This window comes from Phyllobates terribilis, unplaced genomic scaffold (genome assembly GCF_046119375.1).
Source record: "Phyllobates terribilis strain yellow unplaced genomic scaffold, ASM4611937v1 Scaffold_357__1_contigs__length_1953880, whole genome shotgun sequence".
NCBI classification, from domain to species: Eukaryota; Metazoa; Chordata; class Amphibia; order Anura; family Dendrobatidae; genus Phyllobates; species Phyllobates terribilis.
The window spans coordinates 828,114-900,202 of NW_027363117.1; the positions used below are offsets into that span (position 1 = coordinate 828,114).

At 46.7% G+C, this 72,089-nt stretch overlaps 1 long non-coding RNA gene across 2 annotated transcripts; it reads right to left on the bottom strand.

The window, feature by feature from the left end:
- Positions 1-2,141: 2,141 nt before the first annotated feature.
- On the bottom strand, positions 2,142-58,679 carry LOC141222269 (uncharacterized). Of its 2 annotated transcripts, XR_012290092.1 has the most exons (5): positions 58,429-58,679; positions 9,615-9,710; positions 8,532-8,675; positions 3,332-3,742; positions 2,142-3,221 (listed from the first exon to the last, which is right to left on the bottom strand). It is a non-coding gene; the product is annotated as an uncharacterized lncRNA (long non-coding RNA). The 2 variants fall into 2 exon arrangements; XR_012290093.1 differs by lacking the exon at positions 8,532-8,675.
- Positions 58,680-72,089: the final 13,410 nt, after the last annotated feature.

Here is a 72,089-nt window from a genome sequence, read left to right on the forward strand (position 1 = left end):
GATTGCTTGGAGATGCACTGCGCATGTCCAAGCAATCTTCCTGCTCTCTGGTGACCCGGATGTTGTCATGACGACATCGGGTCGTCATGGCAACACCCGGGAAGCCTTTGCAGACTGCGCTGGAAGCCGGAAGAGGAGGTGAGTATCGCCGATCACCTCCCCTTGCCCCCGCAATGCCGCGATCGACTTCGATCGCAGCATCGCGGGGGTTAATGTGCTGGGAGCGGTGCAAGACCGCTCCCTGCACATAGTACCGGGTGTCAGCTGTGACAATCAGCTGACACCCGGCGGCGATCGCGCCCGCACAGCCTGTGTGCGCGCGCGATCGCGATGACGTACTAATACGGGTCTGGCTCTTAAGTCCCAGGGCACAGACGCGTATTAGTACGTCAGATGTTATTAAGGGGTTAAAGAAGGCAACATAGTAGCGCTTCCGTCCTTTATTCCTGACTGCGTGCTGGTTTGCAGATCATAGTAGAGTTCTCTGGGCTGCGACTCCACATCGATTTATCTATTCTTCAACGGTTATTCTGACACCTATCTCTGTGTACAGTAGGTATCGTTTGGGGTCTCAAATGCGTTTCCATTTGTACTTGATTTATAGGACACCTACCAATTATCTGCTATCATTGCTCTGGAGGGAGGGAGGGCTTGGCTTCTATCTGTGTACATATGCTTTTGCATGTGCAGCCATTTTAGGGGGTCTCGTGTGCACACACCCATACAGCACATTTTCTGGTAAGCGCGCTAACGGAATGGAATGCAGTTTTCCATGACCTTTCGCATGTACAGTTTTAATAATTGCTTTATTTTTTTTGAAACTTTTCTCATCTTTTCATTTTATTTTTTTCAGTTTGCACCATCATGAACAATGCGCAGTGTGCTGTTGTGTTTGCTGCATTGCTGGTTGAGGAATCTCGGCGTCAAGATGAGGCACGGTTGCTAGAGAGGCGTTCCAAACGAAAGCGTCGCATGTGGACCAGAGAGTGGCTGCAGAAGAGGTCCGATTTGTCCCACATGCAACTTGTAAGAGAGCTTCAGGAGAAGAATCCTCATGATTTCCGCAACTATCTGTGGATGTCAGAGGAATCCTTCATACATTTACTGGAAAGAATTACTCCACTTATTCAACGGAAGGATACAGCGATGCGTGCTGCCATCCCAGCAGATGAAAGATTGGCAAACAAGCTGCGATTCCTGGCCACCGGACACTCACTGCAAGACTTGCATTTTTCTTCAGCCACTTCAAGGACCCTGCTCAGCGTTCTAATTCCGGAGACATGTAATGCGATTTTCCACAGTCTACGTAGCTACATGCAGTTTCCCAACACGGAGGAGGAATGGAAAAAGATTGCCTCCGATTTTGAGCAGCTTTGGCAGTTCCCTAACTGTGGTGGGGCTTTGGACGGGAAACATGTCCGGATCACTCAACCACCGAACAGCGGATCCTATTTCTTTAATTATAAGGGCTATTTCAGCATCATCCTGATGGCCCTTGTTAATGCCAATTACGAATTTATAAATGTAGATGTTGGCATGAACGGAAGGGTTTCCGATGGTGGTGTTTTAGAGCACACACTTTTTGGAGAGCGTTTGAACAACTGTGACCTTCACTAGCCTCCCAACTCTGAGACTAGAGGCAACCTTAATTTTGTTTTTGTCGGTGATGAGGCCTTCCCGCTTCATCCCAATCTTATCAAACTGTTCCCCCAAAAAAGTCTGACGGAGGAAAGAAGAATTTTCAATTACCGCTTGTCAAGGGCACGTCGGGTTGTAGAAAATGCCTTCGGTATCATGGCCAATCGCTTAGAGTTTTCCACACGCCTATTAACATGAAGCTTGAATCAATAGACTCAGTTGTTTTGGCTTGTTGCGTGCTTCACAACTTCCTTCGCCGGCGCGATGCATTGGCATACTGTCCACCTGGCTTCGTGGACTCTGTGGGCCTTAACAAATGGGGAAGTGCAGCTCGGTGAATGGCGCGCAAACGATCCCGCAATTGCAGGCCTTCAACCATTGGGACCCGGCAGAAACACCCACGATGCGAAGACCTACTGAGACAACTACTGCCAATATTTTAACGGTCCTGGTGCTGTTACTTGGCAGCATCAGAACTTATAGTGGGATACTACTCACATTACACTACTTTCATTTTTGTACTGATTTGTTTAATAAACTGTGTGTTTTACTTTGCAAAAGCTTTGTTTCTCATTCTTTCAGTAGTAAGGGCCCATATATACATATGTGTACTCCTATGTATACAGATACATCCATATACACATACATTTTCAGAGACACACAAATCTACACACATATATGCGTACACATATACAGATACCTACATATACACATACATAGTCACAGATATACAAGTATGCATACCTATCTAAAAACATAGATATATATCCATACATAAAACCACCAACACACCAGTCTTCCCGTGTCTGACCGGGAGATACTCTGAATTCAGGGCGCTTCCTTCGCGCACGCAGTAGCGTCCTCTAATAAGTGCGTCCCTGTGGGCGACGTTGATGCGTCATGGGCGGGGTTTACGACGTTGATGTGGCCTAGCTTGTCAGGAGAGGCGGCAACATGGAGGTCAGGAGACGGGCAACACCATGGAGAGATGCAGAGGTGCGCTACCTGGTTGCAGAGGTGGATGCCAGAGATTATGAGAGCTGTGAGCACCCAGGACATCCTTTCGGCGTGGATCCTCTGGCTGTCATCCAGCTTCCGAAGTCTATCAGCAGCGAAGTTTGCAAAGCTGTCCATGCTGGTGTTGGTCTGCTGCATTAAAATTTGCTTTGCCGAAGAGATGAGATCTGTTGATGACGACAAGGTGGCCTTTCTTTTACGCAAATTTATTAGTCGCCGAGGTACAGTCTTCGACCCCTCAGTAGCCTCAGCCAGGCTAGGTTCACTACCCGGGATGTCGTCACTTCTTGTGGTCGCCAGACCTTGCTGATGTTGCTGCGGGAAAAGAAAATTAATGTTAAAGCTAAACTCAAAAATTATTTTACAACATCAAGCACCACACCACAGAAATGTGTTGCCATTGGATATATCATGACCAGCATGGGTAAACGTGCACTGGAAACAAATGTGAAGGGAGGAACTAGCAGTACAGGATATGAAATGACATTCAACGGTATGAGAACTGAGTGGGGCGAAAATAGTAAAGGAGTGTACTTATCTGAACTGGAAAGGATAACTTTTGTAAACTGCAGAATTAAGCAGGTAAAACCTTAGTTAATATATTCTATTCAACTATGGCATGTACATACAAAGTTTAAATGCTATTTACAGGGAAGCAAGCAAAGAAGGTACTTACATCTCCAACAGGGGTGTCAGTCGGGATCTCAGGGTCTTGTTCCAGGGTCAGCCGCATCGAAGATACCATTGTGTGAGGTAGCTCCTGGTCACGGGTGAAGCCAAGCAAGTCATAGTACCATAACGAGGGCACATAAACCTCATCTGTGCCGGCACCAGACTTCTTTGACTTCTCCACCTAGTTGAGCTCTTTTTTATAGACGATGCGTAGACCCTGGATCTTTTTTCGAACAACACTCTCATCCACCTTCCCGCAGGGATTATGCTGCTTAAAGAGAGCAACCAGTTTCTCATATGCCTCCCCTTTTTTATTTCGATTGCTGTACTCGGCCGATTTAATCTGCCAAAGGCAGGGCAGGGACCGATACATCGCAATCAGTTCACGGACAAATTCCTCGCTATTGTAAGACATCTGAAATAAAGAATAGCATACAGTGAGCATACATGGAACATTTTAAAAAAAGCAAAAAATACCGTTTGTTAGATGTGTGCACACTAGACCCCCTAAAATGGCTGCCCATGCAAAAGCATATTTACACAGATAGAAGCCAAGCCCTCCCTCCCTCCAGAGCAATGATAGCAGATAATTAGTAGGTGTCCTATAAATTAAGTAAAAATGGAAACGCATTTGAGACTCCAAACGATACCTACTGTACACAGAGATAATCTGAAAATCCTAGAGACCTTCAGCACCACATGGGCACTGAAAATCAACCGGAAGAAAACTAATACCATGGTGTTCCAAAAAAGAAAGCAGAAACCAGCAGACCCCCCCCCCCCTTCAGCTGTCTACTTACGGAAACCAACAAGTACACCTACCTGGGCCTTGAACTCGGCCAATCAGGGAGCTTTAAGCTAGCCATACAGCTGCTGAAAAACAAGGCGTGCAAAGCCTTCTATGCCATTAGAGGACGTCCTTACCATCTTAAGGCACCTGTAACCATCTGGCTAAAAATCTTTGATACGATCATTGCCCCAATCCTTCTGAATGGCAGTGAAGTCTAGGGTCCAGTCTCATACCCAAACTGATCCAAGTGGGACGTTGGACCAACAGAAATATTCCACCTAGAGATCTGCAAACTGCTCCTCCAAGTCCATCAGAGAACATCAAACAGCGCCTGCCGAGCAGAGCTGGGCATATTCCCATTACACCTTGTGACCCAGAAGAAGGCAATATCATTCAAGGTTCATCTATAAAGTAGTAGTCCCAGCAACCACCATCACAAAGCCTCACTACATCAGGAAGCCCCAGGAGAACGAACCCCCAACACAAATCATCCCAAACCAGCCTGACCAAGCCACCAACCTACATGGCCTGACAAAAGGTTAAATCCGGAAGATGGTACACAAAGGCAAAGAGGAATATATCAGTGTCTGGAGGAACGACATAAACAAATCACAGGAACTGACGATATACCAGAACCTACAGAAGGGATACAAACTGGCCCCATAGCTAGAGAAACTAGCAAACCCCAAAGAGCGACAGATCTTGATCCAGTACAGACTGAGCACCCACAGTCTATTCAACGAATCCGGGAGGCACTGACAGAACTACATGCCAGAAGAGCGCAGACTCTGCCAGCAGTGCCCCCAGGAGATCGTGGAGAATGAGGTCCACTTCTTGCTGAGGTGCCCCAAATACTCAGCAGTGAGGGACACTCACTTCAGGACACTGTCTGATCTCCTCCCAGACTTCACCTCCATTGAGGAGGAAGAGAAAATGCCTATACTGCTGGGGAAGAGGAAAGTGCAGCGGCCACAGCAGTGCAATATGTCAGTGCCTGCCACAAACTTGGGAACCCCCTATAGTTCCAGTGACAGATGACTGACCTGAGTGGAGGTTGGCTTTGTGCAGGATAGTTAGGGTTTTTATTGGTAACATTTTGGGGTACATAACATTTTTGGTCGCTTTCAGTGTAAGGAGGGATCACATTCTTGTGTTCTACGCTGAGCACTTAAGTTGGTGTTTCCGTGTAAATCCCGCAAAAATGCGATATAAACTAAATCCCCCACGGAACCACTCACTGTAATGAGGCAGATGGAGACACTTTGGACTCATCTGTTTCATGGTATCCGTCTTTAGACGTGCACAGAACTGTGGTTGACCACATGTGTGCGCTAAAAAGACACTTAAAATGATAAGACGTTGCCGAAACAGAGACCAGACTGAGTCTAAAGTGACTCCATCTGCCTTATAAGTGTGTAGCTCTGTCGGGCGTTCTATCTGAATCACATTTTTTGGGGGGATTTGCCCTTCATAACCTTGGACGTACAGTACAGACCAAAAGTTTGGACACACCTTCTCATTTAAAGATTTTTCTGTATTTTCATGACTATGAAAATTGTACATTCACACTGAAGGCATCAAAACTATGAATTAACACATGTAGAATTATATACTTAACAAAAAAGTGTGAAACAACTGAAAATATGTCTTATATTCTAGGTTCTTCAAAGTAGCCACCTTTTGCTTTGATGACTGCTTTGCACACTCTTGGCATTCTCTTGATGAGTTTCAAGAGGTAGTCACCGGAAATGGTTTTCACTTCACAGGAGTGCCCTGTCAGGTTTAATAAGTGGGATTTCTTGCCTTATAAATGGGGTTGGGACCATCAGTTGTGTTGTGCAGAAGTCAGGTGGATACACAGCTGATAGTCCTACTGAATAGACTGTTAGAATTTGTATTATGGCAAGAAAAGAGCAGCTAAGAAAAGGAAAATGAGTGGCCATCATTACTTTAAGAAATGAAGGTCAGTCAGTCCGAAAAATTGGGCAAACTTTGAAAGTGTCCCCAAGTGCAGTTGCAAAAACCATCAAGCACTACAAAGAAACTGGCTCACATGAGGACCGCCCCAGGAAAGGAAGACCAAGAGTCACCTCTGCTTCTGAGGATAAATTTATCCGAGTCACCAGCCTCAGAAATCGCAAGTTAACAGCAGCTCAGATTAGAGCCCAGGTCAATGCCACACAGAGTTCTAGCAGCAGACAGATCTCTACAACAACTGTTAAGAGGAGACTTTGTGCAGCAGGCCTTCATGGTAAAATAGCTGCTAGGAAACCACTGCTAAGGACAGGCAACAAGCAGAAGAGACTTGTTTGGGCTAAAGAACACAAGGAATTGACATTAGACCAGTGGAAATCTGTGCTTTGGTCTGATGAGTCCAAATTTGAGAGCTTTGGTTCCAACCACCATGTCTTTGTGCAACGCAGAAAAGGTGAACGCATGGACTCTACATGGCTGGTTCCCACTGTGAAGAATGGCGGAGGAGGTGTGATGGTGTGGGGGTGCTTTGCTCGTTACACTGTTGTGGATTTATTCATAATTGAAGGCATACTAAACCAGCATGGCTACCACAGCATCTTGCAGCGGCATGCTATTCCATCCGGTTTGCGTTTAGTTGGACCATCAATTATTTTTCAACAGGACAATGACACCAAACACACCTCCAGGCTGTGTAAGGGCTATTTGACCAAGGGGGAGAGTGATGGGGTGCTACGCCAGATGACCTGGCCTCCACAGTCACCAGACCTGAACCCAATCGAGATGGTTTGGGGAGAGCTGGACTGCAGAGTGAAGGCAAAAGGGCCAACAAGTGCTAAGCATCTCTGGGAACTCCTTCAAGATTGTTGGAAGACCATTTCTGGTGACTACCTCTTGAAGCTCATCAAGACAATGCCAAGAGTGTGCAAAGCAGTCATCAAAGCAAAAGGTGGCTACTTTGAAGAACCTAGAATATAAGACATATTTTCAGTTGTTTCACACTTTTTTGTTAAGTATATAATTCCACATGTGTTAATTCATAGTTTTGATGCCTTCAGTGTGAATGTACAATTTTCATAGTCATGAAAATGCAGAAAAATCTTTAAATGAGAAGGTGTGTCCAAACTTTTGGTCTGTACTGTATCCATAAGTCATGGAAGGGAAGGCTATGTCCTGAAGATTCTGCACGCACAGGAGTTGTGTGCGCGCGATCGCCACCGGGTGTTCATCTGACATAACAGTTGACACCCGGTTCTCACTGCTAGGAGCGGTCTCTGACACTTTAACCCCCTAAATGCTGCAATTAATATTGATCACATCATTTAGAAGGCAGGGAGAGGTAGGGTGCTCTCTCTCCCCTCCGATCCGCGCTCCTGCAAAGTCATCGCGAGGGCCCGATCGTTGCCATGGTGACCTGAGGTCGTCATGACAACATCTGGGTCAACATCCAGGCTATGGCAAGCCCCTTAGACCATGCTCAGATTATGGTCTAAGAGGCTTGTGTCAGTGCACCACTGCACCACTGACAGATAAAGCACTGTAATGCTCGGGCATGCTTTATAACAGAGATCAAAGTGAAAGTCCACTTGACGGACTAAGTAGAAAGATTTTTAAAAAAAATTTAAAAACTTGTAAAAATATTTAAAAAAATTAAAAAAAAATCGTGAAATAATAATTAAAAATTACATTAAACCAATAAATAAGTATTTTTATGTAAAAAAACAAACAAAAAAAGTACACATATTTGGTATTGCCACGACCCGACCTATAAAACTGTCAAACTAGTTAACCCCTTTAGTGAACACAATAAAAAAAATATTTTAAAAAAGAGGCAAAAACTATGCTTTTTTATCATACTGCCGTACAAAAAGTGGAATAAGACAATCAAAAAGACGAATGTAAATAAAAATGGTATAGCTGAAAATGCCATTTTGTCCGGCAAAAAGCAAGTTGCCAAACAGCTTCATCAGAAAAGACATAAAAAAGTTAGAGCTCTCAGAATAGAGTGATGCAAAAATTATTATTTTTTCTATAAAATAGTGTTTATTGTGGAGGTTCAATGTGCTTACCACACATCAAGATAAATTCCTTGAGGGGTCTAGTTACAAAATAAAGTCACTGATAGGGTTTCTTCACTGTTTAGGCACATCAGGGGCTTTCCAAACGTGACATGGCGTCCGCTCTCGATTCCAGCCATTTTTGAGTTCAAAAAATCAAACGGAGCTCTTTACCTTCCGAGCCCTGCCATGTGCCCATACAGTAGTCTTCTCCCACCTATGGGGTATCGGCAGGGCCAGCATCAGCACTTGGGCAAGCGGGGGTGCTCACTCACCGTCAGGGACCATGGTACGCTATGGGGCCAGTGAGTCGGAGGAGCATGGTGCCAGCGTTCGCGAGTGAACCCCCATGCTTTGCTCAGGGCCCTGGCACTTATGCTTACCTCATCTCAATCCTCTGCAGCTCCGGTGTCTTCCATGTCTTCTGACACTCTGATGTGTCAGGGGCAGAGGGCACAATGACGTCAGTACACCGCGCCTTCTGCTCTGACAGTGCAGAGAGCCAAAAAACGCTGAGGAGTCCCGACCTGCCATGAGCAATGAAAGGTATTTATTTATTTTTTTAAAATGTATGGAGCATTATATGGAGCCCATTCTCTATGGAGCATTATATGGGGCCCATTCTCTATGGAGCATTCTATGGGATCCAATCTCTATGGAGCATTATATGGGACCCATTCTCTATGAAGCATTATATGGGACTCATTCTCTATGGAGCATTATATGGGACCCATTCTCTATGGAGCATTGTATGGGGCCCATTCTCTATGGAGCATTATATGGGGCCCATTCTCTATGGAGCATTATATGAGGCCCATACTGTTTGGAGTTTTATATGGGGCCCATTCTATATAGAACATTATATGGGGCCCATTCTCTATGTAGCATTATATGGGGCCCATTCTCTATGGAGCATTATATGAGGCCCATACTGTTTGGAGTTTTATATGGGGCCCATTCTATATGGAACATTATATGGGGCCCATTCTCTATGGAGCATTATATGGGGCCCATTCTCTATGCAGCATTATATGGGAACCATTCTCTATGGAGCATTATATGGGACCCATTCTCTATGGAGCATTATATGGGGCACATTCTCTATGGAGCATTATATGAGGCCCATTCTCTATGGAGCATTATATGGGACCCATTCTCTATGGAGCATTATATGGGGCCCATTCTCTATGGAGCATTATATGGGGCCCAGAGGCATAGCTAAGGGTTGGTTTCAGGGGGGCAAAACTTCTGAGTGGGCCCCTAACCATGTAACCCTGATTACAAATATGGTGGTGCACCGTAATAGTGGAAGTAGGAGAACTTCAGCAGATGACTGCGCTGTTGCTAAAAGAAATCTTTCTACAATGATTAACGCTGATATTAGCGCCATACTGTGATGACCATATAGTAGAAGATACCAGTATTGCAGAGCATATAAGAGATTACAGTACAAGTATATATAGTACCTTACAGGTGACGTTCTTTCTGCTGGAGTCATTCACTTTTCCCATCTTTTCTACCTGTCCCAGACCGATATGACGACTTTTCCAGCCACAACTCATCTGCAGAGATCACAACAAAGACACATTAGGCTTCTAACATTTACAGCACCATCCCCATCTATTCCCAACTTGCACAAACCCCTCATCCTGCTGATACCCCAATGCTGAGCTGCTGCAGTATGTGTCCCTATTACTGATCCTCTTACTATCCCAAATAATAATGCCCACCACTGTGTCCCCTCATAATAATGCTAACACTGTGCCTCTTACAAAGTAAAATCCCCCCTTTGTGCTCTCTAGATACTAAAACTACTCCTTTAAAATATTACTGCCCTGTGCAAGTTCCCTAGAAAACAGTGCCCACATTTTGCCCCTAGAAAGTAATAATGCCCCAGCTGCACCTTTGACGGCCACAATACTGTAAGTGCCCCTGTAACAATAATGCTTCTTAAGTGCCCACTTAACATTTAATAATGTCCACTGATTCCCCCATGTACAGTAATAATGACCCATGAGTCCCCAGCATTGCTTATGTGGTTGGGTGGTCATGTGACCACATGTATGTTATTTGCATGTGTTCACTAGACTCTCACAGCTTGTCTCAATTCTCTTGTATTGAGAGAACTTAGTCGACATATGCAAATAGCATACATGTGGTCACATGACCGCCCGAACCCACTGTTGAAATTGGGGGCTCATGACAGCAGGCGCACCGCACCCTGTCATGATTTGCCCGTCTGCAGTCACATAGAGTGACTGCAGACTTTTATCCCAAGCCCGCACAACCCCTTTAATAACTTTATACAAATAATAAGCTGCTTATTATGAAATTATTATTAAAGGGATTGTCTAGTCTGAAGCTACAAGTCTGCTGTGACTATGTGACCGCAGACTTGTGAATCCTCACATTGCATGCACAGCACACTGTCTAGGCTCTCTGGTTCGGGGAGCGGGTTGTCATGTGACCTCAAGTATGTGATTTGCATACACCTGGCCACATTCCGACTAGACTGTTTCCGGTCTCGCTCAATACACTTGTATTGAATGAGGCCGCGAAGTTGGTATGGGGCCAGGAGCATGTAAATCACATACTTAAGGTCACATGACAACCCGCTCCCCGAACCAGAGAGCTTAGACAGTGTGCTGTGTGTGCAATGTGAGGATTCACAAGTCTGCAGTCACATAAAGTAACTGCAGACTTGGACATTTAGACCAGACAATCCCTTTAAATATTGTACAGCTCATGCCATGGTTACTTTGTGGGGGCTTGTTATACTATCAGGCAGGGACTTATAATAAGACCTAAACTGTAAATATAATAAGGCCAGTTTCACACGCCCGTATATTTCCGGTGCCGGAAAAAATGGTAATGGAGATATCAGTTTCTCGCATGCCGGTGTGTGTTATACATGGTGCATCCGTGTGCATTCCGCGTGCCGCATCAGGATTGCACGTACGAGCGCCTGGGAATCAGTGTCCAGGTTGCGCTGCCGAACGCTGCCCTCATCATGGTTCCCTGCCATCGCTGCGATCATCACCAACAGTGACAATGATGAGGGTAGTAGTAGTGTCTGCTCCTGCAGTGTCCCTGTGTAAAAATAAGAATAATATAATAAAATCCGTGTGGTACGTTTTGCGGACCGTGCATCTGCAAAAACACGGACATGTCAGTGTGTGGAGCACACGGACACACGGTCGGTGAAAACACACTGACATTTGCTCAGACCCATAGATTTGAATGGGTCTGCGTGTGTCAGTGTCTCCGGTACGTGTGGAAACTGTCACCACTCGTACCGGAGATCCTGACCTGTGACAGAGCCCTAAGTCCCCTACCTCCCTATCTCCACCCTCTGCAAACAGCAGCTATAACATGAGATTGCACATAGTCTCAGAACACCAGCGCCACCCCCCACCCCCACTACCCCAATTCAGCTCCCCCTCTTCCCCTCACATTCACCCCACTATCTCCCACAGTAACATCATATGCTGTCATTTATTTTAAAACTAAAAAAACTAGTTCCAGCAGCACTTCCATATGAAGGTGATGGTGACTGGTCCGGGCCAGGCCCTGTCTTGGCACAAGTTGCACAACCTAATGGCAGCAGCTCACTAGGACCCAGGGTCCAGCGTGGACCAGAGCACTGATGGTGTTGGGCTAACCGCAGCGCTGCCAGCCTGTAGAAGATCAGGTTAGCAGCACTTCAGCCCTCACCGTGCACTGCACTGAGACTCTGCATTTGGCTGCTGTGCTGTGCAGCCTGCAGAGTCTCAGCTCAGAAAGAGAACAGCAGCGTCACCTCAGAGAGCCGCGGTCGCCTTCTGCTTAACAGGGTGGGCCCCTCAACGTGACGCCCCCTTTACCCCCCAGTAGGTACGCCACTGATGGGGCCCATTCTCTATGGAGCATTATATGAGGCCCATTCTCCATGGAGCACTATATGGGGCCCATACTGTATGCAGTATTATATGGGGCCCATTATTCTGTATGGAGCATTATATAGGGCCATTATACTGTATGCAGTATTATATGGGGCCCATTATACTGTATGGAGCAATATATGGGGCTCATTATTCTGCATGCAGTATTATATGGTGCCCATTATTCTGCATGGAGCATTATATAGGGCCATTATACTGTATGAAGCAATATATGGGGCTCATTATACTGTATGAGGCATTATATGGAAGCCCTTATTCTGTATGGAGCATTATATAGGGCCCATTATTCTGCATGGAGCACTATATGGTGCCCATTTTTCTGTATGGAGCATTATATGGGGTCCATTATTCAGCATGGAGCAATATATAGGGCCCATAATACTGTATGAGGACTATGTGGTGCCCATAATACTGTAGGGAGGAATATGTGGTGCCCATAATACTGTACGGAGGAATATGTGGTGCCCATAATACTGTATGGAGGAATATGTGGTGCCCATAATACTGTATAGAGGACTATGTGGTGCCCATAATACTGTATGGAGGAATATGTGGTGCCCATAATACTGTAAGGAGGAATATGTGGTGCCCATAATACTGTATAGAGGACTATGTGGTGCCCATAATACTGTATGGAGGAATATGTGGTACCCATAATACTGTATGGAGGACTATACTGTCCGATGTAAAAGGAAGACTTTAGAATCCCCCCAAGTCACGCACTGTGCGCTGCGGGAATTCACCAGTTTCTGAGCTATTTACAATAGATCTCACTCATGTAATGTAAGAAATAAGTGAAATCTTTGGCATTGTACTATACCTACAGTGCATTTCTCTGCTGTGTCTCTGCATCGTGTACCATGGTATGTGTAAAAGGGGCCCATGAGACTCTTTCGCCCGGGGCCCACGAAAAACTGGAGCCAGCCATGGCTATCGGAGTACTCTGGAAAAATTGCACAACAAATTTTGGGGTACATTTTATCCTGTTACCCTTGTGAAAATATAAAATGTGGGGCTCAAGTAACATTTTTGTGAAAAAAAGTAAAGTGTTAATTTTTTTCTTCCACGTTGCTTTAATTCCAGTGAAGCAACTGAATGGTTAATAAACTTCTTGAATGTGGTTTTGAGGACTTTCAGGCTATGTGCCCACGATTAGGCTATAGTAGTGCTTTTGGCGCAACGTATTTTCGGTGCATCCAAAAAGCTGGGACCGATCACGCAGGTGTTCATTAAACACATGCGGATTTACCGCATGCAATACATTCTATTGGGGAAATTTCTGTTGCAGAAACGCTGACATGCTGAGGCTCGTAAAACGGCGCCACGGGTGAGTTTACGCGGCATCAAATAGAAGCACAGTGGGCATGGGATTTCTATAAATCCCACCACTGTGCTTCCAATATGGAACAAAGCGTTTTGGACGCAGCACTGCTATTACGGATCGTGGGCACGTACCCTGAGGGGTTCAGTTTTTAGAATGGTGTCACTTTTGGGTATTTTCTGTCATATAGGCCTCCCAAAGTCACTTCAAGTGTGATGTGGTCCCTAAAAAATGTTTTTGTAAATTCTGTTGGAAAAATTAGAAATTAATGGTCAACTTTGAACTCTTCTAACTTACTAAAAAAAAAAAAAGTTTCAAAAAATAGTGCAGATGTAAAGTAGACATGTGGGAAATGTTATTGATTAACTATTTTGTGTGACATAACTCTCTGTAATAAGGGCATAAAAATGAAAAGTTTGCAATTGCAAAATTTCAGATTTTTTCACAAATAAACGCAAGTCATATTGAACAAATTTTACCACTGGCATGAAGTACAATAAGTTAGCAAAATAAAATTTCAGAATCACCGGGATCCCGTTGAAGCATTCCAGAGTTATTACCAGATAAACGGACGCTGGTCAGAATTGTAAAATTTGGCCTGGTCAGTAAGGTGAAAACAGGCTTTTGGGGGTGAAGGGGTTAAGCGGAAACCCCAATGTAAGCGGTCAATGGAGAGTGCAGGATAAATGTGACCCGAGTTTTATTCTGATTTTTGGTAGGTAGAATGAACAAAAAAATAGCAGTACAATAGTCCTTATTTTTGCGCAGTTCCTAGTGCGGTATAAAAGATAAGGTGGATTTATTCTTGGGTCGGTACAATTATAGCGAAACCAGCGTTATATATATTTTTTATGTTTTGCTGCCATCACAGGGTAAAATGCTTTTTTATGAAAAATATTTTTTTCATCGCCAAATTCTGAGAGCTGTATTTTTTTATTGTTTGGTGAACACAGCTGCATGAGGGCTTATTTTTTGCGCGAAGCCTCATTTTGGGGCACATAACATTTTTTTGATCACTTTTTATTCAAATTCTTTAGATGCAGAATGAAGAAAAAACAGCAATTTTAATTTCTTTTTGCGTGCTTGATGTTATATAGTTTTTATGCTTTGCTACTTTTATACACTAAAAACAATATTTTACAAAAATACATTTGTTTTTGCACCGCCATATTATGAGAGCTATAAGTTTTATTTTTTTCTAGAGTAAGTTATATTAGGGCTTGCTTTTTGTGGGACAATTTTGAGTTTTCTTTTATACCATTTTTCTTTATATATGTAATTTTGATAACTTTTTATTCCATTTTTTGTGTGTCAGTATGATGAAAAAGCGACATTTTTGGTGTTATTTTTTTTTACTGTGTTCACCATACGGATTAAATAATGTGACAATTTTATAGATCTGGTCGTTTCAGACGCGACAATTCCAATTATGTGTACAATTTTTTCTTTATTTTTGTTTTAACGCAAATGCTGCGTGTTTAGTGGCAAAACGGCTTTTTGTGATTTGTGTGTGCTTCTTTTTGCGTTTTTACAGACATCATCTTCCTCTGCTGCCAGAAGATCCAGAGATGGCCAGAACCGCTAAATCTAAAATGGCGGCCCAGAACAGGATAGTAAGTTACAAGATGGAGGCACTGTGTGGTGAACGGCTGTGATAAGAGCAGGCAATAGACCTTGCAGATTCCCTGCCTAACCAGCCCTACTGTTATTGAGTGAAAAAAAGGTTTCGAAATCATTTCTACTGTCACTGTTTCCTATGCTAATGAGGCTTTGGCTAGTGGGCATTCGTTCCCCAGACTAGTAAGCCCTCTTTGTTGGTGTGATTACATAATTTGCACGAGCGGCATCATCGCCAGCTGAAGCAAATCCTGCAAATGCGCCGCTCATTCCGGCAGCGTCACTGCTTCTCCGAGGCCGGGTGGACACTCCTCCACATCAGAGGCGCACTGCGCATGTTCGGTGGCTCAGAAGATGGTTTCCGGACATGCACAGTGCGCCTCTGTAGCCGGCCTCAGAGAAGCAGTGACGCTGCCGGAATGAGCTGTGCATGTGCAGGATTTGCATCAGCTGGCGATGATGCCGCTCGTGCAAATTATGTAATCACACCAACAGGGTGTGATAACATGGAAAGAGGGCTGACTAGTCTGGGGAACGAACACCCCATCGACTAGTCAAACCTTCATTAGCATAGGTAATGGGGAACTTGTAAATGCTTTTTAAACCTTGTTTTCACTCAGTAACGTTATACGGGGCTGGTTAGGCAGGGATTTTGCTGATACATAGGTGAATGCTGCTGTGTTGGAGGGCATAGAGGACCTGACAGGCTCCCTTTAAAGGGAATCTATCACCCCCTGGGACTTTTCAGACCGCTAATATGGGCCATACAGGTAAGTATAGATTCACATTTCTGTAACCTGTATACCCATATTAGCGGTCTGAAAAGTCCCAGGGGGTGAGAGATTCCCTTTAAGCGTATTCACATAAGGGCAGCACGCTGCATTGTATTTTATTAATGTATTTTTTTCTGTTGTAAAACCTGTAAAAAGACAGAAAAAGATAAATTGCTGGATAAGAAACCTACCGTACTTCGGGATCGTGCTTGGGCCTCTGATCTTTTCTGACCTTAAAACGCACCTGTCAGCAGGATTGTGCTTAGTAAACCACATACACTGTCAGGTGGGCGCCATTACACTGAATAATATGATACCTTGGTTGATGAAATCCGTCCAGTGGTTCTTGTTTAACCCCTTCATGACCAAACCATTTCCCATTTTTGTGTTTTCGTTTTTTGCTCCCCTTCTTCCCAGAGACATAACTTTTTTTTATTTTTTGGTCAATATGGCCATGTGAGGACTTATTTTTTTGAGAGACGAGTTGTACTTACCATGTTTGCTGAATGCTAAAACTGACCTACCATTATTATTTTCCATGTAATTATGAGTTCGAAGACACCAAACATGTATAGGTTCTTTTTTTATTTAAGTGGTGAAAAAAAAACCAAACTTTGCTAAAAAAAAAATACTGCCATTTTCCAGGACCCGTAGCGTCTCCATTTTGTGGGATCTTGGGCCGGGTGAGGGCTTGTTTTTTGCGCGCCAAGCTGACATTTTTATTGATACAATTTTTGGGTAGATTCGATGTTTTAATCAAGGTTATTGCATTTTATTGCAATGTTGCGACGACCAAAAAAGTAATTCTAGGTTTTTTCATTTTTTTCTCGTTACACTGTTTATCATTCGGATTAATTATTTTTTTATATTGATAGATCAAGTGATTCTGAACGTGGATATGTGTATGTGTGATTTTTTTATTGTTTTATTTGAATGGGGCGAAAGGGGGGCGATTTAAACTTTTATATATTTTTTAATTTTTTTTAAATATTTTTTAACTTTTTTTACTTTTTGCATGCTTCAATAGTCACAATGGGAGATTAGAAGCTGCATTAGAAGCTGATCAGATCACCTGTGTGTAGCAGAAATGCTCACCTGCAATGAGCGCTGACTGCTGGGCGGCACTCACAGCAATCTGGCAATGACAATGGCTACAGTCTCCCCGAGACCCAGGTTGTCATGCCAACCCGTCAGCAACCCGCGATCATTCACGTGGTCGCCGATGGGCGGATCCAACGACGTGCTTCCAGGAAAAGCAAGTTAAATGCCGCTTTCAGAGATTGACAGCGACATTTAACATGTTAATAGCCGCGGGTGTATCGCAATTCCACCTGCAGCTGTTGCGGGCACATGTCAGCTGTATATATCAGCTGTCGTGTACCTGGAAAACTGCGGGCTCAGTGCTGGAGCCTGCATCAAACAGGGGGTTCTGACGTTTGTCTTACTATTACGGCACACGTCGGAAAGGGGTTCATTTTTACTTTCAGTTTGGAGATAATGATATGCTCGTGCTCCGGGACAGCCTGTGGGGTGGGCTCTATCTGGTGCTCTGCTTATACAGTCAGCTATATGCTCTTATGACAGCTCACTGAACGTTCAGTTATCTGCCTCCTATTTTACATAGTATATACATTATGTGGCGCAGTAGCATCTATCGCTTGGCCATACATACTACTGCGCACGTGCCATTTTGTTGGAGCAAAAGAAAAATTTGTCTCCAGCAAAATGGCCACGTCGCATGCGCAGTTGCATCTATCAGCAAGCGATGCTCTTAATCTGTGCAAGCCCAGCCCACTGGTGGCTGGCGCTTGCGCAGATTGAGAGCATCGCTTGGCGATAGATACTACTGCATTCGCGCCGCTGTCATTTTGCTGGCGCAAAAAATCTGGTTCCAGCAAAATGGCCACGGCACATGCGCAGTTGCATCTATCGGCAAGCGATGCTCTTACTCTGCGGAGGCTTTGCCTAGTGGTGGGCGCCGCTTGCGCAGAATAAGAGGATCGCTTGCCAATAGATGCTACTGCACAAGCGCCGTGGTCATTTTGCTGGAGAATAATTGTTTTACTCCGACAAAATGGCCGTGGCACGTGCGCAGCAGCATCTATAAGCATGAGATAGATGGTACTGTGCAGGCACCGGTGCCATTTTGCTTGATGTCATTTTTTTCCCCACATAATGTATACACTATGTAAAATAGAAATAGGAGGCAGGTGAATAGATGAATATGTAAGCAGAGCACCAGATAGAGCGCACCTCACAGACTGCGCCGGAGCACGAGCATATCATTATCTCCAAACTGAATGTAAAGAACCACAGGACGAATTTCATCAACCAAGGTATCATTTTAATCTGTAACAGCGCCAATCTGACACTGTATGTAGTTTACTTAGCACATTCCTGCTGACAGGTTCATTTTCAAGGCGTTGTCCGTTGTAAATCGATAAGTCTGCAGTCACTCTGTGTGCCTGCAGACTTCTGAATCCAAACAGAGCACAAGGTTTAAAAAATATTTATATTGTCCCCCTTTCCTATGCTAATGAGGGCTTCGACTAGTGAGAGTTAGTTACCCCAGAAGAGTCAGCCTCCTTTCCATGTTATCACTACAAATTTCAAGAAGAGAAAGAGGACATGCACCTAGGCAGTGATCACCAGAAAAAATAAATAATCAAAAAAATTATTTGGATATAAATTACATCAATTTATTTTTAATATCTCCTGACCCATATACAAATAATGGACATACCGAAAAATATTAAAACACCATTAAAAATAGTGGAAAGGTCCACTACATGAGGAACCCACTACTTAAGAAACCTTCCTGTATTATTGTGGTGCCCAGCTGCGCTTGGTACCACAGTTCCTAGGAGGGTGTATTAAAGGATTCCTCCACCAGAGGGCTCTCTAAGCACACACACATACCTTCACCTCCCACCGCAGACGCTCAAAGAGCGGCAGAAGAGGCAGCCAGCTAACTGCCAGTGTGTATAGCCTAGTGAGGGCCCCGAGTAGGCCGAAGGCAAGTCGAGAGTTAGTAGCAGTGAGGGCAGAGGAGCTTAACCAGCTCACCCCGAAGCATCTACCGGACACCGGGTCCGAAGTTACCGGGATCTCTAGGACCCAGTAAAGTACAACCGGAATCCCTGGAGGACTACAGGTCCCAGGAACACTAAAGTGCTGATAAGTAACAGAGCCAGGAGACACATAGGTCCCGCAAGCTGGGAGCGTGCACTCCAAGAGAAGGCCCTATCACAACGTCAGCCAGTGCAGGACAGAGACAAATTTAGGCCTAGCTCCAAGCAGGTCAGAAACTTACCACACAAAGACAAGAATCAGGAGGCCCTATCCCCGCTCCCTGGGGGAGAATCCGGCAATGCACCCTTCACCCTACAGTGCTCCGGGATGTGCCTAAATTCCACCAGTAAAAGGTACTGAAGAGAACTGTGTGTGTTTGCCTGTCTTTCCGAAGGCCCGACTGGGTCTCCCCATCCTGCATTCCCCTCTACATACTCTGCCCTGAGGCCTAGCTCCACCTGTGGGGAGCTATACCACCAAGCTGCTATATCACCGGCCTCAGCGGACTGCTGCAGCGCTGGTGAATCTCACCAGATACCACAGGTGGCGTCACGAACTTTCATTTAATTTGTTCACCCTTTTTAAAAGCTGACCCCAGGGTACGGGCCCGGGAGCCGACCACCGCGACACCCCCAAACCAGGCAGAGGCCCGGGTACCGAGTCGTCCCCATTCCCCTGGGCTAGTCATCCTTCCTTGGTGTCACGAACAGGATTACATGCCCGCTGCAACGACGGAGTGTTTTGCCCATTGCCACCGGGTACTGTGCGCCTTTAATAGAAACTGTATATTTAACTGTGGCGAAGATGGCCGCCATTGTCGTGCTGTAGTGCGGCAAGAAGAAGGGCGTAACCGCGGGAAACTGGTGGGCGTACCTGCAAAAGAGCGCGAAGCCCCGGACACGCCCCATGCCTTGGCGTCATACCAGGAAGCGCCAGGTCCTGGAAGGAGCCGCGGTGAGCGCTCTGACGTAGGACGTAAGCGACGCAAGGTCCTGAAGAAGACCGTCACCTGCGGAGCTGCGGCCTACCGGAAGAAAAGAAAAGAAGGTAGGCCACGGTTAGCTAGGGGGGCATCATAATGTCCGATGCACAGCAAGAGGCCGGAGTATCGGCTGATCGCCCTGATGATCAACCCGCCCGAAGCCGAGCAGGCCGAAGCGGCCGCTCCACCAGCAGCGCCTGTAACTCCTGTCATCCCCATAACTCTACCGTATGTTCCTGGAGCAAAGTGGCTCCCTCTGTACAACGGCAAACCGGATACCCTGTCTGGATTCAAACGGAATATATGCAGTATCCTGGATATGTACCCAATGACAGGCAAGCAAAGGGCTGCGGTGGTACTAGGACAATTGACTGGTGCTGCGGAGCGAGAAGTAGAAACCTGGTCGGCCGCAGACCAGGAGTCAGTGTCCACAATCTTTAATAAGTTACAAACTGTCTTTGAGGATCTTACTGAGATGGACCTCCGGATGAGGTTCTACAACTGTTCTCAGCAGCTGGAGGACAATGTTCGGGACTATGCCTGGCGTCTACAAGGGGCCCTGCAAGCTCTGAAACAGGTTAGTCCAACCAGCATAGACAATGAAAACAAAATGCTGAAGGAACAGTTTGTCCGGGGACTGAAGTCTCCAGAGGAGAGCAGGACTGTGCGTTGGTGGTCCCTGGATCATCCAGATGCCACCTTTGACAATCTTAAGGACATGGCTATAAAAGGACAGCAGCCCCTGGAAACAAATTCCATCCAAAGTTACCAGGGTGGGACCACCACAGTGCCTGCCACACCCACCTTGGCCCCGGTGGCTGCTGAAGCCAAGGTTCCAGTAACGTCCCCTAGAGAGCTGGACAACCTGCGCTCAGAGGTGCGTCAGTTAAGCAAAACCCTGACCACTGTGCTGAGTGCCCTGCAGCTGCGGACGGAGCCCAAGGAAAAAGGGAAGATCCTGCTAGCCGATAGCCCTGAGGACGTCCCCTGGATGCGAAGGAGGAAGAGGATAACAACACCCTCTACGAGGATCAGGGAGCAACGCCGTCCACAGAGGGACCCTGCCTGCTACCGCTGCCGCAAGACAGGTCACACCGCCCAGCATTGTCCTTTAAATGAGAAAGCCCTGGGTCCAAGGGCCGACACCCAAGAGTAGAGTCTCAAGGCCCATCAGACTGGTACAACAGGTTCGTGGGAGGAAGACCATTGTGCTGGACGGCATCCCGACCCACACTCTGCTGGACACAGGATCTCAGGTAACCGTAATACCTGACGTCCTCTATAAAAGGTTCTGGTCCATGGACGATTTACATCCGCCAGCTCCAGATCTTTCTGTTTATGCCTCAAACGGACTGCCCCTTAACCTAATCGGGGTTAAGAATGTGACTGTAAAGGTGGGGAGAGTGGAGCTGAAGGACCAGGGACTAATTGTAGTAGAGACTAATCCTGATGACACTAATCCGTATATGGTACTTGGCACTAACATTGTTGGTAATTGTTTGGGAGAAGTTGTGTTCTTACTCCAACAGATAGCCGACACTGCCAGACCAGGACAGAGGAGAGCGCTGCAGAAGGAAATCTGTGTCCTGATGTACCAACAGCACGTAAAGTTAACAGGTGGTAAAATTGGTAATGTGCGGGTGACAGACCCTATACCCATTGTGATCCCCCCAATGACAGAAATGTTTATCTAGTGTAGAGCAGCCATAGGTCTTAGAGGACAGAGCTACCAGGCGGTAGTAGAACCCCTTAAATCCGAGCACAGACCCACGCTCTTAACCACCAGAGGGGTGGTGGATGTACGCAATGGGAGGGTGCCCATCCATCTTCTTAACTATGGGGAAGATGAGGTTAAGTTACCACGTTATGCCACTGTTGCCAAATTACATGCTGTAAATAACAACTCCATTCACACGGCGGAGTCCTTAACCTCACCAGACGAAGTGGAGGATAATGACCCTGCAACCCAGGTGGAGGACTGGTGTCAACAGCTCCATGTTGGGACAGACACCACTCCTGCCAATCAAAAACAGGGTGTACACCGGGTGGTTCAGGAATATCAACAAGTGTTCAGTAAGCATCCACTTGACTTTGGGAGGATTAAGGGGGTTCAACACCATATCCCCACAGGTGACCATCCCCAAATCAAAGAACGTTATAGGCCTATGCCACCAGCTCACTAACAGAAGGCAAAAGAGATGTTGCAAGACATGAGAAAGGCAGGGGTAGTAAGGGATAGTTGCAGTCCCTGGGCAGCCCCCCTAGTGATAGTCAGGAAAAAGGACGGGAGCATGAGAATATGTGTAGATTACCGTCAAGTAAATCATATCACACATAAAGATGCATACCCTTTACCACGCATAGAGGAGTCCCTGGCTGCCTTAAAGTCTGCAAATTACTTTTCTACCCTTGACCTCACTAGTGGGTACTGGCAAGTAGCTGTGGCTGAGGAGGATCGGGAGAAGACGGCCTTTACCACCCCGATGGGACTCTGCGAGTTCAATAGTATGCCGTTTGGGCTCTGCAATGCCCCTGGAACGTTCCAGAGATTGATGGCGAACTGCCTGGGACACCGCAACTTCGAGACTGTGTTACTTTACCTGGACGATGTGATAGTGTACTCCAAGATGTACGAGGACCACTTGAAGCACCTGGCGGAGGTATTTGAGTCACTGTCCCGGTACGGGATGAAGCTGAAGCCCTCAAAGTGCCACCTGCTCAAGAAAAAGGTACAGTACCTGGGGCACATTGTCGGTCCGGAAGGGGTAGCACCAGACCCGGAGAAGGTTACTGCCATCCAGAAGTGGCCGGAGCTGAAGAACCTGAAGGAGGTGCGTCAGTTCCTGGGATTAGTAGGATACTACCAGAGGTTCATAAAAGACTATACTAACAAAGCAGCTCCTCTGCAAGACCTCCTGGTAGGACAGTCCTCCAAAGGCAGAAACCCCCCCATTCCATTGGGGTAAGGAGCAAGCCAAGTCATTTCAGGAGATGAAGGAGATCCTGACAGGTGATGAGATCCTAGCCTACCCTGACTACAGCCAGCCGTTCCTGCTGTATACCGATGCCAGCAACGAAGGGCTGGGCGCTCTCCTAAGTCAGAAGCAAATGGCCAAGAGAAGGTGATCGCAATCTCTGTAGTATCCAGTTTTGGGCCTTTGGTATGTAAAAAAAAACAGTTTGAGTGTGTCGCTCACTGTTCAGCCGCAAATCTATATTTTTAAAAAAGTCTGGTATACACCAGTAAACAATAACTGTGGTTTTGCCATTCCACGGTAAAAAATCTCTATTATTCAGGTTTTGGTATTTTTTCCGTAACGAAAAACAGTAATAGTTTCTCCCTGATTGTTCTGATTGTTTAAAAGAGTCGGGTGCAGGCCAGAGAAATAGAACTGAGAGAAACCAAGAACAAGAAAAATACCCAAATAACTGAAAGTAGATGTATAAATCGCACAGTGCAAAAATAATAATAAATAATAAAGGGTATTTAGTTAACATAATTTTGATCAAAATAATGTGAAAGCCATCCCGCCACTTCACGGCAACCCTTATGGGACAGTCCTAACTCTAATATTAAAAACCTTACCATTTGTCAAGTGACATACATATGGACAAGGGCAGAGAGACTGATCCCTAGTGTAAGCATAAAACCGAGGCAAAATGAGCGTCTCAGCCCAGACAAAAGGCGGCCACACCCTTTTATATGCCCTAAAGCATACTGACTGCAAAGTAAAAACCTGAAGGTCTGAACTGAAACGTAAGTTGATGTGCATGCAAAATGTAAATGCATGTTCACACAAGGCCATTAAACAGAGAGAAACCAAGAACAAGAAAAATACCCAAATAACTGAAAGTAGATGTATAAATCGCACAGTGCAAAAATAATAATAAATAATAAAGGGTATTTAGTTAACATAATTTTGATCAAAATAATGTGAAAGCCATCCCGCCACTTCACGGCAACCCTTATGGGACAGTCCTAACTCTAATATTAAAAACCTTACCATTTGTCAAGTGACATACATATGGACAAGGGCAGAGAGACTGATCCCTAGTGTAAGCATAAAACCCAGGCAAAATGAGCGTCTCAGCCCAGACAAAGGGCGGCCACACCCTTTTATATGCATTAAAGCATACTGACTGCAAAGAAAAAACCTGAAGGTCTGAACTGAAACGTAAGTTGATGTGCATGCAAAATGTAAATGCATGTTCACACAAGGCCATTAAACAGAGAGAAACCAAGAACAAGAAAAATACCCAAATAACTGAAGGTAGATGTATAAATCTCACCGTGCAAAAATAATAATAAATAATAAAGGGTATTTAGTTAACATAATTTTGATCAAAATAATGTGAAAGCCATGCCGCCACTTCACGGCAACCCTTATGGGACAGTCTTAACTCTAATATTAAAAACCTTACCATTTGTCAAGTGACATACATATGGACAAGGGCAGAGAGACTGATCCCTAGTGTAAGCATAAAACAGAGAAATAGAACTGTGGTTTTCCTCTTCCACGGTTCTAATCTACTTTTTATTACCCTTTTTCCATTGATAGTGCGAGTGTAATCTATTTTACTTCCTTTACAATGGGCAAGGCGCGTGGCAAGGGACGTGGAACTGGACGTTCTGGTGCGTGCAGAGGACGGGGCCGTGGCCAAGGTGAAAATGTGCCACAACCAACAGCCACATCTTTTCGCTCCCACTTCTTGACCGAATTACTAGGGAAGAACAGAACAACACCAGTATTGCGAACTGATCAGTGTGAACAGGTTATTAATTGGATAGCGGATATTACTTCCAGTTACCTGGGCACCACCACCTCCGGTCTGTCTTCCACACGGTCAACTCTTAGTAGCCGTGAGTCTCGACCGCATACTCCTCCTCACCCTGATGCTCCTTCCTCCCACCATGCCGAGTGTCGTCAGACAGCAATTGATCCCACACTTGGACACTCTGAAGAGCTGTTCACTGGTCCATTTCCATATTTGTGCACCTCGCCTGATACGCTTGAAGTGGTGGAAGAGGAGATCCCATGTAGCGATGCCCAAATATTTGAACAGCCACGGCCACAGGAAGTCGACGCTGGTAATTTGTCACAAGAGGTGGACGATGACGAGACACAATTGCCAGGAAGTGAAGAGGAGCATCGTGGTGCGCAAGTGGAAGAGGAGGAGGTGGTGGATGATCTAGTAACTGACCCAACGTGGCAGGAGGACATGCAGAGTGAGGCCAGCAGCACACAGGGGGAGGGAGGCAGAGTACCCCAACAGGCAGGAAGAAGCAGTGTGGTGGCCGCAGACAGAAGGCGGGCAACCGTTCCCCGTAACACCAACACGAGGGACGTTGCCAGTACAAGCGGTAGGTCTTCCAGAGTCTGGAATTTTTTTAAAGACTCTGCTGATAACCCCAAAAAGGCCATATGTTCCACCTGCCATGCCAGCATCAGCAGGGGTGACAAAACTACCAGCCTGACCACCACCAGCATGATCAGGCACATGGCAGCAAAGCACCCGACTTTGTGGGGCGAAACCCAGGGTCCACGACCACTGTCAGCGGGTGTCACCACTGCTTCTACCGCTGTCGTGCGTGCAATAGAACCCCCTGTTGTGTGTGCAAGGCAATCCCCTGTCCATACTGCATGTAAAGATGCCCCCTCCTCTCAGTCTTCACTTGTTATGGCAGTTTCTCAAGAAACAGCATCAACGTCCACGTCCCACCGCAGCGTTCAATTGTCCATATCTCAGACCTTTGAACGAAAGCAGAAATTCGCAGCTAACGCCCCACAGGCCACAGTCCTAAATTCGCACATTTCACGACTGCTTGCGTTGGAAATGCTGCCTTTTAGGCTGGTGGAGACGGAATCCTTCCGCAACCTTATGGCGGTGGCCGTCCCTCGGTACTCGGTCCCCAGCCGACACTATTTTGCCCGGTGTGCCATCCCCGCACTACACAAGCATGTGTCCCAAAAGATCTCCCGTGCCCTCAACAACGCAGTTACTGGGAGAGTCCACCTGACAACGGACACGTGGACAAGTGCTTGTGGCCAGGGACGGTATATCTGGGTAAACATAGTGGAAGCCGGGACCCAGTCGGACCTTGGGACGGAACACATCCTCCCCACACCGAGGATTGTGGGCCCTATGTCAGTCAGAGTTTCCCCCACAGTGTACAGCTCCTGCGTATCATCCTCCTCATGTTCAGCCTCCATCTCAGTTATCACCACATCAGTTGCAAGCTGGAAACACTGCAGTACTGCCTCTGCCAAGCGGCAACAGGCTGTGCTGAAACTCATAAGCTTAGGCGATAAACCTCACACTGCTTGTGAGTTGTGGACAGCTGTGAAAGAGCAGGCAGATCTGTGGTCTGAGACCGCTGAACCTACAACCAGGCATGGTCGTGTGAGACAATGGCCGTAACCTGGTGGCGGCTCTGAGGCGAGGCGAGATCACACACGTACCATGCCTGGCTCATGTGCTTAACCTCGTGATTCAGTGGTTTTTTAAATCGTACCCCGAGTTGCTACATCTGCTCGTGAAAGTACGCCGCCTGTCAGCTTTTCGCAAGTCGGCTACAGCTTCCGCCGCCCTTGCTGTGTTGCAGCAGCGTTTGCAGCTTCCGGCACACCGACTGGTGTGTGATGTCCCCACACGTTGGAACTCTACCCTCCACATGTTGCAAAGGATTTGTGAGCAGAAGAGAGCAGTTGTGGAGTACCAGCTGCAACAAGGCCGTCGATATTCAGGTCAGACTCCACACATAAGAACTCAGGAGTGGACCTGGATGTCTGACATATGTACCATCCTGACAAACTTTGAGGAGGCCACCAAGATGGTGAGTGGCGATGAGGCCATCATTAGTGTCAGCATCCCACTTGTCTGTCTTTTGCAACGCTCTCTGCATAGAATTAAAGAGGAGGCATTGCAGCCAGAGTATGATGAGATGGATCAAGAAGCCGTAGCGGGCGATTACACACAGCCCAGCCTCATCTCATCCCTACGTGCATTGGGGGACAATGAGGGAGAGGAGGAGGAGGATGAAGAACAGGAGCTGGTATCATGCGCTGTAGACGGTAGTACCTGTACAAGTGTCATACCGTTGGTTCAGGGTGGGTGGCCTGAAGACAGGGGGGAGGAGGAGGAAGAGAGCATGGTCAGTCGTCATCTTGGTGAGGACACGGAAATCTTGCCCGTTACCAGTCTGGCACGCATGGCTGACTTTATGTTACGCTGCCTTAACCGTGACCCTCGCGTTGTCAAAATGTTGGGTGACAGTCATTACTGGTTGGTGACACTTGTAGACTCCCGCTACAAGGAAAACTTTCACTCTCTTATTCCTGAGGTGGAGAGGTCTACAAAAATGGGGCAGTACCAGAAGGCCCTTGCTGCAGAACTGTTAAAAAAATTCTCATCTGAACACGCTAGCGGCAGAGGTCACAGTTCGTTGACCAACCAAAGCGTACAAGCGAGAGAGAGGCAACTCCAATCCAGCAGAGGCAGGGGAACACTGTCAACGTTCTGAGACAGTTTTCTCAGACCCTCCCTTCGGACAGACCCTGAGGCGTGGGGTACTCTCACAAGCAGTGGAAAGTTTCAAAAGATGGTGAGGGAGTACCTTGCCGACCGTACCAGCGTCCTCCATGATTCCTCTGTGCCTTTTAATTATTGGGTATCCAATCTGGACACTTGGAATGAACTCGCTCTATATGCCTTGGAGGTCCTGGCCTGCCCTGCCGTTAGCGTGTTATCGGAGCGTGTTTTTAGTGCTGCTGGGGGAATTATAACTGATAAGCGCACTCGCCTGTCAACTGACAATGCTGACAAGCTGTCTCTTATCAAAATGAACAAGGGCTGGATTGAGCCAGACTTCTCATCACCACCAAATGACAGCAGAGTAACATAAAGTCAAATCCACTGTGTTCTTTCGGGATGTGTATTCACATGCACCGCTTCACACCCACACATGGGTATACGCTTCCTCATTTCGGCTGTTTTATGTTCTTCTCCTTATCCTCAGCCTCCACCACCACTATACCACCAGGGTGACCGTGGTCCGTGTTGCCATTATTGAAAGTTCCTCCGTCCTTATTTTTGTCAGCTTTTGCTTGGAAGGCATAAGCAAAGACTGTTGGAGACCCATTCCCCAATAATGGGAATAATATTTTTAAGATGCTGTACTGTATGGCTCTTGTAAAGGGCATTAAAAGCGTCTTGTTAAGCTACTGCGACCTCCACCACTTTTCCGAGGGGCATAAAAAGTGTCTTGTTATACCACTCTGACTTCCACGTCTCTTCTGAGGGGCATTAAAACTGTCTTGTTATACCACTCTGACCTCCACGTCTCTTCTGAGGGGCATTAAAAGCATCTTGTTAAGCAACTGGGACCTCCACGTCTCTTCTGAGGGGCATTAAATCCGTTTTGTTATACCATTCTGACCTCCACGTCTCTTGTAAGGGGCATTAAAACCGTCTTATTATACCACTCTGACCTCCACGTCTCTTGTAAGGGGCATTAAAAGCGTCTTGTTATACCACTCTGACCTCCACTTCTCCTCTGAGGGGCATTAAAACAGCCTTGTTATACCACTCTGACCTCCACGTCTCTTCTGAGGGGCATTAAAAGCATCTTGTTAAGCTCCTGGGACCTCGACGACTCTTCGAACGGGCATTGCATTTTCCTCATAATTTTTGGAAGCTTTTGCTTGGAAGGCATAAGCAAATACTATGGGAGACCCACTCCCCAATAATGGGAATAATGTTTTTAAGATGCTGTACTGTATGGCTCTTCCAAGGGGCATTAAAAGCGTCTTGTTATACCACTCTGACCTCCACGTCTCTTGTAAGGGGCATTAAAAGCGTCTTGTTATACCACTCTGATCTCCACGTCTCTTCTAAGGGGCATTAACACCATCTTGTTATACCACTCTGACCTCCACGTCTCTTCTGAGGGGCATTAAAAGCGTCTTGTTAAGCTACTGGGACCTCCACGACTCTTCGAACGGGCATTGCATTTCCTCATAATTTTTGGAAGCTTTTGCTTGGAAGGCATAAGCAAATACTATGGGAGACCCACTCCCCAGTAATGGGAATAATGTTTGTAATATGCTGTACTGCATGGCTCTTGTAAGGGGCATTGCAAGTTCCTCCGTTCTAATTTTTGGCAGCTTTTGCTTGGAAGGCATAAGCAAAGACTATGGGAGACACACTCCCCAATAATGGGAATAATGTTTTTAAGATGCTGTACTGTATGGCTCTTGTAAGGGGCATTAAAAGCGTTTTGTTAAGCAACTGCGACCTCCACCACTTTTCCGAGGGGCATTAAAAGCGTCTTGTTAAGCTACTGTGACCTCCACCACTTTTCTGAGGGGCATTAAAACCGTCTTGTTAAGCTACTGGGACCTCCACCACTTTTCCGAGGGGCATTAAAACGGTCTTGTTAAGCTATTGGGACCTCCACTACTTTTCCGAGGGGCATTAAAAGTGTCTTGTTAAGCTACTGGGACCTCCACGTCTCTTCAAAGGGGCATTAAACGCGTCTTCATAAGCCACTCTGAACTCCACAGCTCTTCCAAGGGGCATTGAAATGTTGTTTTTAATTACCTCTAACCTCCACGACTCTTCCAACGGACATTGCATTTCCTCCTAATTTTAGTCAGCTTTTGCTGCGAAAACTAAGGGAGACCCACTCCCCAATAATGGGTAGAAGGTTTTTAGTATGCTGTAATCCACGTCTGTTTCAAGGGGCATTGCAGTTCCTCATAATTTTTGGAAAGCCTTCCATTCACTGCTTAGGTCAACAGTGCACAGGAGACCCAGTTGCTATATATGGAAAAAAAGGTTTAGTTAAGGCCCTCTGACCTCCATGTCATTTCCAAGGGGCATTGGAGTGCCTCAAAATTTATGGTAGGCATTGCACTCACTGTATGCCCTATAACTGTGTAGCCGAACCGCTCCTTTTGTTACAGAAACATATCCTACAAGACATAAGTGGTTGACTGGCCTGATATTGATGAGAATGGTCCCTGTTCCTCCTGCTCTTTCTCCTTTGCCACTACCTCATCCATCATTTATCACCTGAAGCTTTGTTTTAACGGGAGTCATAGAACTTGGATAGTAGCAGGAAAACATCCAGCAATCCTCGGAGGAGGTAGGATATGCCCCAAAACGCTGACCACCTCAGGCCTAGCCGCTACTACATACATGCGCTTGCATTCCTTGAAAACAAAGCAGATGCTAACTTCTATCATCATCATCATGCTCCTCACCTTGGCACTCTCAACTCCCCTGATGGGGAAGCCAGGGCCCACCGGAGGAGTCGGGTTCTCTGGTGGGCTCGTGCAATGCTGCCCTAAAGCAGGCCAGTCTAAGAAAAGTGTGTGGGGATGTTCCGCGGAGAAATCGGGGCGGCTGGGGACCGAGTATGGACACCCGGCCGCGGGGCGGCTGGGGACCGAGTGTGGACACCCGGCCGCCCCCTGGCAGCTGGGGACCGAGTGTGGACACCCGGCCGCCGGGCGGCTGGGGACTGAGTATGGATACCTGGCTGCCCAAGCAGCCATGAGGTAGTGGCCAGCTTTGGCCTCCACATGCCTAAAAGGCCCAGTTTCAAGTGCAAGCAAGCTAGCAGTATGGTATTGCAGCCTGGGGGTGGGTGGGTGGCAGGTTGCACACTTACGCTTGCATTCCAACAAAACAAAGCAGTTGCTAACTTCTATCATCCTCATCATGCTCCTCACCTTGGCACTCTCAACTACCCTGATGGAGAAGCCAGGGCCCACCGAAGGAGTCGGGTTCTCTGGTGGGCTCGTCCAATGCTGCCCTAAATCAGGCCAGTCTAAGAAAAGTGTGTGGGGATGTTCCTCGGAGAAATCGGGGTGGCTGGGGACCATTTGTGGACACCCGGCCACGGGGCGGCTGGGGACCGTTTATGGACACCCGGCTGCCCCCAGGCGGCTGGGGACCGAGTATGGACACCCTCTGGCGGCTGGGGACCGAGTGTGGACACCCAGCCGCCGTGCGGCTGGGGACTGAGTATGGATACCAGGCCGCCAATGCAGCCATGATGTGGTGTCAGATTCCGCCTCCACATTCCTAAAAGGCCCAATTTCAAGTGCAAGCAAGCAGTATGGTATTGCAGCCTGGGGGTGGGTGGGTGGTTGGCTGCATATTTGCTCTTGCATTGGAAGGAATGGGGGAGGTACAATTGAACACTGCCCTGGGACAAGAACTTGTACGGGGATAGTTGCAAGTCTGCATCTTCTGATGCAGCAAGGATGACTTCTGATGGGCACACTTTTAGGCAGTGACCTGGGTGTCAGAGATGCTTCCAGGGGTCTTCCCCATGCTGTTCCCATGTCTTTTTAGCACTGTATGCATGTGTCACAAAGCACATGGCCAGATAAGGTTGTAAAATGTTAAAATGACATTTCCCGGTGAATGCATTTGTCACGGTTGAAAGCAATACAAAAGTGCAAAAACTAGTGTTGAGTGATACCAACTAAGAATAATGTAGATGAGCCGAGTCTCTCACGCTCACTGCGTGCGCAGGAGCATTCTCCCACGCTGTCAGTGACGTGCATGAGGTGAGCTGAGTTCATTGGACATGAACTCGGCTCATCTGGATGCCGTCACAGCGAGACACTGAGGAGCGCAAGCATGCCTGCGCTTCTCAGTGTCTGCAGCATGGCAAGCTGGATGGCAGCTTTCGGCTGCGATCCAGCCTGTCATGTGAATGTAGCAGAGCTGGAGCAGTCCTAGGAGCCATGGAAAGGTAAAGATGATGTTGGTTTATTAATTAACTTTTATTGCAGGAGATCATTGGCTTCAGCTGGAATTGGCATGATGGTAGGTATGGTTTAATTTAGAACAATAAAGAATTGTGTGTTTATTTCAATTAAAGGACTTTATTATGGGTGTTTGTGTTTTTTTTTTAACTTTGACTATGGGGTTAGTAATGGAGGGGTGTCTTATAGACGCCTCTCCATTACTAACCTGGGCTTGATGTCAGCTGGCCCGCTACAGGGCAGTGGGAAGAGCGAGGCTAAGTGCCAGAATTGGCGCATCCTATGGATGCGCCATTTCTGGGGCGGCTGACGGTTGGTGTTTCTAGCCTGGGAGGGGGCCAATATTCATGGCACCCTTCCTGGGCTATTAATATCAGCCCCCAGCTGTCTGCCTAGCCTTTGCTAGCTATTAAAATAAGGGGGGACCCCACGTCATTTTTTGGGGGTCCCCCATTTTAATAGCTAGTAAAGGCTAGGTATTCAACTGGGGGCTGATATTAGTAGCCTGGGAAGCTCCGTGGGTATTACCCCCTTCCCAGGCTTCAAACATCTGCCCCAGCCGTCTGCTTAACCTCCGCTAGAGCCAAAATTACGGGGAACCCCACGCCAATTTTTTTTTAATAAATCCTTTATTTTAACACTAAATGACAAGTACAGTAAGCAACACTGTCACTGTACTTATATATGTGGCTGACATGTTTCTATCTATCTAATCTATGTGTGATGCTCTATTCTTTCAGTTCTAAATTGTCGGGTACCGATGCAGAATTGTCGGCCGGCTTTTTTGAAGAGACGGTGCATGAGAACACTATTATATTTTTTAATAAATCCTTTAACACTAAATGACAAGTACAGTAAGCAACACTGTCACTGTACTTCTTATATATGTGACTGACATGTTTCTATCTATCTAATCTATGTGTGAGGCTCTATTCTTTCTGTTCTAAATTGTCGGGTACCGGTGTATGTCACTGATGAATTGCCGGCTTTTCATGTTTCACTGTGAGCACTGTTCCCATCTATTTGGGCAATCACTGTAATGCCGCAACCACCATGGCTGTGACATTAACGTCTTAAAAAAATATGAATTCCTGCTATTCCATTTGATTGTAATGTAAGGGAGATAATGTAATTTCAGAGCTTGAGCAGGAGAATTCTCCCACGCTGGGATGGCATTCTGATGACAGGCTGGATCGCAGCTGAGCGCTGCCATCGCCATCCAGCTTGTCATCCTTCAGAGACATTGCAGAGCGCAGGCATTATGGGAACGTCCGATTCCGATATTCGATATTCTAAAAGTATCGGAACTCAGATACCGCGAATATCGGTTGATACCCGATATTTCAGTATCGGAATGCTCAACACTAGCAAAAACGCATAAAAAATGCTACTTGTGAACATAGCCCAAGGTGTGGAGGAGTATTTTTTTGGGGGGTTATTTATTTTACCTTATACACAAGTCTTTACCCTGGAAAGGAACTTTCTTAACATATTTCACAGGAAAGCAGTTTCAGTTTCGTTTTTGAACGTTTTATTGTGAGCCCTTAAATGTGGCTTAATCCCTCTGTACAAATACCAGTCATATTAACCTTTTGGTGTCCCCACCCCCCCAAAAAAAAAATAGTGTCTCTGATTTTTCAGACACAAATATATCTGTTGAAAATAGTCAGGTGTAGGCTAGAGAAACAGAAGTGTTGTTTTGCACTTCAAACCTCTGTATTATCCACTTTTGGGCCATTTGTATCTAAAGAAATAACAGTTGGAGTGTGTCGCTCACTGTTCAGCCGCAAATATATCTATTTAAAAAAGTCTGGCATACCCCAGTAAACAATAACTGTGGTTTTGCCATCCCACGGTAAAAAATCTCTATTATTCAGGTTTTGGTATATTTTCCGTAAAGAAAAACAGTAGTGTCTCCTGACTGTTGTGACAGAAAAATATATCTGTTGAAAATAGTCTGGTGTAGGCCCGACAAATCCCAGTGTGGTTTTGCAGTTCCACAGGTCAAATCTCTGTACTATCCAGTTTTGGGCCTTTGGTATCTAAAAAAACACAGTTTGAGTGTGTCGCTCACTATTCAGCCGCAAATCTATATATTTAAAAAAGTCTGGTATACCCCAGTAAACAATAACTGTGGTTTTGCCATCCCAAGGTAAAAAATCTCTATTATTCAGGTTTTGGTATATTTTCCGTAAAGAAAAACAGTAGTGTCTCCTGACTGTTGTGACACAAAAATATATCTGTTGAAAATAGTCTGCTGTAGGCTCGACAAATCCCAGTGTGGTTTTGCAGTTCCACGGGTCAAATCTCTGTACTATCCAGTTTTGGGCCTTTGGTATCTAAAAAAAAAACAGCTTGAGTGTGTCGCTCACTGTTCAGCCGCAAATCTATATATTTAAAAAAGTCTGGTATACCCCAGTAAACAATAACTGGTTTTGCCATCCCATGGTAAAAAATCTCTATTATTCAGGTTTTGTTATTTTTTACGTAAAGAAAAACAGTAATAGTTTCTCCCTGATTGTTCAGATTGTTTAAAAGAGTCGGGTGTAGGCCAGAGAAATAGAACTGTGGTTTTCCTCTTCCATGGTTCTAATCTACTTTTTATTACCCTTTTTCCATTGATAGTGCAAGTGTAAGCTATTTTACTTAATTTACAATGGGCAAGGCGCGTGGAAAGGGACGTGGAAGTGGACGTTCTGGTGATGGTTCGTGCAGAGGACGGGGCCGTGGCCAAGGTGGAAATGTGCCACAACCAACAGGCACATCTTCTCGCTCCCACTTCTTGACCGAATTACTAGGGAAGCACAGAACAACACCAGTATTGAGAACTGATCAGTGTGAACAGGTTATTAATTGGATAGCAGATAATACTTCCAGTTACCTGGGCACCACCACCTCCGGTCTGTCTTCCACACGGTCAACTCTTAGTAGCCGTGAGTCTCGACCGCATACTCCTCCTCACCCTGATGCTCCTTCCTCCCACCATGCCGAGTGTCGTCAGACAGCAATTGATCCCACACTTGGACACTCTGAAGAGCTGTTCACTGGTCCATTTCCATATTTGTGCCCCTCGCCTGATACGCTTGAAGTGGTGGAAGAGGAGATCCCATGTAGCGATGCCCAAATATTTGAACAGCCACGGCCACAGGAAGTCGACGCTGGCAATTTGTCACAAGGGGTGGACGATGACGAGACACAATGTCCAGGAAGTGAGGAGGAGCATCGTGGTGCGCAAGTGGAAGAGGAGGAGGTGGTGGATGATCTAGTAACTGACCCAACGTGGCAGGAGGACATGCAGAGTGAGGCCAGCAGCACACAGGGGGAGGGAGGCAGAGTACCCCAACAGGCAGGAAGAAGCAGTGTGGTGGCCGCAGACAGAAGGCGGGCAACCGTTCCCCGTAACACCAACACGAGGGACGTTGCCAGTACAAGCGGTAGGTCTTCCAGAGTCTGGAATTTTTTTAAAGACTGTGCTGATAACCCCAAAAAGGCCATATGTTCCACCTGCCATGCCAGCATCAGCAGGGGTGACAAAACTACCAGCCTGACCACCACCAGCATGATCAGGCACATGGCAGCAAAGCACCCGACTTTGTGGGGCGAAACCCAGGGTCCACGACCAGTGTCAGCGGGTGTCACCACTGCTTCTTCCACTGTTGTGCGTGCAATAGAACCCCCTTGTTGTGTGTGCAAGGCAATCCCCTGTCCATACTGCATGTAAAGATGCCCCCTCCTCTCAGTCTTCACTTGTTATGGCAGTTTCTCAAGAAACAGCATAAACGTCCACGTCCACGTCCCACCGCAGCATTCAATAGTCCATATCCCAGACCTTTGAACGAAAGCGGAAATTCGCAGCTAACGCCCCACAGGCCACAGTCCTAAATTCACACATTTCACGACTGCTTGCATTGGAAATCCTGCCTTTTAGGCTGGTGGAGACGGAATCCTTATGGCGGTGGCCGTCCCTCGGTACTCGGTCCCCAGCCGACACTATTTTGCCTGGTGTGCCATCCCCACACTACACAAGCACGTGTCCCAAAGCATCTGCCGTGCCCAGTCGGACCTTGGGACGGAACACGTCCTCCCCACACCGAGGATTGCGGGCCCTATGTCAGTCATAGTTGCCCCCACAGTGTATAGCTCCTGCGCATCATCCTCCTCCTCCTCATGTTCAGCCTCCATCTCAGATATCACCACATCAGTTACAAGCTGGAAGCACTGCAGTACTGCCTTCGCCAAGCGGCAACAGGCTGTGCTGAAACTCATAAGCTTAGGTGATAAACCTCACACTGCTTGTGAGTTGTGGACAGCTGTGAAAGAGCAGGCAGATCTGTGGCTGAGACCGCTGAACCTACATCCCAGCATGGTCGTGTGTGACAATGGCCGTAACCTGGTGGCGGCTCTGAGGCGAGGTGAGATCACACACGTACCATGCCTGGGTCATGTGCTTAACCTCGTGGTTCAGCGGTTTCTTAAATCGTACCCCGAGTTGCCAGATCTGCTCGTGAAAGTACGCCGCCTGTCAGCTCATTTTCGCAAGTCGGCTACAGCTTCAGCCGCCCTTGCTGTGTTGCAGCAGCGTTTGCAGCTTCTGGCACACCGACTGGTGTGTGATGTCCCCACACGTTGGAACTCTACCCTCCACATGTTGCAAAGGATTTGTGAGCAGAAGAGAGCAGTTGTGGAGTACCAGATGCAACAAGGCCGTCGATATTCAGGTCAGACTCCACACATAAGACCTCAGGAGTGGACCTGGATGTCTGACATATGTACCATCCTGACAAACTTTGAGGAGGCCACCAAGATGGTGAGTGGCGATGACGCCATCATTAGTGTCAGCATCCCACTTGTCTGTCTTTTGCAACGCTCTCTGCAGAGAATTAAAGAGGAGGCATTGCAGCCAGAGTATGATGAGATGGATCAAGAAGCCGTAGTGGGCGATTACACACAGTCCAGCCTCATCTCATCCCAACGTGCATTGGGGGACAATGAGGGAGAGGCGGAGGAGGAAGAACAGGAGCTGCTATCATGCGCTGTAGACGGTAGTACCTGTACAAGTGTCATACCGTCGGTTCAGCGTGGGTGGCCTGAGGACAGGGGGGAGGAGGAGGAGGAGAGCATGGTCAGTCGTCATCTTGGTGAGGACACGGAAATCTTGCCCATTACCAGTCTGGCACGCATGGCTGACTTTATGTTACGCTGCCTTAACCGTGACCCTCGCGTTGTCAAAATGTTGGGTGACAGTCATTACTGGTTGGTGACACTTTTAGACCCCCGCTACAAGGAGAACTTTCACTCTCTTATTCCTGAGGTGGAGAGGTCTACAAAAATGGGGCAGTACCAGAAGGCCCTTGCTGCAGAACTCTTAAAAAAATTCCCATCTGAACACGCTAGCGGCAGAGGTCACAGTTCGTTGCCCAACCAAGGAGTACAGGCGAGAGAGATGCAACTCCAATCCAGCAGAGGCAGGGGAACACTGTCAACGTTCTGGGACAGATTTCTGACACCCGCCCAGCTTACAGGCCCTGAGGCGCGGGGGACTCTCACAAGGAGTGGAAAGTTTCAAAAGATGGTGAGGGAGTACGTTTCCGACCGTACCAACGTCCTCCGTGATTCCTCTGTGCCTTTTAATTATTGGGTATCCAAGCTGAACACTTGGAATGAACTCGCTCTGTACGCCTTGGAGGTCCTGGCCTGCCCTGCCGATAGCGTGTTATCGGAGCGTGTTTTTAGTGCCGCTGGGGTAATTATAACAGATAAGCGCACTCGCCTGTCAACTGACAATGCTGACAAGCTGACCCTTATCAAAATGAACAAGGGCTGGATTGGGCCAGACTTCTCATCACCACCAAATGACAGCAGAGTACCATAAAGTCAAATCCACTGTGTTATTTTGGGAGGTGTATTCACACGCACCGCTTCACACCCACACATGGGTATACGCTTTCTCATTTCGGCTGTTTTATGTTCTTCTCCTTATCCTCAGCCTCCAACACCACTATACCACCAGGGTGCCAGCATTGCAAGTTCCTCCATCCTTATTTTTGTCAGCTTTTGCTTGGAAGGCATAAGCAAAGACTGTGGGAGACCCACTCCGCAATAATGGGACTTATGTTTGTAATATGCTGTACTGCATGGCTCTTGTAAGGGGCATTGCAAGTTGCTCCGTCCTAATTTTTGGAAGCTTTTGCTTGGAAGGCATAAGCAAATCCTATGGGAGACCCACTCCCCAATAATGGGACTTATGTTTGTAATATGCTGTACTGCATGGCTCTTGTAAGGGGCATTGCAAGTTGCTCCGTCCTAATTTTCGGAAGCTTTTGTTTGGAAGGCATAAGCCAATCCTATGGGAGACCCACTCCCCAATAATGGGACTTATGTTAATAATATGCTGTACTGCATGGCTCTTGTAAGGGGCATTGCAAGTTGCTCCGTCCTAATTTTTGGAAGCTTTTGCTTGGAAGGCATAAGCAAATCCTATGGGAGACCCACTCCGCAATAATGGGACTTATGTTTGTAATATGCTGTACTGCATGGCTCTTGTAAGGGGCATTGCAGTTCCTCATAATTTTTGGAAAGCCTTCCATTCACTGCTTAGGCCAACAGTGCGCAGGAGACCCAGTTGCTATAAATGGAAAAAAAGGTTTAGTTAAGGCCCTCTGACCTCCATGTCATTTCCAAGGGGCATTGGAGTCCCTCGAAATTTTTGGTAGGCATTGCACTCACTGTATGCCCTATAACTGTGTAGCCGAAGTGCTCCTTTTGTTACAGAAACATATCCTACAAGACATATCTGGTTGACTGGCCTGATATTGATGTGAATGGTCCCTGTTCCTCCTGCTCTTTCTCCTTTGCCACTACCTCATCCATCATTTATCACCTGAAGCTTTGTTTTAACGGGAGTCATAGAACTAGGATAGTAGCAGGAAAACATCCAGCAATCCTCGGAGGAGGTAGGATATGCGCCAAAACGCTGACCACCTCAGGCCTAGCCGCTACTACATACATGCGCTTGCATTCCAACAAAACAAAGCAGATGCTAACTTCTATCATCCTCATCATGCTCCTCACCTTGGCACTCTCAACTCCCCTGATGGAGAAGCCAGGGCCCACCGGAGTAGTCTGGTTGTCTGGTGGGCTCGGCCAATGCTGCCCTAAAGCAGGCCAGGCTAAGAAAAGTGTGGGAAAGGTTACCGGGACAAATAGGGGTGGCTGGGGACCGAGTATGGACACCCGGCTGCCCCCTGGAGGCTGGGGAGCAAGCGGGGACATCCGGCCACCAGGCGGCTGGGGACTGAGTATGGATACCAGGCCGCCGACGCAGCCATGGCGTGGTGGCCAGACTCCGCCTCCACATGCCTAAAAGGCCCAATTTAAAGTGCAAGCCAGCAGTATGGTATTGCAGCCTGGGGGTGGGTGGGTGGCAGGCTGCATACTTGCGCTTGCATTGCAAGGAATGGGAGAGGTACAATTGAACACTGCCCTGGGACAAGGACTTGAACGGGGATAGTTGCAAGTCTGCAACGACAGGTGCAGGGTGTGAGGCGTCTTCGCATGTACCATGAACAGGGGTTTGGCATGCACACACTACAGCGGAATAAGCTCTCCTTCCCACTAAATGCACTGGGGAGGGCACAGGTAATGTTTTGGTATAAGCGCTTAATCTTATGTATAAGGCACACCAGGACAAATAGGGGCGGCTGGGGACTGAGTATGGATACCTCGCTGCCGAAGCAGCCATGAGGTAGTGGCCAGCTTCGGCCTCCTCCAAACTAAAAGGCCCCATTTCAAGTGCAAGCTAGCAGTATGGCATTGCAGTCTGGGGGTGGGTGGGTGGCAGGCTGCACACTTACACTTGCATTAAAAGAAAACAAAGCAGATGCTAACTTCTGTCATCATCATCATGCTCCTCACCTTGGCACTCTCAACTCCCCTGATGGAGAAGCCAGGGCCCACCGGAGGAGTCTGGTTCTCTGGTGGTCTCGTCCAATGCTGCCCTAAAGCAGGCCGGGCTAGGAAAAGTGTGTGGGGGAATGTTCCAAGGAGAAATAGGGGCGGCTGGGGACCGTTTATGGACACCCGGCTGCCCCCAGGCGGCTGGGAACCGTGTGTGGACACCCGGCCGCGGGGCTGCTGGGGACAGAGCATGGACACCGGGCCGCCGGGCGGCAGGGGACTGAGTATGGATTCCAGGCCGCCAACGCAGCCATGACGTGGTGGCCAGATTCCGCCTCCACATGCCTAAAAGGCCCAATTTCAAGTGCAAGCAAGCAGTATAGTATTGCAGCCTGGGGGTGGGTGGGTGGCAGGCTACATACTTGCGCTTGTATTGCAAGGAATGGGGGAGGTACAATTGAACACTGCCCTGGGACTAGAACTTGCACGGGGATAGTTGCAAGTCCGCATCTTCTGATGTGGCAAGGATCACTTATGATGGGCACACTTTTAGACAGTGACCTGGGTGTCAGAGATGGTTCCAGGGGTCTTCCCCATGCTGTTCCCATGTCTTTTCAGCACTATATGGATGTGTCAAACAGCACATGACCAGATAAGGTTGTAAAATGTTAAAATGACATTTCCCGGTGAATGCATTTGTCACAGTTGAAAGCAATACAAAAGTGCAAAAATGCATAAAAAATGCTACTTGTGAACATAGCCCAAGGTGTGGAGGAGTATTTTTGTTTTTGGTTATTTATTTTACCTTATACACAAGTCTTTACCCTGGAAAAGAAATTCCTTAATATATTTCACAGGAAAAAAGTTTCAGTTTCGTTTTTGAACGTTTTATTGTGAGCCCGTAAAAGTGACTTAATACCTCTGACCACGTTGTTGACAGCAGTGACCTGGGGGGCAGAAATGCTTCCTGGGGCGATCCCCATGCTGTCCCCATGTCACCCGAGTATCACGGCGAGCTCGGCCCAAGCTTCGAACACCCAAGCATTTTAGTGCTCGATCAACACTGGTTTTTTTGCATATGAACATACAAAATATTTTTAATTGTGTATTTTATTTTAATGAGGGAAGGCAGCACCAGAGCCATTATCTTTACATGAATATATCACAAGAACATTTCATCAGTGTATAAATACAGCACCAGTACCACCATCAGTACTTAAACACAGCACCGGAACCACCATTGATGCATAAATTCATCACTAGAACCATAATCAGTAATTGAATATAGCACTGGAATCAAGTACAGCATCAGAATCATCATCATTACTTGAATACATCACCAGAACCACCAACAGTACATGAATACTTGACTAGAACTACCATACAGAGATAACAATATCACCAGAACGACCATCAATACATTAATACATAATCAAAATCAGCATTAGTGCATGAGTACTTTTCTAGAATCATCATCAGTACATAGATACTGATAAGCTTAAATCATTTGTCCACTTAACCGCTTCAAGACCGCCCACTGTACATAAACGTCGGCGCTGCCTGGGCTCAGTGCAGCGCCGACGTTCATGGTCCCACAGCTCTCAGAACCCCCATTGTCCTGCAAGCGCCGCGGGTGTGGTGCAGGGCAGTAGCTCTGACAGAGGACATCATCGGGACCTGATTGGATCAGGTCCCAATGATGTTAACCCTTTGCTATCTTCCATATGCCGCGATCTATAGTTATCGCGGCATATAGAAGATAGTGAGAGGAGAGGGGGTCGTCCACGATCCTCTCCGACGGCCCCTTGATGTCTTCCAGGACCTGCCGTTGTCATGGCAGCCGGAGGTCACATGACTGCCTCCGGATCTGCCATATATGGTGTCCTGCTAGGCTCAGCCTGCAGCTGAAGTCTAGCAGGAGACAGACAGTGTGAAATTGTCAGCAGTGCTCTCATGCAATGCAATACATGTCTATTGCATTGTATGAGAACAGTGATTAGAAAAATAAAAATTAATGTCCCATACAGGGAATAAGTAAAAATGTAAAAAAAAAAAGTCTAAAAAATGTTTTCAAACTGTGAAAAAAAATCACTAAATAAAAATAAATAAATAAAATATTAAACCAATAAATCCGTATATTTATGCAAAAACAAAAATAGTACACATATTTGGTATCGCAGCATCCGAAGCAACCAGATCTATAAAACTGTCACACTGATTAACTCCTTCTGTGCACACCGTAATAAAAATAAATAAAAAACGGAGCAAAAAACTATGCTTTTTCATCATATCGGCAAACAAAAAGTGGAAAAAAATGCGATCAAAAAGCAAAATGGAAATAAAAATGGTACCGCTGAAAGCGTCATCTTGTTCCGCAAAAAAAAGCCGCCATGCAGCTCCATCAGCCGAAAAATAAAAAAGTTATAGCTCTCAGAATAAAGCGATGCAAGAAAAATATTTTTTCTATAAAATTGTTTTATTGTGTAAAAGCGCCAAAATGTAAAAAAAAAATACAGTAAGTGTAGTATCGCTGTAAACGTACTGACCCGAAGAATAATGCTGCTTTTTCACTTTTACCACACGCAGAACGGCATAAAAAAAAACCTCAAAAAACAATTCCTGATTTGTTGGTTTTTGTTAATTTTACCTCCCAAAAAACGGAATAGAAAGCGATCAAAAAATGTCGTGTACCCAAACATGGTACCAATAAAAATGTCAACTCGTCCCGCAAAAAACAAGCCGTCACATGACTCTGTTGGCCGAAATATGGATAAATTATAGCTCTCAAAATATGGTGATGCAAAAAACTAGATTTTGCAAAAAAAAAGCGTCAGTCATAAAAACCCGATATAAATCTGGTATCTCTGTAATCGCACCGACCCGAAAAATAAAGTAATCTCATCACTTATATTGCACGACGAATGGCGTAAAAAATAAATAAAACCAATTCTTCACCTGCTACTGATTTATTATGTCTCCCAAAGATCGCAGTAAGGCTCTGCTCACATTTATCCTGCGCTCTGCGCTGAGCACTTACACCAGAGTTTCCGTGTAAATCTCTGAAATACGTGATTCAGCCAGAACCCATGACGGAAGATTCCCTGTAATGAGGCAGATATAGGCCACTGTGGATGCCATCTGGCCTGTGATCCCACAGTGTCAGTTTTTTTAGGCGTGCATAAAAGTGCGGTTGGCCACAGTTTTGTGCACTTCTGAAAAAAAGGACACCGCTAAACAGAGACCAGACGGAGTCCAGAGTAACTCTGCTGCCTCATTACAGTGAATGAATCCCGCAGGGGTTTCATCTGAATTACATCACTTGGAAATTTAGATGGAAACCCCGATGTAAGTGCTCAGCCTAGAGCGCCGGATAAATGTTATGTAAAATGTTCCCAATAAAAGCTTCAACTCAGTCCTCAAAAGAAGCTAGTCCCCACTCAGGTCCGTCATCTGTTAAAAATATAAGGGACTTCCAAGTTACTGGTAGCAGAAAGGCTCTGGAAAAGCGAAATGGCCCTTGCCCCCCAAAAGAAATTTATAAAATTTTGTGCTCCCAAATTCAAATGCCTATTACTAATTTGTTCTCCAATTGTCAAATAGCGCTCCGTCCCTCCCAGATCTCGCCGTATGGCTAAGCTGTATCATACAGCCACATATGGGGTATTGCCACTTTTAGAAGAAATTGTGTGACACATTTCGGCACCATTTTTACCCATTGCCCTGTGTGAAAATGTAAAATCTGAGGGTAAAACATTTTTTTGTGGTAAAAATATAATTATGTTTTCTTCACTGCCCAATGGGATAAATTTAAAAATTAAAAAATACTCACTACTTGCCTAGATGAATTCCTTGAGAGGTGTAGTTTACAAAATGGGGTCACTTGTGGGGGTTTCTGCTGTTTCGGCATGTCATCGACTCTTCAAATGTGACATGGTGTCTGCAACCTATCCCAGCCAACATAGCGCTCCTTTCTCTTCCGAACCCGGCCGTACACCAAAGCAGTGGTTTTCCCCACACATATGGGGTATCGGCTACTCAGGAGAAATTGCACAACAAATTTCATGGTGTAATTTCTCCTGTTATCCTTATGATAATGCAAAATTAGGGGATGAAAAACATTTTTTGTGGGAAAAATGTGAAAATTTTATTTTTACGGCTCAATATTATAAACTTCTGCGAAGCACCTGGGGGTGCAAGGTGCTCACCACACATCTAGATAAATTCCCTAAGGGGTCTAGTTTCCAAAATGCTGTCACATGTGGGGGCTTTCCACTGTTTAGGCACATTAGGGGCTCCCCAAATGCGACATGGCGTCCGCTAATTATTCAAACAAATTTTACATTCAAAAAGTCAAATGGCGCTCCTTCCCTTCCGAACCCTGCAGTGCGCCCAAATAGTGTTTTTTCCCTCACATATGGGGTATCGGCGTGTTCAGGAGAAATTGCACAGCAAATTTCATGGTGCAATTTCTCCTGTTACCCTTATGATAATGCAAAATTAGGGGATGAAAAACATTTTTTGTGGGAAAAATGTGAAAATTTTATTTTTACGGCTCAATATTATAAACTACTGTGAAGCACCTGGGAGTGCAAGGTGCTCACCACACATGTAGATAAGTTCCCTAAGGGGTCTAGTTTCCAAAATGGTGTCACTTGTGGGGGGTTTCTACTGTTTAGGCACATCAGGAGCTCTCCAAACGCAACATGGCGTCCCCTAATTATTCAAACAAGTTTTACATTCAAAAAGTCTAATGGCGCTCCTTCCCTTCCGAACCCTGCAGTGCGCCCAAACAGTGGTTTACCTTCACATATGGGGTATCAGCGCGCTCATGAGAAATTGCACTACAAAGTGTGTAGTTCATTTTTTCCTGTTACCCTTGTGAAAATAAAAAAATTGTGTCTAAAGTAACATTTTTGTAAAAAAAAGTTAAATGTTCATTGTTTTCTTCCACATTCCAAAAATTCCCGTGAAACACCTGAAGGGTTAATAAACTTCTTGAATGTGGTTTTGAGCACCTTGAGGGGTGCAGTTTTTAGAATGGTGTCACTTTTGGGTGTTTTCTGTCATAAAGGCACCTTAAAGACACTTCAAATAAGATGTGGTCCCTAAAAAAAATGTTTTTGTAAATTTTGTTGGAAAAATGAGAAATCGCTGGTCAACTTTTAAGCCTTATAGCTTCCTAACAAAAAAAAATGTTGGTTCCAAAATTGTGCTGATGTAAAGTAGACATGTGGGAAATGTAATTTATTAACTATTTTGTGTGACATATCTCTCTGATTTAAGGGCATGAAAATTCAAAGTTTTAAAATTGCAAAATTTTCAAAATTTTTGATTTTTTCACAAATAAACGCAAGTGATATCGAAGAAATTTTACCACTATCATGAAGTACAATATGTCACGAAAAAACAGTCTCTGAAGCATTTCAGAGTAATTACTTCATAAAGTTACAGTGGTCAGAATTGAAAAAATTGGCCTGGTCACGAAGGCAAAAACAGGCTCTGGTGCGAAGTGGTTAAACTCTGAAAATGTTGAACCTCTGAGCAGTTTGTTATTAAAAAATAAACCAGCTGTACTCATTGTGCCCAGGTCCAATGATACATTTCAGCTGCTGCACTAGTGTCTGGAATTGACTGCAGTCCTGATGTCACTTTGACAATGCGGCAGCTAATAAGTAAGCTCTGCCAGAATAGATAGAATGACTTGCTCAGAGCCGCTGAGCTAGGTTGTTGTCTGCCACACTGTCGATGTGACATCAGCAATGCAGCCAATTCCAGACACCGGTGCAGAAGACTTAGCATTGCACCTGGAGACAGTTTGTAATGCACGTATTTTATGTTTATACAGTATAACAAACTGCACATGGGTAAAAAAAAATTCTGAATTGTGACACCTCCTTTAAAGGTGCTCTGTCAGCACAAAATTACTGCTCAAAGTACAAGCTCTCGGTGCATCACCGCTGGGCCAATAATTTACATTTCACTTTCTCATCTGCTTTGTTTCCATCTATCTCGGCCTTTCTCAGGCCTTATGAATTCAGAGCTGCTAATCAGAGAAGAAAGGAGCGTGAAGCAGATGTAAAGGTGAATTTAAATGATTGGCACAGCCGTGAAGAACCAAGCACATGTGCTTGGCTTGAAGAGTCATCCTTTGCTGAGTCCCTTTAATACAGCTATCAATTGCAATGTCAAATCTTGCCCCAACATATACATTTTTATCTCCCAAATCTATAACTCCCAGTATGTCCATGTGAATGGTAAGGAGATATTAAGCGTTGCTATCAGTCAACATCAGACTGCGGACTATACAGAAGCCACAGTACTGATCAGACCGGCAACATCACAAATAAACATTTATATCCAGGTACTTTATAAGTGACATCTTCTCTGATTGGTGTTGTTTTCTTTTTATTCTTCTCCATGTTGTCCAGACGCCATGATGACTTTTCACATCCACAGCTTGTGTCTACAGACTTCCATCTTCTCTAGTCTTCTGCAGCACATCCCAACACAAACAAAATAAGAGTATCATTATAATGTTCCTGATTGAAAATATCTGCCCTATGCTGCAGGGCTGTGGAGTCGGTGTCCATTTTGATGGAGTTGGAATCGGAGTTGGTATAAAATGGACCGACTCCAACTCCTAAAATATATAATAAATTGGGTACAGTAGTTCAATCAAGTTTGTGGGGAATATTTTTTTCATAATAATTTGGGAAATTTATGAAATGTCCAATAAATATCTGTCCTATTCCTCATCTAAGGGTCTAGACTTTTAGCTGAGATGAATCTGTGCTGCTACAGTAAATGTCTGAGTCGGAGTTGAATTCGGTGTCATGGAAATTGAGGAGACAGAGTTGGAGTCGGAGGTTTGGCTTACCGACTCCACATCCCTGCTATACTGTGCCCCTGAATAATTACCCCTCACTGTGCTTCTTGTACAAAATTTGACACCCACTTTGTCCTTCTCAAGATATATGTCCTAAACTTCCCTCTACTATAAAATATTTCCTCCACAATATCCCCCCTTATGATTTATAACCGCTACACTACTCTCCTTGTCAACCGCAGCCTCCACACAATTCTGTCTTATGAGCAATGACCGCCACAATTGTCCTTATGAATTATAACCACCATACTGTTTGCTCATATTAGCTATAACCGACAGACGGTTTTCCCTTTTGAACTATAGTGTCTACATTCTCTGATTTTGTGAACTATAACTGCCACACTAACCACCCTTATGAACTTTAACCTCCACACTGTTCCCTTATGAACTATGACCTCCACACCATCCCAGTTTATGCTGTCCCCTATCTACTAATTATGTTTACGCTGTAGCCATCTCCACCCTGTACCTTCTTTATCATGTCTCCCACAAGTTGTCCCCTCTCCATTCATACTTCCCCCTCATGCTGCCCCCTCTCCATTCTATCCCACACATGATGCCTTCTCTCCAAACAGTTCACCACAAGCTGCCCCTTTTCAATACTGTGCATCCCACAAGCTATCCTCCTTACTGACACCATAATGTCCCTCCCATGCTGCTTTCTAGCACATTTCTCCCCCCCTCTTGAACCATGTTCTCCCATACTGCCCTCTCATACTCAAGGCTGTGGATTCGTAGCCGGTGTTCATTTTGGTGAAGTCGGTAAAAAATGGACCGACTCCTAAAATATATAATAAATTGGGTACAGTAGTTCAATGCAGTCTGTAGGGAATATTTTTTCATAAGAATTTGGGAAAGTTATGAAATACCCTACAAACGTCTGTCCTTTTTTAGTCTAAGGGTGTAGACTTTTAGCTGAGATGAATCTGTGCTATAGTAAATTTATCACTTAACATGAGCCATGTATGAGGGATTCGGAGTCATGGAGTCGGTGTCATGGAAATTGAGGAGTCGGATTCGGAGGTTTAGCTTACCGTCTCGACAGCCCTGCTCATACTAATACGATGTCACCAAAATTATAGTTTTCAGTGTCTTCAGCTAATACGGAGAACTTACCTTAAAGAAGTTGTCAACAACTTTTACAATGATGCCCTATCCGTAGGATGAGGCATCATCGTCTGATTAGCCGGGGTCCAGCACCCTCGCCGATCAGCTGTTATCGGTGGTGGCGGCGGCTGCCGGAAATGCTTACTTGTAGAGCTTGGCCATCTAGTTGTAGTGGCCACCAAGGGGCACTGTATATCCGCCTCCTATTCAATTCAATGGGAGGCAGATATGCAGTACCCCACAGTGACCACAACAACTAGATGGCCAAGCACCGCAAGTAAGCACTTTTGGCCAACGACAGCTGCTGCCGACACCGATAGCAGCTGATTGGCAGGGCTGCCGGACCCTGGCCTATCAGACATTGATAGGGCATCAATATAAATGTAGTGGACAACTTCTTTAATGCACCTCTGAAGCACAGCTGTGATGTCAGCAGTAAAATAAGTTCACTTCATCATGCCACTGCACATCGTGGAGGTGGAGGATGAGCGCTTATTCTCTGCCGTGCCAATCATTTGTGCAATTGTGAACATGTGTATAAGAGTCAGTTTGTAGGAATCGGCGCCTCTGTAATGCAGATGCCGGAATGCAACGCACAGAGACACAAGGCGAGAACAGTAAGAGTTGAATATAAACAGTCTATATATATATATATAACAGGTATGCTGAACAAAGGGTTGGCAACAAGAGTAATAAACAGTAATTTGAAATATTAGCAAAATGCGAAGTCTCTCAAGGTAATGTGGTGCCCTAGATCATGGGAGACACCACGTGAGTTCCTTAACTGTGAATATGGCTCTAGCGGGGGTCACCGGTTATTCCCGCTAGGCCGTGAGTCTTTTCCGGATAAATTCAATTAGATCACGTTGAGCTTCTTTAGCCCCAACCATTCCCCTCCCAACCTGAGTACCTAAACCCAATTGTCCCCGGTACCGTGGATGAACAGTAGAAGTGACGGCCCTGTTCACGTATGCAGCTCCTCTGCTTCCGCTGGCGTGACTTCCTCTCTGCTTGGCTGTTGGAGGCAATCTCTCAAGCCTTGGGTAGGGGGGTCCAGACCTCGTCTGTCGGCGGGCGACGTCGGGTTCCGCGAACTCACTCAGCACCGCAATCAGATTCCGAGTCTCCTCAGCAGGCACAGCACTCGGGTCACATCTGTGAGGGCTCTGGAGCTCTTCTACCGGTGCCCGGCTGTGGCACCTCACAGGCCTCTGGCTTAGGCCTGTCACGCGGGGTTTCTCAGCACGCAGGGAACATGTCTGCTCCTTTCTGCTGCTTGGCGCCAAAAACCCCTCAGGTTTGGCGCGCTGGCCTCTTATCTTGCGGAACTCCTTCCTGGAAGTCACCTGATCGGGTCCAGCGTCTAAATCTGCTCTCCCTGCAACTTCCCTTGCATATCTTGGTTCCGCTTGACCGTGTCTGGCCAGCAGATGGCAGTCTCTCTCCTTCCTTGAAACATCATGTAGAAGTTCCCTTACAAGCTCTTTTGCTTCTGCTACATTCCTCCCTCCTTTTTGCTCGCCAGTCCTCGGGCGAGTGGATTTCTCGCAGAATTGACGCCTCTTTCCAGGCAGTTCAAGTTCAGACAGGAGTTGGGCACACTCCTGCGTTTTCTGTTGGATTTGAGACCAGATAAACTCTTCCTGAGCATACCGGTTAGGAGGAATTCCGGCATTAGCCCGCTTAGTTCTGCGGGGCTCTTCTTGCGGAGGTGACTCCGGGAGATCCGAGGAATCAACTACTGGGGATTGCAAGTCATTTCTCGACTCATTCTGGGTTCCACTCGGGTTGGCATTAACGGTTCTGACGGGCCCAACTGCATTGTGGCCCATCCTTTTTCATCCCCCAAGGTTCCTGCATGTGGCACTTCAGCCAATACGTTTGAGGGCCCAACCCCGTTACAGACTTCTGCTTCAGAGGAGCAAGGTCGCAGCATATTACGGTGCAACACTCTGGGTGTCGCGTAGTCATCCCATTCGGGCCTAACCTCGTAGACGGGGTTGTCTGGGTGAACCTTCTTCACCACCCGATATGGTATCGCCTCCCAACGATGGTCCAGTTTACTCCCAAATCGTTTGGCCCTTACCAGCACTCGGTCTCCTGGCTAAAGTGATCCACCCGTGGTCGGGGGCTGATCCGCATGCTCTACTTCCTGAAACTTCTGAGCAACCAGTCTTCTCACTGTATGGAGCCGACGCTGGTGTTCTCGAATCCAGGTACTTGGGCTACTGCCCGGGCCGAAGTCTTCTGAGTCTAGCTCCAGTTCAGTAATTTCTCGCCCACTTCTTCCAAACAGCAACATGTAAGGGGTGTAGCCGGTAGTCGCATGAACTCGATTATTATACACCCACACCAGCTCGGACACAAATTCGGGCCACTTGATCTTTTTGTCAGCTTCCAGTGTTCGCAACATTTGCAACAGGGTTCGGTTGAAGAGCTCGCATGCGCCGTTCCCTTGCGGGTGGTAGGGCGTTGTTCGGGATCGGTCGATCCCATAGATGCGGTATAGCTCATCCATCACTCGTCCTTGGAAGGAGGCCCCCTGGTCAGAATGTATTCGCTTCGGGCACCCATAAATCCAGATGAAATCCTGACAGATGGCCTTAGCTGCGGCTTCTGCTGTCTGGTCTTTAGTAGGCGTCACTACTGCGAACTTGGTGAAGTGATCAGTCATGACTAAACAGTGTCCATAACCATTGTACGAAGTTCCTATCATCAGGTAGGCAATCATCAAGACTTTCAAGGGGGAAGAAGTTCGGATGGTCTGAATGGGAGCTCTTTGTTCCGGGGGCTTGTTCAACTCACACTGGAGACATGTTCGGTAGACCCCCTCGACTTCTTGCCGCAGTTGAGGCCAATACACCAGCCGTTGCAACCACCGAAAGGTCTTTTCTACTCCGATGTGAGCACCTCTTCTATGAGCTTCTTGGGCAAGCTGCGTTACTAGCGCTCCTGGAACTACCACCTGACAGGTAACATCAAACTCTCGAGGCAGCTGGATTCTTCGGCATAGCAAGCCGTCCTTCAGGAGGAGCCTCTCCCACTGGCCTAGGATTTGTAGGGTAGTTGGAAGTGCAGCGGCTCTGGCTTCCTGGTCGGGTCTTTGACCAAGGGCGACCCATTCTATCAACTTTGCTAACTCTGGGTCGGATTGTTGCAGATGTATCCATTCATCCCTTGAATGGCCCAGAATTTGAGTGGGCCTCGGCTCCTCTCTGGTCCCCTGGGCGTCAACCACAGAAGCGGCGAACTGGCTGAAATCCGGGATCTCGTCGCCTTCGAGCTCCTCATCTCTGTCCGTCTTCGGCCCCGCCTGAGTGACCCAGGACAGGGCATCTGCATGAGTGTTCAGGGCCTTGGACCGATAGGCGATTTTATACTGGTATCTGGACATCCTTGCGACCCACCGCTGTTCTAACGCGCCCAGTTTGGCGTTCTCCAAGTGGGCCAAAGGGTTGTTATCTGTCCGCACTTGCACTTCTGACCCTGACAAGTACTCAGAAAATTTCTCGGTCATGGTCCACACCAGTGCCCGTAGCTCCAGCGTAAACGAACTGCAGTTGTCCGGATTCTTCTCCGTATCTCGGAGTGACCTGCTGACATACGCGTTCACTCGCTCTTTTCCTCCTTGTACTTGAGCCAGCACTGCTCCCAGTCCATGCAAGCTTCCATCAGTGTACAACGTAAAAGGCAGCGAAAAGTCAGCATAGGCCAGAATTGGGGCATCCATTAGTGCCATTTTCAATGCTCGGAATGCCTCTTCTTGTCGTGGGCCCCACTGAATGGGCTGCCGCTTGGCTCCCCCGACCGTTCCTCTCAGCAATTCAGTGAGCGGGATCACAATCTTAGCGAAGTCTTTAATGAACCTGCGGTAGTATCCTGCAAGCCCCAGGAATGCCCTCAGTTCCCTTAGATTGGCGGGCGTGGGCCACTTCTGCACAGCAGCTACTTTCCGCGCAGTGGGGTACACTCCTGCACTGGACACAGTGTGCCCCAGATATTCAATTTCTCGTTTGAAGAGACGACACTTACGAGGTTTAATTTTCAGGCCGTGCTTTTGAAGCCGTTCTAACACTTGTTCCAGTCGGCGGAGATGATCTTCAAACGTAGCGGAATAGATAATTATATCATCCAGATATATTAGAGTGGCTTCAAAATTGAGGTCCCCAAAGCATCTCTCCATCAGCCGTTGGAAGGTTCCTGGCGCATTTGTTAGCCCAAACGGCATCCGATTGAACTCAAACAGGCCCATAGGGAGAACAAAAGCTGTCTTCGGACGATCCTTCTCAGCTACTGGGACCTGCCAATAGCCACTGGTCAGGTCGAGGGAAGAGAAGAATTTGGTGCTCCCTAGTGCAGATAGAGACTCTTCGATTCGGGGGAGTGGATAGGAGTCCCATACTGTACAGGCATTCAGCTTTCGATAGTCTAAGCAGAATCTCAGGGTACCATCCTTCTTCCGGACCAGCACGATCGGAGCCGCCCAGGGACTCTGACTTTCACGGATCACACCGTTCCGCAACATGTGGGCCAACAGCTCTTTCACCTCCTGGTACATTTGAGGCGGGATCTGCCGATATCTCTCTCGGATGGGAGCAGTATTTCCGGTGGGTATTTCGTGCTGAATGTCCCGAGTGCACCCGAAATCATCTTCATGCTGTGCAAACACTCCCTGATATCGCTGTAGAAGTTGTTCGATCTGCCTTACTTGTCCAGCAGAAAACTCAGTCAGATTAGCCTCCATTTCCTCCAGGAGGTGGCGCCTAGCCAACGGTTCTCTTCCATTCTCTTGGCTATTGAGGGACACCTCCAGGGTCCATGGCTTTCCTTCCACGGGTGCCAGCCCTATAGCGTCAGCTCTAGTAAGGGCCTCTGATTATACACATTCGCGACACCTCTAGTCGGGGCAACAACTGTAAACTGGTGGCACTTAAATTGATGCAACGCACGGGTACTCGACCATGCTGCACGGTGGCCAGGGTTCGAGCAACCAGGAGTCCAGAGGGCGCTTCTTCTCCCTCCATTGGTTCAATTTGAATGTCCATGCCCTCTACGCCCTCTAAGGACACATGTGCCAGTATCGGTAAAGTGAGTATAGTCTGTCCCACTGGCAGTGTCATTGTGGCTTCGGGCGGTATTGATACCTTACCAAGGTACTGAGAGGTAGCGGGCAATTTTTTAATCTGGCTGTCCCGCACGAGGTGCTGGAACACTCTCTTGTTAGCTGGGTCTCGAGTGGCTCGGGTCCAGTTGTTTTTGCTGCAGCCCTCAGCCAGGAACTGTCCGACCTCCTTCAGCACGTTCATGACCAGGGTTACAATGGGCCCATCGCCTCCGGGCCCTGTGGTCAGTACAATCCCTTTCCGACTGAGGTCCTTTCCACATGCCCGCACGGACATCCATACTACTCCCGCTACTGGGATAGGTAGTTGATTAGCCGCCACCAGTTTGACAGTGGGTTCCCGGCAGGAACGAGCGACTTCAGGAAAGTGACTTTGGAAATACGTCTCGGGCATAGTGGTCACTTGAGACCCGGTGTCCATTAAACAGCGGATCCGCTGCCCATTGAATTCAGCCCAGATAATGGGCCTCTCGGAGACAATGTCTTCAGAGCTCCCTCTTCCACTCTCTGAAGCTCGAGACCCCACGGTATGCTCCACAACCGTGGGGCATTTTAGTTTAACGGCTGTCCCCTCCTCCTCCTTTCTCGGTTGGGGCAGTCTTTGGAGATATGCCCCCTACCTCCGCAGGTCCAGCACTCTGGTCCTCGTTCTACTGATAGGTCGGGTACATGCCGTGCTGGGGCCGGGTAGGAACGCCTTTCTCGTTCTGGTCTCCGTCCGCGTTGAGCAGTACGGTCTGTCGGCAAGGGGGCAGTAGAGGTCTTTCTAATAGCATTCAACTCACCCCGAATGTCTCGAATTTCCTGACGTATTTCCCGTACCCAATCAGGCTCTTTGTTGGTGAATCCAGGGTCAATTGCCTCATGACTTCTAACTGTGGCTTTGAGAACAGGAACTTCTCTCTCCAGGACTCTAGCTTCAGCCCCTACCTCCAGGAAGCCCAGATCAGGGCTCAATCGCAGCCGCTCCTTCAGGATCGGCCTCAGGGAAGGGTCTTTCAAGCCAGCAATCAGTTGGTCACGCAACACCTCATCCAATGGTCCCAGTCCTCGGTTCCCATCTCGAGCTTTCTTAGTGATATGGGCCATCACTTCCTGTAATGCATTAACATACTGATTTACTGTCTCATTTTCCCCTTGGACCCGATGAAACAACCGTAAGCGCAAGTGTCCCAAGTCTGTAGTGTCACCGTGCATGTCCTCTAGAATTTTTATCACTTTATCCATGGTGTCACGGTCCCCAGGTGGGCGGTACATCACAGTCTGCCGGGCCTCTCCATCAAGGGTTAGGAGGGCCCATCAAGGGGATCGAGGGGATACATACGTAGCATACTTCTCAGTCTTTCTACCCAGTCCCACAGTGACATGCCATCCCCTGAGAACTTGGAAGATGGCTGAGCATAGCCCCAAGGGGTATATGACTCCGGCCGGACCCAGCCACAGACTGATCCGCCATCTCTGCGTCTGAATGTTGCATCCTGCCGACTACGCCAAATGTAATGCAGGTGCCGGAATGCAACGCACAGAGACACAAGGTGAGAACAGTAAGAGTTGAATATAAACAGTTTATATATATATATAACAGGTATGCTGAACAAAGGGTTGGCAACAAGGGTAATAAACAGTAATTTGAAATATTAGCAAAATGCGAAGTCTCTCAAGGTAATGTGGTGCCCTAGATCATGGGAGACACCACGTGAGTTCCTTAACTGTGAAAATGGCTCTAGCGGGGGTCACCGGTTATTCCCGCTAGGCCGTGAGTCTTTTCCGGATAAATTCAATTAGATCACGTTGAGCTTCTTTAGCCCCAACCGTTCCCCTCCCAACCTGAGTACCTAAACCCAATTGTCCCCGGTACCGTGGATGAACAGTAGAAGTGATGGCCCTGTTCACGTATGCAGCTCCTCTGCTTCCGCTGGCGTGACTTCCTCTCTGCTTGGCTGTTGGAGGCAATCTCTCAAGCCTTGGGTAGGGGGGTCCAGACCTCGTCTGTCGGCGGGCGACGTCGGGTTCCGCGAACTCACTCAGTACCGCAATCAGATTCCGAGTCTCCTCAGCAGGCACAGAACTCGGGTCACATCTGTGAGGGATCCGGAGCTCTTCTACCGGTGCCCGGCTGTGGCACCTCACAGGCCTCTGGTTTAGGCCTGTCACGCGGGGTTTCTCAGCATGCAGGGAACATGTCTGCTCCTTTCTGCTGCTTGGCGCCAAAAAACCCTCAGGTTTGGCGCGCTGGCCTCTTATCTTGCGGAACTCCTTCCTGGAAGTCACCTGATCGGGTCCAGCGTCTAAATCTGCTCTCCCTGCAACTTCCCTTGCATATCTTGGTTCCGCTTGACCGTGTCTGGCCAGCAGATGGCAGTCTCTCTCCATCCTTGAAACATCATGTAGAAGTTCCCTTACAAGCTCTTTTGCTTCTGCTACATCTCACTGTTCTCTGAGCCAGCAGTCAGTGTAATAACAGACTGGCTGAGTTTCACTTTTGGCAGAGGCGGCAAAATGTCACCCCTGGGAAGCATGTAAGGCCGCCATCTGAGGCGAGATACTCATCCCCTCTCATGGTGGAAGCGCTTCTCTATTGGGGGACTCCCGACAGATGTTAGGGGAGAAAAGTATCTGGCTGATCCTTTTATTTTCTCTAGAGATAATCCACTGAATCATGATTCTGTTAGAGGGTTTCTTATTGAGATCACTTGCAAGCGGGCTGAGTGTTTCTGTGTATTAGACTTTACACACTCTGGGGAGATTTTTCAAAATCATTAATGGATCTCTGTATAGCTATATATGAATCGCACTCATTCAGTACATGCCTATGTATAATATGCACAGATAGAATATGTCCAAGTATAATGCACAACTGTGTCTACTGCATATGTGTATATACTATACATTTATGTATGTGTTTATGTATTGTACCTGTGTGTATTTATATATATAATATGTACATTATATACTAACTTATGCTCCACTTGGGGATGGGGTCAGTGGGTCAGTCCCAGCCTAGATTTGTCAGAACAGTAATGACAAGATGCAGCCTGTCAGAGAATATAGGTAGTGATTTAGTAACAGTATTCCCGAGCTTTATGGTCTCTGGTCGGTGCTGTGTGGGATGAGAAACCTGATCGTGCACCGACCATACCGCTCTGAGCTTCAGGATCACAATCAGTAAATCACTGCTTGTAATCTCTAACTGCAGCCTCCTGTCATTATTGTTCTAAACAATCTGACACATGTAGCATCGGCGTCTCTGCCTCCTGCCGGGCAGAGACACCGTTCCCCTCACCACCGCGGTCCTGGTCCGGCGTCTTCAGGCCTCCCTGCTGCTGCACGCAGCTTCCCAGGCACTGTGCTTAGGGCGCGCGCGCGCTCCCTCCCTTTTAAAGGGGCCGCGCGCGCCGTCCTAAAGAGTCCCCGGCAAATGGCCGGAGGACTTCCCCTATATAAGGCACCTCCAGGCCTCAGGTCCCGCTGCCAGTCAGTCCTGCCCGCCAGTCTGTCTCTATTTCTGCTCGCCAGCCTGACCTCAGTCCAGTCTGCCAGTCTGACTGCAACCCAGCCCGACAGTCTGCCTACAGTCCAGCCCGCCAGTCTGTCTATGGGCTCTGCCCGCCTGCCTGTTACCAGCCAGCTGTGCCTGCCAGTCTGCTTACTCGGAGCACCTGCCAGTTACCCGATGTGCCCGCCAGTCTGAGTACCTGGAGTACCCGCCAGTTACCCGTTGTGCCCGCCAGCATGCTTACCTGGAGAACCTGCCAGTTACCTGTTGTGCCCGCCAGCCTGCCTACCTGGAGCACCCGTCTGGCTATCTGCCGTACCAGCCTGCTTATCTACCTGGACCACCCCTCTGCCTTCCTGCCGTGCTTATCCCCTGCACCGGTCAGCTCCTGTCATCTGACCCATGGGAGTCACCGGCTCTCATACAAGGTCGGTCCCAGAGTAGCACCTGGTTCACCTGCCCGGTCCCTCGCTGGTTCACGGAGTCGACTAAGCCGCCGTGTGACCTTGGTCAGACCGTGTAGGCACCTAGTTACGCCCCTCTGGTCCCTCCTTGCACCGAAGCACAGAGGTTCTACCACCCAGACCCGTAACAACACATTCCCGGCCATTCTTTACATTTCATTCTGGGTGGAGTCATGGGGTCATTGAGATCCTGGATGGGCTTGAATTATGTGCAAGGAGTCAGAAGCGATCTTATCACTGGCACTAGTGTTGATAGAGCACTAAAATGCTCGGTGCTCGAAGCTCGGGCCGAGCTCGCCGTGATACTCGGGTGCTTGACCCGAGCAACGAGCCCAATGTTAGTCTATGGGAGACCCGAGCATTTTTGCGGTGGCACCCCCGGCAGTCTTTTAAAAGCCTAACAAGTGCCCAGAACGATAGTGACAGTGCTCAAATGACATGGGGACAGCATGGGGATCGCCCCAGGAAGCATTTCTGACCCCCAGGTCACTGCTGTCAACAACGTGGTCAGAGGTATTAAGCCACTTTTACATGCTCATAATAAAACGTTCAAAAACGGAAGTGAAACTGTTTTCCTGTGAAATATGTTAAGGAATTTCTTTTCCAGGGTAAAGACTTGTGTATAAGGTAAAATAAATAACCAAAAACAAAAATACTCCTCCACACCTTGGGCTATGTTCACAAGTAGCATTTTTTATGCGTTTTTGCACTTTTGTATTGCTTTCAACAGTGACAAATGCATTCACCGGGAAATGTCAATTTAAAATTTTACAACCCTATCTGGCCATATGCTGTGTGACACATGCATACAGTGCTGAAAAGACATGGGAACAGCATTGGGAAGACCCCTGGAAGCATCTTTGACACCCAGGTCACTGCCTAAAAGTGTGCCCATCAGAAGTCATCCTTGCCGCATCAGAAGATGCAGACTTGCAACTATCCCCGTGCAAGTTCTTGTCCCAGGGCACTGTTCAAATGTACCTCAACCATTCCTTGCAATGCAAGCGCAAATATGCAGCCAACCACCCACCCACCCCAAGGCTGCAATACCATACTGCTTGCTTGCACTTGAAATTGGGCCTTTTAGGCATGTGGAGGTGGAATCTGGCCACCACGTCATGGCTGCGTTGGCGGCCTGGAATCCATATTCAGTCCCCAGCCGCCCGTGTCCACACACGGTCCCCAGCCACCCCTATTTCTCCTGCCAACTCCCCCCCCACACACTTTTCTTAGCCCGGCCTGCTTTAGGGCAGCATTGGACGAGACCACCAGAGAACCAGACTCCTCTGGTGGGCCCTGGCTTCTCCATCAGGGGAGTTGAGAATGCCAAGGTGAGGAGCATGATGATGATGATAGAAGTTAGCATCTGCTTTGTTTTCTTTTAATACAAGCATAAGTGTGCAGCCTGCCACCCACCCACCCCCAGGCTGCAATGCCATACTGCTAGCTTGCACTTGAAATGGGGCCTTTTAGTTTGGAGGAGGCCGAAGCTGGCCACTAGCTCATGGCTGCTTCGGCAGCGAGGTATCCATAATCAGTCCCCAGCCGCCCCTATTTGTCCCGGTGTGCCTTATACATAAGATTAAGCGCGTATACCAAAACATTACCTGTGCCCTTCCTTTTTTGCCAATAGTTTTTGACACTAAGGTTCGGATACGGCTTTAAAGAAGGCAACCCTTTGCGATATAACGCAATTTTATTTATAATAGTTGATTTAAAAGGTAAAATACATAATTAAAGGAATAGTATGATATGATGATATTGCATACACTTTTGTATATGTTATAATACAAAGGTTAAGTACATATATATATACTCACTTCATCATCAAGGAGCTTTTAAACATCATCCGTCTGGAAGATCAGAGAAGCAATTTCACCAAGACAGAGAAACCCCTGGAAGTCTTCACAACACTGCATGGGCAGGTACATACAACACTACATATCAGTGCAGGTACAACTTATTGCTTCTTCATCTAGGATTTTATGAGCATCATCTGTCTAATTGACAGAGAACCCCTGAGAAGTCTACACAAGAAAGCTTCTGTCTGTATCATGATTCCAGTGACTTTTATAAGGTTTAGACAATGGAAGCATAAAGCTGGTTAATGTTTATAAGTATGATTCGTCGATAACACAGAATTGGCCAGGTTCCGTAATCTCGAGAAGTTTACCCATAAACATTGTTTTAGACAATAGATCTGTGTATTTTTCGTGGAACATAATGGTAAGTGTACACACATTATTTGAATCAGGATTTTGGTTACAATAACACTGTTTGTTAAAGCAAATATCACAGTGGTCACTTGTGTACAAATCAGGATAATGAATCTTTGAAACACACAACTTCAAAGACCATAGAACAATTAACATTGTCTTACTGCATTGACACCTAGCAAACACTTTGTGGATAGCGTGCATCAAGGACAGTTCATGTGAAAGAACTACTTTATCAGTATCAGAGTATATCAATGATATTACACTGCAGTATATTGCAATATATTCCACACTTGGTCTAATCACCACACTTTATCAAAGCATATAAAAAATATATTACAATATGTAGGCTATAAGATATCCATATTTTTTATTAGCAATACAATCCACACTTGGATATCTTATAGCCACACATTATTTATACAAAGCACCCTATCTAAAGGGGATGGTTTTAGCGGATGATTGACATAAAAATAATAATGGAAGTGTACACTGTGTACAACAACACAAAGCAATGCATGAACAAATTATAGCAAAAAATAAATCAGGTGGCCTAATACTCAAAGTCTTCATGGCAATCATCTCCTCTGCCAAAAAGCTTTCCCCAATGCAGTTCACACAGGCACACCATGGATTGCACGTGAAGTTCTGGGTCACAGCTTCTCCTTCTGTGTCCTCATCTTGAGTAGATACCCCTATGAGCTTTGTCCATAACTGTAATGGGGGTCGGTACTGCCACCAAGTCTCAAATATATTGATAGCAGTGGTAACCTTTGTCACACAAAAATGGCTAGTGTTCATCATTTGAGCCAAGTAAATCCATAGATTCTGTTTGGTTTTCCATGACGCCACATTTTCCATGGTTGGTCTCTCGATTTTCGGTCTGAAGGTCGCTTGGGTCATCATTTCCAGGTTTTGATCTAAAGGGAAAACACATATTATTCTCTGCACAAAATCCCGGTCAGTTGGGACGTGTTCCCCTTTCTTTTGCCCGGGTTTCATAACTATCAACACATTGTCTGCTCCTCGAACAATTACCTCAGCAGGTTCTGGAGGACCTTTGTCACCCAGTTGTTTCACCCAGATTTTTGCACCATCATTGATAGGATGTGAGGATCCAAATCCTTCACCTCCTCTGACTGTCACAACTGCAGGGGTCCTTACTCTGACCACCTTCGTTTTAGAAATAGACAGTACCAGTAACTGAGTTATCTTATCTCTCTTCTGTATTATCATGACCTTTTCTTCATCATTCATTAAAAGTACTTTAATTTCTTCCTGACAATCCTGGTCTGTCACTCCTCCCATTACCTGAATACCCTTTAAGGCAAAGCCTGACCTTGAGGTTATAAGACCAAAATGCTCAGGTGGCATTTGCAAGCCTATAGCAGTCCTAATTTTCTTTACAACTTCTTTGAAGTGACTTTCATTGTCACTTTGAATCTGTATTAGGATACAGTACAATACCATTGTTTCCAAAGTCTTAATAGTATTGTTAGCATTGGCCATTTTACAGGTACAAATCAACGTAAACCCAGAATATGCATCCACAGCCATGCATACGCATACACATCCTCCATCATGTAGAGGAGGGCCAATGTAGTCCATTTGCCAAATTTGCCCAGGAAGTTTTCCTCAAGCTTTCTGGCCTCTCACCACATGAGGGATTGGTCTCTGTTTTGAATGTTGACACTTCATGATGGGCACCCTCTGGTCTGTGCCCATTGAGTCAGTCCAAGCAGCTCCTCAGTGGTGTCAGTCTTCACTGGATTCAGTGACTGATATTTTGGGATGTTCGTCTGCTACTGAGTTGAAGAATCTTTCCAGGGTATCTGAAGCACAAATAGCATCAACATGAAACGCAGTCACTTTAATTATTTGTACAATTGCCCAGATATCTTGCCACAACTCTTTTCCCCATACTTCTTTGCTATGTATACTTGTAGTCTGATAGCCCACTGCGTTCCACACACGGTTGTTACCTTGGTAACTAGCTGACCGTTCTGTAAACCACGCTTGTTTCCTCTGCTCAGGAATCAATTGTTCAAAGGGTATCTCCTGCTCCTGAAGTCTCACAGGGACTTTGCCTAACTTCTCATGCAATGTGGACATTCTACTAACTCCTGTTTTTGCTCTGTCCTGAATTGCCTCAATTTGCTTTCCTCCTAATACTGTAGTTATAACCTTGCACTCACTGAATTGTTTTGGAGTTCCCTTAATCAAACTGGCCTCCGCCCCTGTATCTGCCAACATTTGTGGGGCGTGGACAGCATGTCAATCACTTTTATCTGTCTCCCTCCATCGATCCTCCATTTCAGATGAAGACATTTTATTAGGAGAAATTGATGCCCCCTTCTGTCGGGCTTTGAATTCCTGTATCAAGGATTTAAGTTTAGCATAAAGATCCTCAAACCCCGGTGCTGTGGGCTTTGCTGGCGACGAGGAGGGAGTGGGCCCTCTCTCTCCCCATGTCCTGCCCGGCCCCTGCTGTGGGGATTCAGAATCTTTTACAGTAACCTTTCTATTATGTGAAACACCTGACTTTTTATTAAGTCCTCTCTTTTGATACAATTTCCACATCTCGTCAGTACCAATCCCGTCTATATTATCCCTGTGGACACCATCCTTTATCAGGGCCATAAACATATCTTTCCGGGTAATACGGGATCTAGGATTGTAGTTACTTTTGACATTGTCACGCTGCTCTTCAGAGGGAAAATTACCCTTTTGTTTGGAACCCCAATCTCCCAGATCCCCTAACTGTCTAATTGCCTCCAATGTATTGGCGATAGTTTTCCCAGTCTGATTTATCATTAGGGTCATCATGATATGCTTATAGGCTGGAGGGGCATTTCTGATGATACGATTTCTAACAGATACACTCACAGCAACTTGCATATAATCATCATAAGAATTTGCCGAAATAGCATTTTTCATGACCTCCTCCTTCAACCTCTGAGTACAATCTTTCAATGTAAACCATGGATTTTCATTGGGCAGCCAGTCCGCCTCGGATGGGTATTTATGCTGCAATGCCATGGCCACAACATCAAGCATACTACACACCACATGTGGCAGCTGAATTGTCAAGGTACAGAATGCCTCCTTCACTACAGGTTCATGACTGAGTTGGACAAATTTTGGGCCATCCACAGCATCCACCTGCACTCCATGAGCCCCCATCTCCCATAATCTCACAGCCCAGGCTACCAAAGATTCATTTGGCTTTTGAGAAAAACGATCATGAAGGTCATTAAGCTTCTGCTGACTGTAATCCTCTACTGCTTTATTATTCTGTTTACCAGCAGCAGTGTATACAATCCGTCTCCGATATATAGGATGAACTTTCACTGGGTTAAGAGGAGGATCAATTTCTATCTTTGCATTGAAATATTCATCCTCAGTCCCTGGATCAGTGATGTTTTCGGAGTCAGTTGAATCCCGTACATCCCCATCCCACTGATCAGGGCTCCACTCTATCCCTGCTTTGGCTATGGCCAAAGCTACTTTCTTGTTATTAACCTTCCCTCGCCTCCTTTTGTATTTATACTGCGCTACACGTACAGCAGCCTTTTCTGCAACATGCTGATATCCATCACATCTGTCCATTAATAACTTATTCTGACACTGTGCTATAACCAATGCATTCTGGGCCTCACACAACTGTCTTTCCAATTCCTGAACTTTTGTTAATATACGTATTCTTTCCTCATGCTGTTTTCTATATGCAGACAGCAGGATCCATCCACGCCTGCCAACAGCACCCAACTCTTTACCTTTTTGTACTTTCACTTTCTGCAAGCATGAAACCACATCATCAGGTTCAGCATCATTCAGACATTTGTCCCATGGTTCACTCAAACCAACACTGTGGGACCATTTGGTTGCCAAAATATTATAGGGAGTCTGTTCTCAACCTGGAATCTCAAGAGACTCACTTACATCTACCTTTCTCTTAAAAAAAGGCATGTTTTACGCAATATCACTCTATCACACCTTAACACACTGAGTCCTTATCAATTCAAGATGATTGTAATTTTTAACAAAAAAGAACTTCTGAGCCTTCTGCGTATCCTGCCGACTACGCCAACCTCCCCAGTGCATTTAGTGGGAAGGACAGCCTATTCCGCTGTAGTGTGTGCATGCCAAACCCCTGTTCATGGTACATGCGAAGATGCCTCCCACCCTGCACCTGTCGTTGCAGACTTGCAACTATCCCCGTGCAAGTCCTTGTCCCAGGGCAGTGTTCAATTGTACCTCTCCCATTCCTTCCAATGCAAGCGCAAGTATGCAGCCTGCCACCCACCCACCCCCAGGCTGCAATACCATACTGCTTGCTTGCTTGCACTTGAAATTGGGCCTTTTAAGCATGTGGAGGAGGAATCTGGCCACCACGTCATGGCTGTGTTGGCGGCCTGGAATCCATACTCAGTCCCCAGCCGCCCGGCGTCTGGGTGTCCACACTCGGTCCCCAGCCGCAAGGGGGCGGCCGGGTGTCCATACTCGGTCCCCAGCCACCCCGCGGCCGGGTGTCCACACACGATCCACAGCTTACTGGGGGCAGCCTGGTGTCCATAAACGGTCCACAGCCGCCCCTATTTCTCCTTGGTTCTCCTTGGAACATCCCCCCACACACTTTTCTTAGCCCGGCCTGCTTTAGGGCAGCATTGGACGAGCCCACTAGAGTACCAGACTCCTCCGGTGGGCCCTGGCTTCTACATCAGGGGAGTTGAGAGTGCCAAGGTGAGGACCATGATGATGATGATACAAGTTAGCATCTGCTTTGTTTTCTTGGAATGCAAGCGCATGTATGTAGTAGCGGCTAGGCCTCAGGTGGTCAGCGTTTTGGCGCATATCCTACCTCCTCCGAGGATTGCTGGATGTTTTCCTGCTACTATTCCAGTTCTATGACTCCCGTTAAAACAAAGCTTCAGGTGATAAATGATGGATGAGGTAGTGGCAAAGGAGAAAGAGCAGGAGGAACAGGGACCATTCACATCAATATCAGGCCAGTAAACCACTTATGTCTTGTAGGATATGTTTCTGTTACAAAAGGAGCGGTTCGGCTACACAGTTATAGGGCATACAGTGAGTGCAATGCCTACCAAAAATTTTGAGGCACTCCAATGCCCCTTGGAAATGACATGGAGGTCAGAGGGCCTTAACTAAACCGTTTTTTCCATTTATAGCAACTGGGTCTCCTGTACACTGTTAGCCTAAGCAGTGAATGGAAGGCTTTCCAAAAATTATGAGGAACTGCAAAGCCCCTTGAAACAGACGTGGATTACAGTGTACTGAATACCTTCTACCCATTATTGGGGAGTGGGTCTCCCTTAGTTTTCGCCTTTGCATTGAAAAGCAAAACCTGACTAAAATTAGGAGGAAATGCAATGCCCGTTGGAAGAGTCGTGGAGGTTAGAGGTAATTAAAAACAACATTTCAGTGCCCCTTGGAAGAGCTGTGGAGTTCAGAGTGGCTTAAGAAGACGCTTTTAATGCCCCTTTGAAGAGACGTGGTGGTCACAGTAGCTTAACAAGACTGTTTTAATGCCCCTCGGAAAGTGGTGGAGGTCCCAGTAGCTTAACAAAACGGTTTGAATGCCCCTTGGAAGAGACGTGGAGGTCACAGTAGCTTAACAAGACGGTTTTAATGCCCCTCGGAAAAGTGGTGGAGGTCGCAGTAGCTTAACAAGACGGTTTTAATGCCCCTCGGAAAAGACGTGGAGGTCCCAGTAGCTTAACAAGATGCTTTTAATGCCCCTTGGAACAGACGTGGAGGTCACAGTAGCTTAACAAGAAGCTTTTAATGCCCCTTACAAGAGCCATACAGTACAGCATCTTAAAAATATTATTCCCATTATTGGGGAGTGGGTCTCCCATAGTATTTGCTTATGCCTTCCAAGCAAAAGCTTCCAAACATTAGGACGGAGCAACTTGCAATGCCCCTTACAAGAGCCATGCAGTACAGCATATTACAAACATAAGTCCCATTATTGGGGAGTGGGTCTCCCATAGTAATTGCTTATGCCTTCCAAGCAAAAGCTTCCAAAAATTAGGACGGAGCAACTTGCAATGCCCCTTACATGAGCCGTGCAGTACAGCATATTACAAACATAAGTCCCATTATTGGGGAGTGGGTCTCCCAAAGTATTTGCTTATGCCTTCCAAGCAAAAGATTAAAAAAATTAGGAGGAAATGCAATGCCCGTTCGAAGACTCGTGGAGGTCCCAGTAGCTTAACAAGACGGTTTTAATGCCCCTTACAAGAGACGTGGAGATCAGAGTGGTATAACAAGACACTTTTAATGCCCCTCAGAAGAGACGTGGAGGTCAGAGTGGTATAACAAGACGCTTTTAATGCCCCTCAGAAGAGACTTGGAGGTCAGAGTGGTATAACAAGACGCTTTTAATGCCCCTTACAAGAGACGTGGAGGTGAGAGAGATATAACAAGATGCTTTTAATGCCCCTTACAAGAGACGTGGAGGTCAGAGTGGTATAACAAGACGGTTTTAATGCCCCTTACAAGAGACGTGGAGGTCAGAGTGGTATAACAAGACGCTTTTAATGCCCCTTACAAGAGATGTGGAGGTCAGAGTGGTATAACAAGATGCTTTTAATGCCCCTTACAAGAGACGTGGAGGTCAGAGTGGTATAACAAGATGCTTTTAATGCCCTTTACAAGAGAGGTGGAGGTCAGAGTGGTAAAACAAGATGCTTTTAATGCCCCTTACAAGAGATGTGGAGGTCAGAGTGGTATAACAAGACGCTTTTATTGCCCCTCAGATGAGACGTGGTGGTCAGAGTGGTATAACAAGACACTTTTAATGCCCCTTACAAGAGACGTGGAGGTCAGAGTGGTATAACAAGACGCTTTTAATGCCCCTTACAAGAGACGTGGAGGTCAGTGTGGTATAACAAGACGCTTTTAATGCCCCTTACAAGAGACGTGGAGGTCAGAGTGGTATAACAAGATGGTTTTAATGCCCCTTACAAGAGCCATACAGTACAGCATCTTAAAAATATCATTCCCATTATTGGAGAGTGGGTCTCCCACAGTCTTTGCTTATGCCTTCCAAGCAAAAGCTGACAAAAATAAGGACGGAGGAACTTTCAATAATGGCAACACGGACCACGGTCACCCTGGTGGTACAGTGGTGGTGGAGGCTAAGGCTAAGGAGAAGAACATAAAACAGCCGAAATGAGGAAGCGTATACCCATGTGTGGGTGTGAAGCGGTGCATGTGAATACACCTCCCGAAATAACACAGTGGATTTGACTTTATGTTACTCTGCTGTCATTTGGTGGTGATGAGAAGTCTGGCCCAATCCAGCCCTTGTTCATTTTGATAAGGGTCAGCTTGTCAGCATTGTCAGTTGACAGGCGAGTGCGCTTATCAGTTATAATTCCCCCAGCGGCACTAAAAACACGCTCCGATAACACGCTAGCGACAGGGCAGGCCAGGACCTCTAAGGCGTACAGAGCGAGTTCATTCCAAGTGTCCAGCTTGGATACCCAATAATTAAAAGGCACAGAGGAATCACGGAGGATGCTGGTATGGTCGGCAAGGTACTCCCTCACCATCTTTTGAAACTTTCCACTCCTTGTGAGAGTACCCCGCGCCTCAGGGTCTGTCCGAAGGGAGGGTCTGAGAAAATTGTCCCAGAACGTTGACAGTGTTCCCCTGCTTCTGCTGGATTGGAGTTTCCTCTCTCTCGCTTGTACGCTTTGGTTGGTCAACGAACTGTGACCTCTGCCACTAGCATTTTCAGATGGGAATTTTTTTTAACAGTTCTGCAGCAAGGGCCTTCTGGTACTGGCCCATTTTTGTAGACCTCTCCACCTCAGGAAAAAGAGAGTGAAAGTTCTCCTTGTAGCGGGGCTCTACAAGTGTCACCAACCAGTAATGACTGTCACCCAACATTTTGACAACGCGAGGGTCACTGTTAAGGCAGCGTAACATAAAGTCAGCCATATGTGCCAGACTGGTAACGGGCAAGATTTCCGTGTCCTCACCAAGATGAAAAACTGACCATGCTCTCCTCCTCCTCCTCCCCCCTGTCCTCAGGCCACCCACGCTGAACCGACGGTATGACACTTGTACAGGTACTACCGTCTACAGAGCATGATAACAGCTCCTGTTCTTCCTCCTCCTCCTCATTGTCCCCCAATGCACGTTGGGATGAGATGAGGCTGGGCTGTGTGTAATCGCCCACTATGGCTTCTTGATCCATCTCATAATACTCTGGCTGCAATGCCTCCTCTTTAATTCTCTGCAGAGAGCGTTGCAAAAGACAGACAAGTGGGATGCTGACACTAATGATGGCGTCGTCGCCACTCACCATCTTGGTGGCCTCCTCAAAGTTTGTCAGGATGGTACATATGTCAGACATCCAGGTCCACTCATGAGGTCTTATGTGTGGAGTCTGACCTGAATATCGACGGCCTTGTTGCAGCTGGTACTCCACAACTGCTCTCTTCTGCTCACAAATCCTTTGCAACATGTGGAGGGTAGAGTTCCAACGTGTGGGGACATCACACACCAGTCGGTGTGCCGGAAGCTGCAAACGCTGCTGCAACACAGCAAGGGCGGCGGATGCTGTAGCGGACTTGCGAAAATGAGCTGACAGGCGGCGTACTTTCACGAGCAGATCTGGCAACTCGGGGTACGATTTAAGAAACCGCTGAACCACGAGGTTAAGCACATGAGCCAGGCATGGTACGTGTGTGATCTCGCCTCGCCTCAGAGCCGCCACCAGGTTATGGCCATTGTCACACACGACCATGCCTGGATGTAGGTTCAGCGGTCTCAGCCACAGATCTGCCTGCTCTTTCACAGCTGTCCACAACTCACAAGCAGTGTGAGGTTTATCACCTAAGCTTATGAGTTTCAGCACAGCCTGTTGCCACTTGACGGAGGCAGTACTGCAGTGCTTCCAGCTTGTAACTGATGTGGTGATATATGAGATGGAGGCTGAACATGAGGAGGAGGAGGATGATGCGCACGAGCTGTACATGGGGGGGCAACTCTGACTGACATAGGGCCCACAATCCTCGGTGTGGGGAGGACATGTTCCGTCCCAAGGACCGACTGGGTCCTGGCTTCCACTATGTTTACCCAGTGTGCCGTCAGGGACATGTACCGTCCGTGGCCACAAGCACTTGTCCACGTGTCCATTGTCAGGTGGACTCTCCCAGTAACTGCGTTGTTGAAGGCACGGCAGATGTTTTGGGACACGTGCTTGTGTAGTGCGGGGATGGCACACCGGGCAAAATAGTGTAGACTGGAGACCGAGTACCGAGGGACAGCCACCGCCATAAGGTTGCGGAAGGATTCCGTCTCCACCAGCCTAAAAGGCAGAATTTCCAACGCAAGCAGTCGTGAAATGTGCAAATTTAGGACTGTGGCCTGTGGGGCGTTAGCTGCGAATTTCTGCTTTCGTTCAAAGGTCTGGGATGTGGACAATTGAACGCTGTGGTGGGACGTGGACGTGGATGCTGTTTCTTCACAAAACTGCCATAACAAGTGAAGACTGAGAGGAGGGGGCATCTTTACATGCAGTATAGACAGGGGATTGCCTTTCACACACAACAGGGGGTTCTATTGCACGCACAACAGCGGAAGAAGCAGTGGTGACACCGCTGACACTGGTCGTGGACCCTGGGTTTCGCCCCACAAAGTCGGGTGATTTGCTGCCATGTGACTGATCATGCTGGTGGTGGTCAGGCTGGTAGTTTTGTCACCCCTGCTGATGTTGGCATGGCAGGTGGTACAAATGGCCTTTTTGGGGTTATCAGCAGAGTGTTTAAAAAAATTCCAGACTCTGGAAGACCTACCGCTTGTACTGGCAAAGTCCCTCGTGTCGGTGTTACGGGGAACGGTTGCCCGCTTTCTGTCTGTGACCACCACACTGCTTCTTCCTGCCTGTTGGGGTACTCTGCCTCCCACCCCCTGTGTGCTGCTGGCCTCACTCTGCATGTCCTCCTGCCACGTTGGGTCAGTTACTAGATCATCCACCACCTCCTCCACTTCCACTTGCGCACCACGATGCTCCTCCTCACTTCCTGGCAATTGTGTCTCGTCATCGTCCACCTCTTGTGACAAATTGCCAGCGTCGACTTCCTGTGGCCGTGGCTGTTCAAATATTTGGGCATCGCTACATGGGATCTCCTCTTCCACCACTTCAAGAGTAGCAGGCGAGGGGCACAAATATGGAAATGGACCAGTGAACAGCTCTTCAGAGTGTCCAAGTGTGGGATCAATTGCTGTCTAACGACACTCGGCATGGTGGGAGGAAGGAGCATCAGGGTGAGGAGTATGCGGTCAAGACTCACGGCTACTAAGAGTTGACCGTGTGGAAGACAGACCGGAAGTGGTGGTGCCCAGGTAACTGGAAGTATTATCTGCTATCCAATTAATAACCTGTTCACACTGATCAGTTCGCAATACTGGTGTTGTTCTGTGCTTCCCTAGTAATTCGGTCAAGAAGTAGGAGCGAGAAGATGTGGCTGTTGGTTGTGGCACATTTTCACCTTGGCCACGGCCCCGTCCTATGCACGCACCATCACCAGAACGTCCAGTTCCACGTCCCTTGCCAAGTGCCTTGCCCATTGTAAAGGAAGTAAAATAGCTTACACTCGCACTATCAATGGAAAAAGGGTTATAAAAAGTAGATTAGAACCGTGGAAGAGGAAAACCACAGTTCTATTTCTCTGGCCTACATCCGACTCTTTTAAACAATCAGAACAATCAGGAAGAAACTATTACTGTTTTTCCTTGCGGAAAAAATACCAAAACCTGAATAATAGAGATTTTTTACCGTGGAATGGCGAAACCACAGTTATTGTTTACTGGTGTATACCAGACTTTTTAAAATATATAGATTTGCGGCTGAACAGTGAGCGACACACTCATAATGGGTTTTTTTTAGATACCAAAGCCCAAAACTGGATACTCCAGAGATTTTACCTGTAGAACTGCAAAACCACACTGGAATTTGTCAGGCGTACACCAGACTATTTTCAACAGATATATTTTTGTGTCAGAACACTCAGGAGACACTACTGGGTTTTTTTACTACAAAAAATGCGAAAAGCAGGATAATAGAGTTTTTTTACCGTGGAACAGCAAAACCACAGTTTTCATTTACTGGTGTATACCACACTTTTTAAAATATATAGATTTGCGGCTGAACAGTGAGCGACACACTCAAACTGTTTTTTTTTAGATACCAAAGGCCCAAAACGGGATACTACAGAGATTTTACCCGTTGAACTGCAAAACCACACTGGGATTTGTCAGGCGTACACCAGACTATTTTCAACAGATATATTTTTGTGTCAGAACACTCAGGAGACACTACTCGTTTTTTTTAAGGCAAAAAAAGTGAAAAACAGGATAAGAGACATTTTTTACCGTGGAACAGCAAAACCACAGTTTAAATTTACTGGTGTATACCACACTTTTTAAAATATATAGATTTGCGGCTGAACAGTGAGCGACACACTCAAACTGGTTTTTTTTTTGATACCAAAAGCCCAAAACTGGATACTACAGAGATTTTACCCGTAGAACTGCAAAACCACACTGGGATTTGTCAGGCGTACACCAGACTATTTTCAACAGATATATTTTTGTGTCAGAACACTCAGGAGACACTGCTGTTTTTTTTAACTGCAAAAAATGCGAAAAGCAGGATAATAGAGATTTGTTACCATGGAACAGCAAAACCACAGTTTTAATTTACTGGTGTATACCACACTTTTTAAAATATATAGATTTGCGGCTGAACAGTGAGCAACACACTCAAACTGTTTTTTTTTAGATACCAAAGGCCCAAAACGGGATACTACAGAGATTTTACCCGTAGAACTGCAAAACCACACTGGGATTTGTCAGGCGTACACCAGACTATTTTCAACAGATATATTTTTGTGTCAGAACACTCAGGAGACACTACTGGGGTTTTTTACTGCAAAAAATGCGAAAAGCGGGATAATAGAGATTTTTCTACCGTGGAACTGCAAAACCACACTTCTGTTTCTGTGGCCTATACCAGACTCTTTTCAACAGATATATTTGTGTCTGAAAAATCAGAGACACACTATTTTTTTTTTGGGGGGGGGGGACACCAATAGGTTAATAAGACGGGTATTTGTACAGTGTGTAGGAGGGAAAAAAAAAGAGGATTTAGATGAAAAAAAAGGATTTTTACTGGCCTCCGGGACCTGCAGCTAAGTCCAGCAATTTCAGAAACAGGAGCACACAGGACTATAATGCAGCGTTTGCTAGTATAACCACTGCGTCTCCTATACAGCCTGCCTACCTGAAATCTGGGATGGATATTAGTCCTGAGAAGGACTGTTTGTTTGTTCTGGCAACCTTTACAGACCCTACACTAACTATTTTGCAGGAAAAATCTCTCCCTAGCTTAGCAGCGCTGTCCCTACACTGTCTGATCCGGAGCGTCTGTGTCCAAGATGGCGGCGCCCGGTTTTAAATACTCGAGGTGACGCTGTGCGGCCAGCCAATCACTGTAATGCCCACAAACAACATGGCTGCGGCATTACAGTGACTGGCTGTCAATCCCTACATGTTCACTGGCTCTGTAAAGAGCGCCAAACATGCAGGGCGGAGACCCGAGCTCCTGCCCGAGTAACCCGGAAATGCTCGGTGCTCGCCGAACATCCCGAGTAGCGTGATGCTCGGGCGAGTACCGAGCAGTGTCGGGCGAGTACCGAGTAGTGTCCAGCATGCTCGCTCAACACTAACTGGCACCAAACAGGAGTATCCGGGAGGAGGATCTATTGAGATGGGATAAACCACCACACTGAGTTGTGTAAAGTAACGCAGCGTGTGACTGTGCTTAATTACAAAGGTAAAATAAACTTTTATTTAAATTTGAAAAAAGCAGCACTAGAGATTCGAGACAGTGAACTTGTTATTTGGGGCACAGATATCTTCCCTTTATCGGTCTGCATAAGGAGGATGTGGACCCATGGATCTGTTGTCTCTGTCAAACTTACAGTTGAAACCAGAAGTTTACATACACTATATAAAAAACACATATGCATGTTTTTCTCAATATCTCACATGAAATCAGAATAAACTTTGCCCGTTTTAGATCAATTAGGATTACCATCATTTTAAATATTTGCCAAATGCCAGAATAATGAGAGAGAGAGAGAGAGAGAGAGAGAGAGAGAGAGAATGTTTTAAGGCATTTTTATTGCTAACTGCAAAGTCAAAAGTTTACATACATTTCATTA